The following is a 72,089-nucleotide window of genomic DNA, read 5'->3' as shown; positions in this document are numbered from 1 at the left end:
CTAAGTTGGTGATTAATTGTTATTTTAGCTTGCTAAAGAACCTTGTGTATGAATGATAATTTATTTTCTGTTAATAGGAAGATAGTTAATTAACATGAACATCTATTAATTATCAACCTCATATGATAAGTGACCACTATATCATATGTCTAGGATTAATGAATATGAAACTAGGATTAATAAGGAAATTGAGTAAATTCATGTGCAAGCTTGTAAGATGACTATCGAACAAGAGGTTAATTAAGAATAACAAATTAATTAGCTATTGCAAGTCTAACTTAACCCGAATAATTAATCTAGTAAATATAATTAAGTTAAGCAATTGGCCACTGTTTGAATTAGTTTATTTGTTAAGGATTAGGGTAGTGAACACAACTTAATCACTTGAATCGGTAACCAACGAAAGAATTAATCCATTGCACTATTACCTTAAAAGTAACCATAAAGTTAACCGAGTTGAACTAAACAGAAGTTTCTTTCCCATTATTGAATCTAGTCAATTTGTTCTTTTCTAGCCTTGCATTAGTTTTGTTTAGTAAGTTTCTAGTCTTGTAAAACTAGAGAAAAACCCTTATTTGCTAAAGTAATTTAGATAGAATTAGTTTTTAATTTAATTTGCCGTTCCCTGTGTTCGATACCCTGCTTATTTAGCTATACCACAATTGATAGGTTCACTGCCTTTTGTGTGTTATTTGATAATTAAAGTAGGATTAAAACTAAGTGAGTTTTACACACATCAAGTTTTTGGCGCCGTTGCCGGGGAACGGTTCTAAAATTAGCATTAAATTCTAATTCAATCGACCCTTTGTGTAAGATTCATCTTACGCAAAGTTAATTTCTGTTCAATTTTTGTTTAAGTAAAAAAAAAAAAAAAAAAAAAAAAAAAAAAAAAAAAAAAAAAAACTGATTTTCACGTGAACTCGCCGAGTGCATTCGCCCCGACTCGGCAAGTCTGACGCTGAATCAGATTAAATTTTTGTTCTTTTTACGCGTTCTGTTTTGTTTTAAGTTGCAGTTAGTTCATGACCCGAGGATCTTCTGCACCTCTAATTCCTCCTCTTGAAGATCCGGAAACCGCATTAAGAAGAAACAAGGGCAAAACCGTTGGAGAGACCACTTCTTCAAGGAACTCACCACTCAAAAACTTCAAATCCGTGTTTGGCAAGAAGAGGAGCAGCAACGCAGGAGCATCCAGTGCGTCGTTGTCAACCGAAGATCCGATCCCGAAAGACACCGAATACGAGACCGAAGAAGAAAGCGAGCACACATCCGATATCGAAGAAGACTTAGCCACCGCAATGGCTAATATTGACGAGATCCCCATGGGGGAGTGGAAGAAAAGGATGTGTGATGACACCGGCCCGGGACTTGTGCAACCCGCAATCCCCGCTACCGCTACGTTCGAACTAAAGGGCCATATTCTCGCTCAACTCAAGGAGATACCATTTCACGGGAGAGATCATGAAGACGCCTATAAGCACTTAGACGAAGTAAATGACGTGGCGGATTACTTCAATGTACCTAATGTGCCCCGCGAGGTCCAGCTACTACGCATGCTTCCTGTCACGTTCAAAGGAGCTGCAAAGGATTAGTTGAAGTCACTCCCTCCCGGATCAGTTACTACATGGGCGAAAATGAAAGAAGAGTTCATAGATCACTTCTGCCCACCTTCCAAAATAGCCAAGCTAAAGAAAGCCATTGCCAACTTCGAGCAACAACCCGGCGAATCCCTATATGAAGCTTGGGAAAGATACAAGAGCCTACTTCGAAATTGCCCCCACCACGATCTCAATAGCCAACAAGAGGTCTCTATCTTTTATGATGGAGTGAATGTCACCACGAGGCAACTACTCGATTCACAAGGCCCACTCACTCGAAAGACACCTCGAGAAATAAAGGAGTTAATTGAAGAATTCTCTAGGCACTCTAGAGAATACCACAACCCGAGGAATGAAGTGAGTCGCGGAGCAGTAAATTCGGTAAACGATGGATGGCGGCGGTGATAGCGAAACTCGATAGCCTAGACCGAAGAATGACGAAAATGGATCAAACGATCCATGCTATTAGAGTTGGATGTGAACATTGTGGCGGTCCTCATCTTACTAAGGAATGTGATCGAGACGAGAATGGTAATAAAAAGGCTCAAGTATGCTACTCCAGCGGCGATAGATATGATGAAGACTGGAGGAAACCGAAGAAGGAGTGGCTCCCATACGAAGAGTACAGGAAGGCGAAGGAAGAAAAATATAAGCAGAGGGAGAGGGGTTATTATCAAAAGGAAGAACCGGTGACGGACAAGAAGACGAACTTAGAAGACATACTTACAAAATTCATAAGCGCGTCCGAGAAAAGGCATAATGATCATGATGTGGCAATGCAAGAAACCAGAAACATGTTGAAGAATCAGCAAGCCTCTATTCTCAACATAGAGAAACAGCTGGGCCAACTTGCACATCAAGTAAACGAAAGAAGACCGGGCCAACTTCCGAGCGACACCCAACCCAATCCAAGGAACGAGAACGTGAGCGTTATAACCTTCAGCGGTGAAGAAGAATTGGCAGAAACACTAAGGGTTTCCAAAGGGAAGGCAGAAAAGGAAGAAGAACCAGAACGAGAAGAACTCGATCCGACTCGCCGAGTCACCAAAATGGACTCGACGAGTCCAGTCGGGAAGGATAAAAAAGCCAGTTTTCTGAAGACATACAACCCTCCTTTGCCATACCCATCCAGAGCCATTCCTTCAGAAAAAATTCAAGCCTATAGAACCTTCATGGAGCATGTTAAAGCCTTACAAGTCAATATGCCATTCGTGGACACAATGCTCCAAACTCCCACATACTTTAACTTGCTTAAGGGTTTGTTTGCTGCCAGGAAAGATCTTGCTGAAGTCGCGGAGATATTGATGAGTGAGCTACCTGAGAAGAAGGGTGACCCGGGTAATATAGTAATCCCGTGCCAATTTGGCAATGATGTTTCCACACGAGCTTTGGCTGATTCAGGGGCAAGCATTAATTTGATGCCCTATTCATTCTTTAAGAAGCTAAATTTACCAGCGCCAAAGCCGGTAAATATGAGAATCCATTTGGCAAATAAAACAATTATTCATCCCCAAGGCATATGTGAAAATCTCCTTATCAAAGTAGATAAGTTTATCTTCCCAGTAGACTTCGTGGTGGTGGAGATGAAAGAAGACCCCGAAATACCAATTATTTTGGGCAGAACATTCTTAAACACCGCATGTGCCCTGATTGACATATCCGAGTCTACTTTGACATTAAGAGTAGGTGAGGAATCGGTGATGTTTAAAGCTAATCCAGAGATCAAGCAAGAAGAAGAAAAGCGAGAAGAAATCTCATTTATCCAATTAGATGATGAGGTATTGCAAAAAGAGCTAGATATTTTATTAAAAGAAGACCCAAGTAAGTTCACGCTACACTCAGAAGAAGTTTCAGATGCTGACAAAGACTTGGAGGAGCTAGAAAAGCTACTGGAAGGAGCCGACTCAGACAACGATCCAGAATTGATGAAACCCGACCCGACTCGCCGAGTCGACACAATGCACTCGACGAGTCCAGTCGATTTGGAGAAAAACTTAACTCAAGCTGATTTATTTGTTGACAGTTTTTCACATACCCTGGATTCAGTTACGGTGAGTGATTCTTTGGAAAAAAAATCTACAGAAAAAGTAAAAGGAATGGAGGTCCAACACGCCAACGTGGCATGCCTTGATACGATGCCATTTGGAAAAGAGTCGAGCACAAAAGAGAATGAAGCCATAAATGGAAGCGGAGCGGAAGCTGATCCCCAATTCACCACTAAACCTAGAGCACGGACCAATATGAATTATGAAGTTATCAAATTTAAAGAAAAGGAGGTTCAAAAATTGGTGAAAAAGCATGGGTTGAAAAAGAAGAAGAGGAAAAAAAAGGCCCAACCAGCTGAGGATGATACAGCGAAAGAGAGAAGAGACGAATTGAAAAGGGCTTACAAGAAAAAGATTCACGCCTACAAGACTAAGTATAAACCGCAAAAAGTACGGCGCACAATCCCGATGCTTGAAGGCGACAAAACGTAAATGGGAAGGAGTCTAGCTAATGACTCCTCAAAAAGAAGCGCTTGGCGGGAGGCAACCCGTCTTTAGAGTTTGCTTTCTTTTACTCTTTAGTTTTTTTCATTTATTGTTTTTGTTTTGTGTTTTAATGTTAATCTTCCAAATCATCAAACTTGTCTGCTTAAGGGAGCACCTAGCTTAAGAGTGGGGTGAGAATATTTTCAATAAATAACAAAATTTCAAAAATTAGAAATGTTTTATAAATGACTCGCCGAGTCTGACCCTGACTCGACGAGTACATACTGATCTCAGAAAAAAATTTAACTGCTCGCTGGGACTCGCCGAGTCTGACCCTGACTCGACGAGTCGAGCTTATTTACAGAAAAAAAAATAAACATTTTCGAAATTACTTTTACATCTAATAGGGTTTTAACCCAAAAAGTTCAGTTTTCACACTACACTCGCCGGGTACAATCTTCTCTCAAGCATTCAAGACTTCTTCAACCTTTCTTCCAAATCTTCAAGAATTAAACTAAAAAGGTAACAACTTTCTTCTTGTTTTCTAGATAGAGAGTGATTATAAGGCCATCTACACTTGCAATTTCATGAAAAAAAAAACTCGTTTTTGAAATAGTGACTAAATTCTAGGTTTTCGATTTTGTCATGAATCTTGATGTTTTGAACGTTTATTGTGGCCTTGGTACTTAGTAGGAAGTCCATGAACAAAACCCTTACAAGAATTTAGAGATTACATGGTTCAATTTGGTGAAACCCGTCGACTGACTCGTACAGGTCCCGCGACTCGCCGAGTCGGGCATGGACTCGACGAGTCCAGTCGAGATGCAGAAACAGTTCGGCTTGTTAACATTCTGTGTTTTCTGGGTATGGTTTATATGTTTTGCAGGAATCATGTTTAGAAGAGGACAATCTTCAAGGGGTAGACAAGAGGAATTTCCATGGTTAAACTTCCCGCAAATCGAGTCCGCTTCAACAATGCGGAAGTGGAAAAAGAAGCTTGCCGATATTAAAAAGAAGGAGGTTTATGTCCCGAACGAAATAGATTGGGAATGGTTGCAAACGGTGCGATATGAAGAGGAATTAGCTCCATACCTTTTAAGGGAGTTTCAACATGGCGGCGAGTCAATGATATGTGATGGATGGAGCCGGGTCTTCCGCATGCAAGAGCCGGTGTATTTGGAGCTTTGCTTGGAGTTCTTTTCCACGGTATCTTTTACCGGTGGAGTGGATTTGTATCATCCGGCAAGTTTTACATTTTGTCTTGGGGGCGAGTATCATCAATGCTCGGTGGTGGATCTTGCTTGCCGGCTAGGGATCTATGATCAACCGTTGGTTTCTACGAACCTCTTTCGGGCCTTTTTGGCAACCACTCACATGGTGTTTCCCGATGGGGTTACTAGCACGGGTTGGTGGCACACTATTGGGAATAAAGTTTATATCCTGAAGTCCGCGCAGGAAGGGAGCATCCAATCCCCGACCCACCGCCTCATTCACCGCCTTATTTCCTCCACCATCAACCAGAGGAAGGACGATGACAAGGTTTCCAACCTTGATGTTTTCTACCTTTGGAGCATTATCACACCAGGCGTCTTTTGCAACATCCCGTGGTGCATTGCTTCATACCTCTCAGCGGGTGCGGTCAAAGATCGCAAAACATCGCGCATCAATGGAGGCATGTTTGTCACCCGTTTGGCTAATTCATTCGGGTTGATGAACCGTGGTGCCTGGAACCTCATGACTTTGATCCCGACACCCCCATTTAATCCCATTCTTTTCCACGGGGCCCGAATTATTGAAGACTATGGTGGTGGCCATTATGCCATCCCAAATGATGACCCAGTTGTAGGTCCCGAAGCACCGGGAAGGAGGGTGCGATCGCGAAGGGAAAGGGATATGGAGGATGACCCGCCAGTGATTCCGGTAGAGACTGAAGATGTACCAATGGATTGGTACAATATAGAGATGAGGCGGATGCAAGACCAAATGGCGCGGGGGCTAAATTTTAGCAATCAATCCCACATACGACTTTTTGACCACTTCAATATTCCACATATTGATGGTGGGAATTATCCATATATTCCATCGTGGGACGAGAGGATTAGTGCACGCCATAGCGGAGCGGGAGGAAGTGGAGCCAACGACGATGATGAGGAGGATGAGGATTAATCTTTTGTGTTTAAACAATTTGCATTTTTATTTTGTTTTATTTTTGGTGTGTATGCTTTAAGATATTATTTTGTTTAATAGTTGTTTGCTTTAAGTATTTTCAGGATTGCATTTTGATTGCTTAGGATGAGGTAAAGCATGGTTGTTTTTACGTGTGAGAGCGAGTCAAGGAAGCGAGTTTTTAACGTCAAAGTGTCAAGTCCGGTCTTAGGAGTGTGAGCGATTGAGTCTGCATGTGCGGAAGCGTTAATGAAGTTGTTATGGACTCAAACAGTTGCCACATACCTAGATTTTTCATTCAGGTGCCAACTCGTCGAGTGCACTAAGCTGACTCGACGAGTCGCTTTGTATTTCCAGATATTCTCAGAATGCGCGCTATTACTCGGCGAGTCCATCATCAGACTCGACGAGTCGATCATTTTTGAGCCGAACGACTGCTGATTTGATGCTACTACTTATACCACTTGCATCCTTCCACTTCCATATTCATTCTTGAAGATCTTATGCCGATTTTCGCATGTTTAGAGCGACCCACACGATACATGGATGAGATTGTTTCCATGTATGAAGTTTATTGAAGATGGAGCTTAAATGAGAAGAGATATCAACCTCGCCACTGCTATCCCAGGGGAGTTTGTTCCAATTCCCTCTTTATTTTTATGTTTCTATGCATCATATGCAATGAGGGCATTGCATCACATAAGTGTGGGGTAGGGGGTTGGTTACATAATAGTCAATTTTCAAAAATTTTGCATACCAAAAGGATTATTTAGGATCTAATTTAGGAAATTTTGGTAAGAAAATAGGATTCCATGTTGGAATTGTGTTAATAATTGCATGAAAACCCAAATGTTTAGTTGAGCCTATATACGTTCTAGTGCATTTGTGGCTTCCTTATTTCAGTGAAATCATGAGACAAAAACACGACCTTGCTCAGCCTGAGGGATGCAATATGTTTAGCAGCCTAAACCTGAAATGTATCCAGGAAGATTTTTATCATTAGCCAATAAAGGTTGAAGTTGAGCGCCCCTGCTTAAGCATGTAGGGATTTGAGTGAAAAAAGTGAGGTACATGTAATAAAAAAAAAAGAGAGAATTACAAGAAAAAGTTTGAAGAATTTTGGAGCAAATGAAGTGGAAATCTGAAGATCAAAATTCCGAAGAACTTCAAAGAGTTGAAGATACCAAAAATCAAACAACAAGGTGGTGAATTCAAAGAAATTAAAGATCAAATGTCAAAGAAGTGAAGAATTCCAAAGAGTTCCAATGTGGTATCACAAATTGTAATTGTCTAGATTATGTATGCTTGGGTTGCTCAACCAAAAATACCTTGAGGTTAAAGAGGTTTTCTGAGGATGGGTTCGGAGGGTTGCATAAAATGAGCATAGTTCGGGGTGAGTGAGCGAATGTTTATGAGGATTGTGAGTATTTGGAGTATGGGGGTTATTAGGAAAATTTTAGACACAAATGCATGCGTTGCGGTCTTGGCATAATGGCTGGGTTGGATTGGAGTTATTATATGTGATTCTAATGTGTTAAAATTCAGTTTTGCTTGAGGGCAAGCAAAAGACAAGTGTGGGGTATTTTGATATGTGCATATTTAGTGTATATTAAGTGTAGTTTATTATTCATATATTAGCTAAATTGTTGCATATTATGGACAAAAGGTACTTAAAAGTGTTAAATTGTGTTTTTCAGTCCAAAGATGAAGCTCGGAAGCGAAAGGAAGCAAGAGAAGCGGTTAAGAGCTCAAGAGTGGAAAGAAGAAAGAAAACAACCAAAATAAGGCTTCTACTCGTCGAGTTATCTCTTGACTCGACGAGTCCGGTCGCGGATTCAGAAAGATAAACATTCGGAAGTCAAGACAGTTATCACGTTACGACTAATGTGAGAGCGACTCGGCGAGTCACCATATGACTCGACGAGTCGGTATGCATATATAAAGATAACTCTTTAATGCGAAAAGGGGAGAATTCTGGGAAGTTTCAGAGGTGTTAAGCTGCGAATAAGAAGCCAGAAGAACCCTAGAAGTCGACCAAAGAAGCTAGAATCCAATTCCGGGAGTAATTGAGGCGTAATTTCATCATTCTACTTAATTCTTTTGTTTTGTCAATATGATTAAGCAACTTGAACTTATTTGTTTGCTGTTATTCACCTTAGTTATGAACTAATTTCTTTATACTTCTGTTTGGGGATACCAAGTTGACAATATGGTTTGATTGATTGGTAGGATTAATTCTAAGTTGGTGATTAATTGTTATTTTAGCTTGCTAAAGAACCTTGTGTATGAATGATAATTTATTTTCTGTTAATAGGAAGATAGTTAATTAACATGAACATCTATTAATTATCAACCTCATATGATAAGTGACCACTATATCATATGTCTAGGATTAATGAATATGAAACTAGGATTAATAAGGAAATTGAGTAAATTCATGTGTAAGCTTGTAAGATGACTATCGAACAAGAGGTTAATTAAGAATAACAAATTAATTAGCTATTGCAAGTCTAACTTAACCCGAATAATTAATCTAGTAAATATAATTAAGTTAAGCAATTGGCCACTGTTTGAATTAGTTTATTTGTTAAGGATTAGGGTAGTGAACACAACTTAATCACTTGAATCGGTAACCAACGAAAGAATTAATCCATTGCACTATTACCTTAAAAGTAACCATAAAGTTAACCGAGTTGAACTAAACAGAAGTTTCTTTCCCATTATTGAATCTAGTCAATTTGTTCTTTTCTAGCCTTGCATTAGTTTTGTTTAGTAAGTTTCTAGTCTTGTAAAACTAGAGAAAAACCCTTATTTGCTAAAGTAATTTAGATAGAATTAGTTTTTAATTTAATTTGCCGTTCCCTGTGTTCGATACCCTGCTTATTTAGCTATACCACAATTGATAGGTTCACTGCCTTTTGTGTGTTATTTGATAATTAAAGTAGGATTTAAACTAAGTGAGTTTTACACACATCATTACCTGCAATTTTGCTTTCTCAAGCACAACTTTTCTTAATTCAAATTTGTATTTTAACATGACAATAAAACTCAAGGAATAATCAACTGAAAAAATCATAATCATACTTACTGCATAAGAAACACAAATTTTCATTTGAATCCAACCCTTGACCTCCCCTCCGTCTTCTTCTTCCATGTTTGTACAGTGCTACTGCAACAAAAAATCAAAACTATATTAAAAAAATTAATTGCAAGTTAAATATTGAAGAAAAAAAGCTCAGTTCCAATTAGTTTTCTTGGCAGCTGAAACTTGAAAGGGCATAATGGTAATTTTCTACCCTAATTAGAAGTGATTGTAAAAAACAAAACTCTCGATGCTAGTTAGTTTGAAACTTGCAAGGGCAAAATGGTAGTCTTTTTTCCTGCCTACTAAGAAACATATTTACAATTTAAGCCTAGCCTAGCCCTTTTCATAAAGATGATAAGAAATGACACATAACCTTTTTTTATGCAGCTTTCATGGCCTAGAGTCCATATGGGAGGAGTGTCTAAAAATGATCAGTCAGGTGGACAAAAGGGCCCTGAGGTTGCTTCGTCCGGTTGGGGTCCTCTGTAATCATAAAAATAAAAGTAAATAGTATTAACTGCAGGGAACAACAAGAAACATACTTTATTCTCACTACCAAGTACCATTATTGTCAATGTATTTGTAAGATGACTCACTTTAGATATAAACTACTCAACGATTTATTTTCAAGAAGTGCTTCAACAAGACCTGAGAATCCCTGCAAACAATGCCAATTAAAAAGTAAGAAATATGTTATTAGTTTTTTTAGAAAATAAGATGAAAAAGAAAAAAATTATAGAATAATAAATCAAATTGTTATTGAGTTCAATTGTCCTCAAGGTTGAGTTCTTCTTTAGCAACTCAACAATGGCCTTTGCTCCCTGCAACATGGAAATATATCAGAGTCTTTCACACAACAATTAACATATTGAAATTAAAAAAAATAATAACAATAAATAAATAAAAAGCTAACCTCATCACCTATATTAGTACTATTTAGCTGGAGCTTCTGAATACCACTATTATCCACCAGTATATCACATAAAACCTGCATATAAAAGCACATATATTATTCGGTAATTATAAACATCCAGAACCTGAAATATTAAACAACTAATGGTACAAATTAAAATCCAAGAATTAGTTCACCTTAGCTCCTTCATCCCCAATATTGTTTCCTGATAAGTTAAGAACCTTTAGAGAAATGTTTGATCGTAAAATACCATCAAAAGCTTTAATTCCTTCAGCAGTTATTCCATTATCAGCAAAGTTTATTTCTTCAGCAACCTGGAAAAGGAAAAAGCAATGGTGCATTAAGAATACAGAGCCAAATCGATAAAAATTCATGACTTAATCGGGAAAGCCTCATTTACTTGATTTTCTATTTAGATAATTCAATATGGATTAAGTGAAAAAGAAACAACCATATATAGCCTATCTAACTAAGTCTTGTCCCCTTAGTCCATTGAGTGAAAAAGTACATCACCTAGTCAAATGTCAAATGTCAATGGCAATAATATTGTACAGGGAACATATGTAAATTTAACTTTGAAAATTGCCTATAAAACCAAATACTGCAATTAATATGGGGCTTACATGTGTCTATAGTCTACAATTCACATGCAACTAGTTGTTGAAACATAAGTCCCTACAAACAACCATACATATATTTTGATTCAATATGACAGGTGTTGGATGCTGATTTACTTCCATAGTTTACCCAAAGATCATATAATTCTTGATTACAACTCACAAGTCGCAACACTTTCACAAGCTACACATGTGCTAATGAATTCCGCTCTTAATAAAAGATCTTTGTATAAGAAGCTATGAGATGAATTATGCAGGATAAAAGTAAACATAATCATTGAAATAGTTAAACCTGGTTATAAGCTAAGCTCTCTGCAAGGAAGGATAATCCTTCATCTCCAAAGTTGCGACCTGCAAAAGATACATGATTTGAATAGTGGTGCTTTACAAGTAGTGTATAAGAAAATGTATGGAAAATAGCTTCATTTGTTGCATCTTATACGGTGTTATTTTGTTAGTACCTGATATGTCAACAATGCTGAATGACCTAAGTTCTTTGGAGAAATCATTGAGTCGAAGTTTGGATTCCCTTTCGATCTTTGCACCAAAATTTGGTAATAAGTTTGTCCCAGCAGCAAAGGACCATTTTACTCCTTCAGTCGGTTTTTTCTCTTGTACAAGAGCTTTTGATTTCTTAGGCATCATCAGTTTCTCCACCAATTTTTACATAACTGTCAGCTGATTTAGGAAATAAAAACAAAAACAGATGGAGAAGAAGAGAACAGTCTTCATACCTGATTTAGGAAATAAAAGAATCTTTAAAAATTGAATGTAAGAGAAAGAAATCTAGGGCACATACATGAAGAAGATAACAAACTTCGAACATGATGCCTCCTCCGTTATTGTTTTTTGGATTCTGATGCTTCCTTTCGTACCTTGAACCTCTGACTTTTGATCCCAAATCTGACTTGCAACCTTCGATTTCTGATGGTTCTAGGGTTTTTATACAAATGGTGGTGTTATTAACCAAGGATGTTGGTGCGAAAGAGGGGTGGTGATCTTGCGGTTTGTTGTGTCGGTGGTATATTGGGGCTTTATTGGAGACAGTGGTGAACCAAAGAGAAGACGAAGGGTGGTGGCTGGTTGTCGAGCAGTAGGGGTAGAGAGAGAGTAAATAAGGAGAAGTTAAGCTTAAAATAAAATAAAACCCTAGCACGTCCTAGATAGAAGGAAGATGGCGATGGCTTATGGTTTGCACGGAGAATAGAGGGAGAGAATGGAAGGAGATCAAGAGGATAGAGTGGAGAAGTGGGCACTTAAATTTTTTAGAATTTTAGAGATTTTTCATTTCCCCCCCTTAAAAACACGCGTTTAATTAAAAATTTATAAAGAGACATTTCTAGATGATACACATTTAACATAAGTGCCCTCCGTGTTTGTAATTTTTTTTGTTAGACATTAATTTTAGGGCACGCACAAATGCGTGCCTTCTATCCTTCAAATTTTGCAAATCTGACATTATTTTTTAAGGCACGCATGAATGCGCGTCCTCTATCAGCGCGTGTCATTGTTTGCGCGTCATTAAAGGGCTGTTTTCTAGTAGTGCACCAATCTAGAATACTAAACATTTATGAGTCGTCTTCAACACTTTCTTGAGAATACTTTTGTAACTCCCCAATTGATTCAACTATGTTCGTCTTCATCTTTTCTCTTAGTTTATTTCTCAATGGGGGATTAGGTGCCATAAAATCCAGGTTTTGGCATTTCCCTAGTATCGATGATGAAGTGGTAAACTCGGTAGTACTTGAAGTAGAATAAAAAATAACATCATCCAAGAGCTTATGAATGGAATATATATCTTCAATGCATGTATTTGATATCACATAAAGTCTCCCGAAAATCCTCAAAGTAACATCATGAAAAGGTTTTAAAAAATGACATACATTCCTAATCCTTTCCCAATCGCTTGATGAAGGTATCGACAAACCCACCTTTTCAATTTCGTATCGAAAATCAAATTCCTCAAGATCATATCTCTCAATTTTTTTCGTAAGCTTGGGCAATTTCCAACATATGGTAAGTAGAGCTCCATCTTGTTGGCACATCTCTCTTCAAGTGTTTTGTTATACCGGGATTAACAACCTTAGCAAACTCGATAAACTTATGAATTATAGAAGGTGATTGCCTAATTTATTTAACCGCCCATCGAACTATCTCAATCGCATTATCATTTTTTTTGTGCCATCTTGTACCACTAAATTTAAAATGTGGGCAACACATCGAATGTTCATCCATTTCCCATTAAAAAGACACTTGTTGGAGTTTTGAAAGCTTTTTTTTCAAGAAGTCAATTGCCACATCGTTCACACTTGCATTGTCAATAGAAATTGTGAACATTTTCAATTTCCCACTCCATTAAACATTTCTCAACCATTTTCCCAATATCAACCCCACGGTGACTCTCTTGAGAAGAAAAACACAACACTTTTTTTTCTTTCCAGTTTCCGTTCGTTATCAATTTAGTGGGCGGTGAGACACATATAACATGATTGTTGTTTAGAAGTCCACCTATCGGTGGTCAAACATATTCTACCAACATTTTTTTTTAATAAAGTCATATATTTTTTCTTTTTTGTCTACAAACAATTGGTAGACATCCGTTGTGCTTGTACTTCTACATGGAACTTTAAACAATGGTTGAGTAAAACTGTAGACCCAACTGTCATTGCATAACTAGAAAGCAAAGGACTCTACGTAGAGAGTCTATGGAACTGTGTGTGGGTCACATCAAGAACTCCCTATTTGACCAGCTCTATTATCTTTACGCATCGGTCAAAGATCCAAGAGACCTATGGAATGCATTGGAACTTAAGTACAAGGAATATGAGGAAGTTACTAACAAATGCATTGTTTCTAAGTACCTAGAGTTTCAAATGGCTGATGACGAATCAATCATGGGGCAAGTGCATGAACTCCACGTGATAGTCAACAAGTTGAAGAAACTCTCCATCTCTATTCTAGAACTCTTTCAGGTTGGTGCGATCATCACAAAACTATCGCCCTTGTGGTAAAGTCAGATGGATGAAACACATCCGCATTGAGGAGGAAACTCGCATCAGGAACACGCTTGGTAAAGTCAGATCGAGTGTGCATCACGTATCAGCTGGGGGTTCTAGTCACATATGCAAGTCTAGGGGACAAAACAAGAAGAACTTGGGACCCAAGAAACGGAGCATAAAGAAATCGGGTCATCAGAATCCTAACTTCAAGCCAAAGAGGATCAGACCTTCCCACGTCTGCGGAGAGATTGGGCACTATGCGAGAGAATGCAAAGATACCAAATCAGGACCGGTTGCACATGCAATCAAGAAGGTTACTGACATGGTGGAAAGTGTGAGCCTTGGAGAGATTTTCATGATCTCCTCCCTTACCCAAGATTTATGTGCCCGCGGATGGTTCATGGACACTGATACCACTTTGTATGTTTACGGGCCACGAGAGACCTTCCGCACTTACCGACCAATGTCACATGGGACGGTCGTCGTATGTATTGATCACAGAGCTGAAGTTCTAGGAAGAGGTGATGTTCGTTTGAAGTTCATACATGGTGAATAGGTAACCGTTTGAGATGTTCTTCATATTCCTACTATCTAGAAGGGGTTGTTTTTGCAGACAAGTTTGACAAGGGTGGGTTCAAGATGGTGCTTGAGAAATGCAAGATTGTGATCACTAAAGGCAGAAGATATGTTGAGAGGGCAAACAATTGTTCGGAAATGTATTGTTTATGCCTTAGAGACGAGGGTAGTGTGAGTGGTCCTAGTGTTGAGAGTAGTGGTGCTAGTGTTGAAAGGGTGTTTAATGTTGCTAGTTATGATGTAAGTGGTGGATTGGTTTTTAATGTGAATGAGGTGAACTTTTCTGGTTATTTTGTTTGTTCAATTTCTTTATGGTATAAACGTTTAGCACACACTAATATTAAAAACATTGACAAAATGCAAACTAAAGAAATGTTAAAATATGACACAAATGATTTTGAAAAATGTGAAACATATGTGAAATCAAAGTTAACTAAGAAACCATTTCCATCACTTAAGTGGAACACATCATTGTTTGAGTTGATTAATTCTTATATATGTGAATTAAATGGAATTCTTACTCGAGGAGGAAGAAGGTGTTTCATCATATTCTATGATGACTCCAGTCGATATTTACATGTTTATCTGCTGAGATCAAAATTCGAAGCTTTTGATGCACTTAAATTGTATAAAGCTAAAGTCAAAAATCAACTTAATAGACACATTCTGTGAAGAGAATGGAACCAAATATTAGAGAACTTCACCATACACTCCCCAACAGAATGGTTTGGCAAAAAGAAAGGACCGAACCATTTTCTGAGATGGTCAACTGTATGTTGAACCAATCAGGTCAACTATATAATTTGTAAGGGGAAGCATTATTGATTGCTTGCTATGTTCATAATATGATCACTAGTCGTGTGATTCCTACAAGCCCTTATGAGTTATGGAAAAGTAGAAAGTCTAACATAGACTATTTGAAATTATGGGGGTGTGTTGCTTATTATTAGACTCCCGATCCTAAGCAAACCAAATTAGGAGCACGAGCTAATAAGATTATATTTATTGAATATGCTCACAATAGAAAGGATTACCAATTATTAGATATTGAATAAGTTGTTGTTATGGAATCCAGAGATGCGAAATTCTTTGAGGACAAGTTTTCTAGGGATGAAGAAAACTCCAGTCATACAACACCTACAAGTGTTTCTCAAGAAATACTCCCACGCCTCCTATTGTGCAGGAACCAAGGAGAAGTACTAGGGAAAGAATAGAGAAAATCTTTGGAGATGATTTCTATTCTTATTTTCTCGAAGGAACTCAAAAGAAAGTGAAAAGAGAGGTCATGTTTTCCATTAACTTGGATGATGATCCTAAGACCTTTACTAAAGCCATGACGTCTCGATACGCTCCTTCGTGGACAGAAGCCATCAATGACAAAATGGATTCAATTATAGGTAACAGAACATGTGATTTAGCTGATCTACCCAAGGGGAGAAGACCCATAGGATCCAAATGGATATTCAATAAAAAAATATCATCCAAATGGATGCATATCCGCCTATAATGCAATATTGGCTGCTAAGGGCTATACGCAGTGAAAATGGATCGATTATTTTGATACTATACCCCAGTTGCTAGGATTAGTTCTATTTGAACTCTCATAGCAATATCAACTTTGAAAGAAATGTACATTCACCAAATGGATGTGAAGACAACCTTGCTGAATGGTTACCTCAAGGAGGAGATTTACTTGGAGCAACCTGAATGATTCATGATACCTGGAAAAGAAAACAAAGTTTGTAGACTTGTTAAATCCTTGTACGGGTTGAAGAAAGCTCCTAAACAGTGGCATGAGAGATTTTACACCACAGTTACTGCTTTTGGTATTTAGCACAATAGTGCTGACATGTATATTTATTCCAAATATACTTAATTACATAGTAGTTATACATATTTATGTTAATGATATGTTGATCCTTGACACTCACCTAGAAGGTACTCTTGAGACGAAGAAATACATATCCTCGAACTTTAAGATGAAAGATCTTAGAGAAGTTGATAAAATTCTTGGTATCAAGGTGAAAAGAACAGGTGATTAGATTTCTCTGAGTCAATCTCATTATATAGAGAAAGTTCTGACAAAGTTTCAACATTTGAACACTAAGGAATTCAACAATCCTTTTGATTCAACTGTTAAGCTAAATGTGAATTCTAGTCGAGTAGTGGCATGATGTATGCTAGTTACTGCACTCGACCTGACATCGCATTCGCTATAAGAAAACTAAGTCAGTGTATTGTTAATCCAGGGATGGAGCATTGGAATGCAGTAGGTAGAGTACTAGGATACATGAAAAGGACAAGTAGTTTTGAGTTGAGGTATTCATCATCTAATAGAATACTTGAAGGTTATTCCGATGCTAGGTGGATTGATCACACTAGTGATTCAAAATCCACAAGCGTTTGGATTTATACTCTAGCTAGTAGTGCTACTTATTGGGTGAGCAAGAAACAAACATGCATAACTCATTCAACAATGGAAATGGAGCTAATTGCCTTAACATCAGTAGGAAAAGAGGCAGAGTGGATTTGAGATCTACTTATGGATATTCGTATGTGGGATATTCCAGTGCCTTTAATACCCATGTACTGTAACAGTGAAGCCACACTGTCTAAAGTATATAATGCGGTATATAACAGGAATTCAAGACATGTAGGTCTGAGACACAAGTTTGTGAGACAAATAATTGAAAGTGGTACCATCAAGTTTGTCTATGTCAAGACATATAGAAACTTGGCAGAACCGTTTACCAAACCTCCAACGAGGGATTTGGTTAAATCTACCATGAGAGTCATGGGTCTAAAACCATAATATGATCGCTTAGTGATTGAAACCCAACTTGGTATTAGTGCTCCTATTTCTCAAGTTTAAAGGGTAACAACAAAGACACTAATGATAGAAGGTACTATCATTAATGATAGATCCATATGAGGTTGGATAGGACATCGTTACCGAGAACTAGGTTGACTTACGACTCTTAACAAAGTTTTGGAGACATCTAAGCATGGACATATTAGCGCTAGACGTGGTGCCGCCTCAAGTGATCTAGATGTGGTGCCACCTCAAGTGAAGATTAGTGGTTTATCTTCTAAAGTGTCATGAAAAAGGTTTATAGCGCATGACCATATTAGCGCTCAGGGAGAACGTAAAGACGACTTGTGATGTGTGGGGGTAAACCGGAGAGGTCATAAGGTTTGTGGTTTAAACCTATAAAGAGACCATTGAATTGGTCTCTCCTTGTTTGTTCTCGTTAAACTAGGTTTTAATCTTCGTAACACTCGAGTGACATCATTTATCTTAGTGATAGGAAACTTTTCAACTTGGTGGGGGATTTTTGGAAATTATAGAGGAAAAGTTGCAAGTTGGTAAGTTTCCTCTATCCCACATTGGTGAGGGAAGAAACTTTTAATGGGTTTATAAGCTTATTCCCTTGATTAGCCACCAAAGGCTATAATGGATCACAGGAATAGGCCAAGCCCATACGCGCACCTAGCCTAGCCTAGCACTAGCCGACACCATAAGTGCGTGAAATGGCACGATTTAGGCACACCTTGCACTTCGCACGACACATCGGTCACTGGGAGCTGAGGAGCTTTTATTTTTGACGAGTTTGGGTCAAGCCAATTAGACCGATCTGGTCAAATGGTTGATCGCCGTCGACTTCGAGGAGGACGAGTCTGGACATTCTAGAAGGATCAGGAAATAGCTTGCTTGGAGAGCATGTCATCGCCCTAGGGTTTCTAGGGGTCAACATTTGGGGGACCATTTCATGCCTTCTATGGTTTCGATACCTGTAAATACAACTCCCTAGGAGCCGTTTTACTCACACGAAAATTCGAAGCTCTCTCCCTCTCTCTGCATTTTTCTTCCAGTTTTCGAGTATTCGCTTTGTGTTTATCGATTTCCAGTGTTGTTGGAAAATTGATAGATCTGCATTAAATCCTAGGGTTTTACTTTGTTCTTTACAACCAGTAGAAGCGAAGTAAAAACCTTTTAGGACAGGAGTCGATCAGTGCAGTTATTTCAAGTTCAAGATAATCCATCGACAAGTCGGTATTACTTTTCTATCGTGCGTTTAATTTCATCCCACAACAAGACATTCTTCTTCAACGTTTCTTATAATCAAATTTAATCAAGAAGGATAGATATGGTTTTTGGACGAAACTTGATAAACATATTAATAATAATTGGATATGTTATTCGCAACTAATCAATATATAATTTTCAATATTATTTGTCGGTTTCCTTGCGCGTCTATTAGTTTGATTTACAACAAGTTACAAGACATGTAGATGGTATTAAAACACAATTTTCCCATACAGAAAACAATTACCACACAACTTAGAAAGATACTTATGTATCGACGGATATTAGCTAATTCATTGTGACAAAAGCTTTGATACTACACAAATAAACAGAAAGTTAGGATCATTTTTAAACGAATCCGGTGAGGCTTGTATTTTTGTATAACATCCTAACGTGATGATATGACCTCAACCCCCAACAAGATAGAAACGAATCATATGTTATTTCAAACTTTTATTGTCCATGGGAAAAAATCTAGCAAAATTACACAAACTAAAGAAACATACAAAGAATTTTGATTCCGGTGGATCTCTCTCCATTGGAGGAATCCACTTCAGAAGTACAACTACTGCTTTCGTATGTGAAATTATTTTGTTTGTTTGATATCCCAAGTGGGGTAATTGATTTAATTGAGCACCAAATGATGTTGCGGTTAAGTGGCATATGATGTAATTGTAGGGTTAAGTGTGTAGTGTTTGTGAGGAGTACTAATTGTGGGTGGTATTAAGAGTACACAACTTTGCCAAAATAATTGAACCCTACTTTCTGATTTGGATATTCACCTTTCATAATTTTATTGATATTTGTTGTGGTGGGAGTGACGTTTCCTTTGATTAATGACATAACTTGGAACAAACTTTGGGCCATCTACCAAACCTAACCTACGTGGTGCACCATATCTAATAAAGTGTCCTTTTAAAAGCAAAATAGATAAGGTGGTCATCGGATTGTAATGATTATTATGAAATGTATCAAATAATTATAAATAATATGTCAAGATTTAACGTTATCGGTTATAGGCATTATTGGTGAGCAGGAAACAACAAATTTGTTTGTTTGGGCTGACGCTACAAGGTTCCAATTGAGATTTAAATTAATAGTTTAATACAAGAAGAGTTAAATGGCCATTCATACAGTTTATGTATTATTTTAAAAGGGAAATGACACAAACCTCCTAGGAATGTTTTAGAATTGATCATTTTAGTTCCTAAAGCATTTTTATGACTTTACGAGGGAATGAACTCGTATTCGATCGGTCGATTAAGTCATTTTTGAAGTTTTGAACGGCACCACCTCATTATATTAATTGACAAATATGTCCACATAGGAAAACCTTTTGACAACTCATCTTCATCTTGACAGGTCACCATCTCGCATCTCCAAAACATACAGTAAATGGTAATAAATGGTAGATGGTGTTTGGTATGACTTAATGGGTTTATGATTGAAATTTAAAGGTTTTCTTCAACAATCAAAACCCACCTATATGAAGATCCACATCGACAATTGCTATCAAAATCTTCAAGCAGATCCATGTGCTGAGCTTTATCATTGGAGACGTTTACAAAGCTTTAGGTATTTGATTGTGGATTCTGATTTGTTCTTCGAATGAGCATTAACCAAGGGAGTTGACATGGTAAATGTTTAGGTCTTATTCGTGTCACGCTTCTCAAAGCTAAACAAACTGCATTAAATTGAAGATAATCCTGATGAATATTTAGCTTCTTCGCAATTTTTCAAGCAATTCTAGAGGTAGATCTGACCAATACATCGAAATCGATATTAATTTCTGTTAAACCCTACTTTTTTCAACGAATTGAGCGAAACTCAAATTTTAAACCATAGTAACATAGATCACCAAACATGCCACGATCCTCGTTCAAATACGTGCATACCAGATTACGGTACGTTTTCGTTATCACTAGTGGAACGCGACTCGGATCCGAATATTCATTGATTTCAAAATTAGACAGACCATACCTTGATTTGCATTTCGGGAAGACTGAAACGACATTTTGGAACGTCAATTGTGGATTAACGGGAACATTAATTTTGAGTTTGGGAACATCGACAAGTTAACAAATAAAAAATCTTACCTTTTCCAGCAATTGATTGTGTATATCTCACTTATATAATGTGTATCTTCCACTTATATAAGGTATCGCTTAGATATGGACCATATACGTTATTGATTTAAGTTGGTTTACATTTTTCAACCAGTTAACTTATTATTGATTTCACATAACTATCTCACTGCCTTAAACGATTTCCATTTTGTTACTGTTTGTGTTTTAATTTTCTGGGATTTTATTTTTTCAATTTTAATGTTTTAACTTTTGAAGTGTTGGTTGGTCTCAAATTCAGTGAAGATTATATAAAAAGAAGTTTAAACTGAAGTGGAAATGAAGAGCAAGACGTTATGGTTGCCTCTGTTTTCCGTCGTCTTCTTTGATGCAATTTTGACATATAGGAGCACATGAACATGTATACATGAGTAGAAGCGAGAAGATAGAAAAAGGGTTATCAGCTGGGTAAGTTTGATATGGCAAATATTACACATGTGGGGATTAAATAGATAGGTTGTCTAGTTCATTCCCTCGTAACGCCACAACAATAATTTAGATACTAAATTGACCAACACTAAAAAGTTCATAGGGCGTTTGTGATATTTCTCCTATTTTAACCAAAATAAGTGTTTATATTTTATTTTAAGGTTAATATCATAATATAGTTTATATATTGGAGTTCTTTTGGATTAAATGGCAATTATAATTTTTCTTTGAGAATTTATTTTTTATTTTACATTTTTATTAAAAAAAAACCCTCAATACTTTTACTATTTCCAAAAAAAATCTAACCTTTTAACTTTTTCTAAGAAACATCACATTTGACAATGTTGTTTTGAAAAAAATAATAATTAAAAAAAAACCTATTCAAAAAAAAAAAAAAAAAATATATATAAAGTCCTTTTCAAGCAAAAAAAAAAAAAAAACTTGTAATCCCAAAAAAACAACCAATATTAACCAATTATTTCAAGACTAAAATATATCAATTTTAGACACACAACATGTTAAATTGATATATATATATATATATATATATATATATATATATATATATATATATATATATATATATATACCTTAAAAAGCATTTACCATGTTTTGATGAATTTTAAGAAGTACAACTTTTTAAACATGATATACAACAGCTATATATATCTTATTTGCTAAAAAAGTCAGAAAAGTCTAAGGACGGCCGTTTGAATTAGTATTCCCTCATTTTTCGACCCTTATCTCGAGTTTGACCCAACTAATTTTGTTGCCCATATATCGGTTGCATACCATGAATAGAGGAGTTGATAGTTAATATACCGCACCAACATTAAGAACTATAAATAGAGTCATCTTAACCATCTCTCTACAAAACATGATCTCTATCCTTCTCTCTTTACAAACCCTAGCTGTCGACACACGTTCCTCCTCTTTCTGCCTATCACCACAACGAACAACACCATCTAAATCGCCTTCGTCCCACCACAATCAATAAACCTTCACTCATATGTTGAGATTTGCTCTGTCGAGCTGTTATTCACAGTATCATCTGGAAAAGAACAAAGAACGAAATCAAGGAATCAGAATCAAAATCATCTTTGATGTGTTCTAAAAAATCAAGTAAAAATTCTACTGATGTGTTAACCTTTTTTGTTTGTCAACTGTTGCCAATTACAATATTTACTTGATTACTTCCTCCAATCTAATGCTTGACGTGTGCTTCTACATCTCAAATGTGAAAGGTAAATATGAAATTCTCTCAATTGAATGATTTTATGTGGTTTCAATATAAATGCTATTTAAGAGCATAAATTAGGGATTTTGGTTTCATATTTCTGCAAATTTATGGAGATGGAGGGGTATTTTATCAATTGATACTGGTTTTCTTAATCATCATTCATCTATAATTTGTATGTTGCATCCCGTTATCTCCGTCGTTAGTTAATACTGATGGGTTTTGGTCATATGAACATTCCTATGTGCACATACAAACCCTAATGCTTGGATCTAGGTTTCTCTAATTAAACATGCATTGAATCCAAGACTTCTAATGACTAATTAGGTATAAGAACAATACAAAACCAGAGTTAGAAGCTTACCTTGAAACACTTGTTTGATCTTCTTGTTCTTGGTGCTTTAGAGTCACAATTATCACTCCTCTAATGGCTTACAAACACCAACTAGCAAAGAGAATGATTTGAGAGAGAGGAGAGAGGAGGAAATTGGCCAGGGTTTCCTTGCTGTAGAGGAGGTGCCGATTTCCCATCCCAAGGGGTCTATTTATACTTGTAAGACTACTAGGGTTTCACACTTAAACCCTAATTGGATAACTTAGACTCTAAGCAATCCTAATCCTTACCAAAGATAAGCCTTGGACGATTTTATGGCTATCCTTAGCCCTAGAAATCGTCCACCCTATATCCTATAAGGATTTACAGCCCAAAGTGTAACTATCAAACAATTGATAGTTTATACCCTCTTATTTAATTAATCTCTTTAAGTCACCAAATTAATACTAATTAATCTATGACTTATATTAATCAAATAACAATATTATTACTCCTTATATTATTCTCATAATATGTTAATAATATCTATTCTCTCATAATAAATCATCCTGCCAAGTTGCTATGGTGAAGGCAACCCAAAAGGACCATGCATAATCGGATCAAATACTTGCCTAATATAGTTGCAGCCTTAGACACTATTCCAACAAATACAACCACCACCCCCATTCTCCTCTTTCTCCATAACCAATGACCAACACCACTGCACACCATCGTCTCGAACTTACTGATTTCATCTCTTTCAAATTTATATTTTAACTTGATTTTCAGGACTCTGATGATGTCGATACTACCATCCCCATCGTCTGTTTCAGTAAGATTTCACAAAAGCTTTCCATCATTTTCTTTGTGTCCCTTCTATACATCATGTTTGTTCTTTGGCTTTTGTAGGCCTGCTCAGTCAACCTTTATGGGTTCTTGCCCGTCACTACTCAACTTACCATCATTTTCAGCCACCACCTTCACCACTCTTCAGCAGAGAAAGCAGTACCAGTCCTTGGAAACAAGCACTAAAACAGAATTAGATCAGGTTTGTGTTTACCTTTTCTTTTCCTTGCTCCATTGTACATAAAAAATCCCATTTTTTGTTGAAGATTTTATTTCAATGTGATGCTTATGGATTTAGCTAGGTTTACAACTACATCTTTCCTATTTGAAGTTGAAAGGGTATACACAAGCAAATTGTGAAAGATACTCTGCAGAACCTGGAAGGTTTCGAAATCACCACTCTCAGGTACTATTTTTACAAATTTCTTTGTTCGAATTCCTGATTCAAAATTAAAATATTATGCCAAATGATCAAAATATTTTCCTTTTGGGCTGATAACTTAGTTCAGTGTTCTTTGTTTTATTGATGTTTCTTAGTGATTTGTTTTCCATTATTTATTGCTTGGATGCAGGTACAAGTGGGTTAGATTTTCTTTCAATCTGATTTACTCATGTTATGAATTATCTTAATTTAATAGTTTGCAGGCTTCACCGCTATTACTTTTCATCTCCCATAAATCATAATATATGGTTCTTTAGATGAAGTTGCTTATTTGAAAATAAACATGTATATTACAAATTAGATGAGTGGTCTATTGCATAGATTTTCAATTGCTATAAATTTTAGAGATATCATTTTCAGTTGCTATAAAGTTTTAACACTTGAATTTTGTCTTTAGAGGACATGAAATGGATCGATATGAACTCAGATCTCATTTCAATTGTGGGTAACCTTCTTAAGATCTGAAATTTGACTTTCTTATTGGGTGTTTTTGAGCTCTTGTAGTTTAATGTTTAGTTTTTTTTTTTGAAAGTTTCATTATGTAAGTTTTTGTTTTTGTTTGAGATCCCATATGCAAGTTTTTGGATTGAAAGTTACAATGCATAAGTTTTTGGTTTCATTTTGGTATTCCAGTTCTTATATCAAAAATTATGCTAAAATAATTTGATTCTTGGTTGTCTCATGCTACTAATCTACACATACTTATGTGTTTTTTGTTCAGATTTGTGACCCAATAATTACAGACTAAAGAAAAAGTAAAATGGTGGAGTCTATGCCTTTGAAGGGACCTCAATCTTCATCATTTTAGAACATTTTATTTTGTAGGTGATGACCTAAATGTAAAGAAGTCCCCAAGTGGTGTATGAGATGTCATTACAACATCCGATTAATAACGTTTTAGTTTTTTACTTTCATTTTGTATGTTTGAACGAAAGCTCATGGAACTGGAAACGGATAAAAGCTGGATTTTATGGAAAACGGAATTTGAGAAAGTCAATTTTTTTTTTATCATCTTGGGATTACAAATGTAGTTCTAGGAAAATTATTTGGAGATGCCTATATTTGTTCTTTTAGTAGCCCGTCTTTGGATTAGTGGTATTAATGTCTAAAGCATTGAAAGCAACAAACACAAAAAGATAAGGGATAGTTTTTACCTGATTGTTGCAATGCATTTGTATATCAATAGGTGTGCTAAAGTTTGAGTTTAAAATAATTAAAGTTGGTTTTACTCATAAACAACATTTTACCGTTTTAACAATTTATTTTACCAATACCTATAAAATGGTATGGTTTTTATGAAAAATGAAAAATAAGAGAGTTTGAAATAAGTAACAATACTTTTTTTATTATTATTAAAAAAGAATTAAAGTTGATGATTGTTATCTACGAGGTAAAAATAGATTTTTTGGAGGTATTGTTAAATTGTTACTTTTAGCAATAACGATTGGACTTCGACTATTTTTATGTAATAATTTTATTGTTATTCATATAAGAAAGTTATTTAATCATATTGACGTCAATGTGGGTTCACAAGGTATATTTTTTAGTAAAATTTTCAACTACTGTGGTTTTTGTAAATTTGATATTTTGTGAAAGAATTTGCAAATGCGTAAAATCCCTATTATACATTTGTTTTATCTTGTATCGGGTAAGTACTCGGCGGTTGTTTTTCTCATGTGTGATGTAAGTACTCGGTGGGTCACAATTTTATAAAGAGAAGAACATAGGTTCCGAATACCTAACATGTAACATTTCTATAAGACGAGAACAAGAATTGGACCGTTTCCAATCAATGCTTTTAAAAACTAGATGAGAATTAAAATTTGACCTATTCCAACTATTGCTTTTAAAAAACCAATATATGTCATATTGGTTTTGATTTCAAAACTCATGGTTCAAACTACAAACACTTTTACCATTTTATCCTATTGTAATGCTCACCATACTTACTATTTGTAAATTTTATGCAAAATAAACTAGATTTATTTACTTCCTTTAGACACAAAACCTGGAAAGAAAACTATGTGTTAACATATTGCATATTCTTAGTGATATGACATGTTTCATAAAGAAATAATTTAACAAACATAATTGTTTATCGATAAAAAAAAAAAAACAAATCATCAAAAGAAACTATTTATCACCCCATTTCCCCTACATTTATATCATGTGTCAATACAAAAATATTAGTGAAATTTGAAAAATAATTGAATGGCAATGAAGTTTATAAAGAAGTGCTCATGTGGTTTATACAAAATTGTTGCACGACTAATAATGCATAACCAATCATATATTCATGTACATTTGTAAAAGAATCATAACATTTCATTTTTAATTCTTATTGATTTCGTTTTTGCTAACACGACTCTTACTGATAATTGTTTAGATGTAGTAAACTATTTCAGCAAAAAAATTGATCGCATCTATAAACTAATTTCTAAAAAAAATAATCGCACTCGTCGCTTTGCGCGGGTAGACGGATAGTATATATATATATATATATATATATATATATATATATATATATATGTGTGTGTGTGTGTGTGTGTGTGTGTGTGTCATGGTGTTACACTCGAGTCCTGAAAAGTTTCCCTTTCTAACCCTTTAAATTGTAATTTTTGAGACTTTGGCCCTTACGCGGGAGAAACCTGGATGTACGTTGGGCAAAGGGGGCGTAAGGTGAAACGATGGTGTTTTGGGAGTATGTTGCGCGTACTCCGTCTGGACATAAACCATAATCTTTAGCGTTTGAACCCTATATATTGAAAGTTAAGTCCCATTTCCCTATCATATTTCTAGCTTCCATCACTAGAAACGTTCCCCCTTACAAACCTAGCCCCATTGTTTCACTTTGAAGCTTGAGAGTGTGTTTTTGTGTATTTCAAAGGAAGAAGAAGGTGGTGGTGAATCTTGGAAGCTAGAGGCAATCTTGGATCAGGAAGTATTGTATCATCCTCAATCTCCAAAAGGTATAAAGTTCATACATTGGTGATTAATTTGATAGATCTTGTGTATATGATGATATTATGAGCTCCCCCCCCCCCCCCCCCTCCCCAAACTCTAACCTTCTTGTGCATGGCATGCTATAGAGCATATGTGCTATCCTTTTGGACGTTTTTCTATGTATAGAGTAATAAAAATGTGTTCTCGCCTCTTAATTCTTCCCCATGCATGAGTTTGGTCGTCTTTATTGCTAAAGATGTTGGGATTTTTAGTGTTGAGCACTTAATGGTCGTGCAAAACCATAAAGTTGGAAACTTTATGGTCATTGTCAACAATTGGGACTTGGATCTGCAATTTTGATGTAGGAGCTTAAGTATTAAGCGTTTAATGCGTTGGGAAAGCATCTAGCTATGTATGTTGGGCGTACCAGATGGTACGTTGCGCGTATGTGCTCAAGTACCCATTTTTTGGTCGCGATTGAGTACGCCCCGCGTACGAGGCTGTGTCGACTCGGCTGGTTTGTTGAGTTTGACCATTTTTGACCGAAGGGTATTTAGGAATTTAGGTATAAAAATTAAGTTTGGCAATGATTTCAATAATAGGTGATGGGTAGAGCTGTTATTTGGAACCGAGAATTATTCTAGCTTTTGTTTAGACTGAGAGGTGAGTTCTCTCACTATGTCAATGGGTCTATGGCTCCAAGGCCAACCTATTTATTTAGTTTATATATATATATATATATATATATATATATATATATATATATATATATATATATATATATCCTAGGATGTAGGATTGCTATGCTAGTTCTGTACGTGATTTATTTGTGGATATTTCAAATTATGGATGGTTGCGTTGAGACTGGAAGTCAACATACCCTGTATGGTGAGGTTGAGGTCATGTGCCAACAAACCTAGATTGTTGGGTTGAGGCCACATGCTAACAAACCTTAGATGGTTGGGTTGAGGTTTAATGCTCTGTGTTGTAAACCAACAAAGCCGGTATAATTGGGTTGTGGTCAAGGACCAACAAACCCTGTATGCATGCTTGTAGTGTATATGTATTTGTTTGTGTTGTGGTGTATTTTGGGAATCCCACTAAGTTTTGGCTGACAGTTTGAATTTCAATATTTTTGGTACTTCTGATGAATGGGAAAAGCAAAGGCATGATTGTACACATCATCCCACAGTTTATGTTGATTAATACTTTGATTTGATATTTTGACTTATCATGATTTGTAAACAATGCTTTAGTAACTTGTGGATTTATGGATTTTTGTTTCAAAATGAAAAATTTTACTATGATTTTTAGGACATTACAAGTTCGTATCACAACCCTGGTTTGAGTGAATTGGATGAGCATTTGTGTGATACCAGACATAAACTAAGGATCCACAAAAAAAAAATTCAAACTTGTTTTCCTAATAACCACGAGGGGGGATACGATGTGTACAATTAGTTGGAACTCAAGGAAGTTCCCCAGTATACACACACATGTTATGCATATATGTTAATATGTTATATGATAGAACTACGTGCTACAATATAGGCTATGGATCCTCAGGAATCACATGATAGAATTACCTGATACATGATGCCTTTAGCCTTACTTCCTATTCCATGTTTGGTTATGGGCTTAGGGTAGAATGACTTATTCAATGGTCTATCGGATCCGAAGCTATGTACAGTTGGAAAATGCCAGGTGACTGCAGTGTTAGTGGAGGTTTCATGAGTCGTGAGTGGGATTTATAGAGTCCTATCAGAACTAGGAGTTGGAGTCACGCTTAGGAGTGTGTTTTAGGGTGCATGTGCACCAATCATAGAGGAATTAGTGACCCAAGGTATTTGTGGCAATTACTGAGACAAATACTAGTAGGTGTGGAAGGTAATATGGATCCGTACTACTGAAAGCACAAGACCCATTCATGTGTCAAGCGAACCATTAGACCCGAGGTTAAGATATTTGAGTTGTAGGGTGTTACTCTATTAGTGTTCTGATGCATTTATGTTTATTTTTCTACATGGTGGTCACTAGAGGTTTGGGATCCGGAGCTGGTGTTTCAGGAAGTGGTGAACCAGTGAGGATGGATGAGCTTTGTGACATCCCCATTTTCATGACCAGAAAAGACCGATTTTGTTTATGCTTTATGAAAATCAGAGTACCTCTTTTAATAAAATGTTGCGGAATTTTTTTCCCAGTAAAACATGATAAATACGTTATCAAAGCATTTCCGAATAAAAGTATTTTTATTCATTTTAAAACATTTGGGATGTCATCGTCAATACAGAAACATAAGCATAAACAGAACTTGCATTCATTATCACTAGTGATTTATATCTCCTTCGTCTCTCAATGTAATGTGACTTCATAACAACACTTGTGATATAAATAAACTGAGTGGGTCAGGTTGGGAAACCTAGTGAATAGATAGGGTTTTTAACCCATAATAATATAATTATTATGTTTAAACAATTAAGCAATCAACCCAATTACGCATCCCCATTATCTTCTTTATTCTTAAGGATCTACCCTAGGAATCCGCTATTCCTCGCTCATTTATTCTTAAGGATCATCCTAAGGAATCGGCACGAAGTCCATCGTTGCCACGGTTTACACAACAGGCACTAAGTCTGCATAGTCGTCAGGGGTTAGGCATCAAGTCTGCATGATCGCCAAGGTTTACACAACGGGCACTAAGTCTACATAGTCGCCAGGGTTTAGGCATCAAGTTTGCATGATTGCCAAGGTTTAGGCACCAAGTCTACATGGTTGCCAAGGTTTAGAGTACACTGGGTAAACACATCGTTCACAACACCTACATGTTGAGAGCCTGCTACTGTTCCACTGGACTATCTAGAATAGTCTGTGGTTGTCATCCATACTCTACTGAATGATGGGGCCATCGTTTGGGAAAAGGCTTCTCACATCGTCCACCTCTCACCCTCACCTCGTGGTCTATAACGCTTCTCAAGTCATCATCAAACTCATACTCCATATATTACATCTACCCATGTTTTACCCCAACATTATCGTAGATATAAAATACATATACAGTTTAAATCATTTAAAACATGTATAAAATCGTTCATCCAACATAGACAGCAAGTATTCAGATAATATGCACACATAGCACGTAATTTATATACAAAACTTCATATATATTGTAAGATGAAAGTAACTATGCACTCACTTGAGAAGGTGGTGACTTGGTACTTGGACAATGCTTAGTTTACTTTAAAATAATTTCCTTCGATGAAACCTAGTATTATTACCACTAGATTTTAGTCTAATATCTACCGTGACTAATTATTAGTCTTATTATTATTATTATATAAACGTTTAAACAATACTTTCCAACCACTATGTACAGAAAGGGGCTAGACATAAAACACCGAAGGGCAGGACCATTTTGGCGTATAGCACTTCTGAAATCCAACAACCCTATACGGCCCTTTAAACCAGATTCTCCGTACCGCGAGAAGTAAAAAAAATATTATAACGACACTTATATAAGTAATAATAATAGCTCAAATATTTATTATAAATTCATAATAACAATACTAATTTTAAATATAAAGTATATTTAAAATAGGGTAAGCATAACTTACTTACAAGGGGATTTTAGCTAGGAGTCGGGCTCTGCAGGGGCAGAACTTCGTCGTTGAATCTTTCTAAGAAAGATTCGTGCAGCGCTTCAGCGCTCACCTTACTATACTAAAAACTACAGAAAGAGAAATCGACTCATGAGGTACAGAAAATGCTCGGGGGATAAGGAGAGAAAGACTCTTGAATCAAGAGAATGGTGCAAGAAATATGAGAGCCCAAGGCTCTTATTTATACTAATTAAATTTTCAAAAACTACCCTCCATAATTACTTAATGATCTTTTAGTTATATAAACAACTAAACACACCTCTATAATACTATTTTAAATGGATTTAATGATATTTGTAATAAAATAATGTCGAAAGAACTCAACATTACTCTTATAATGACCACATCGTTGATAAATATCTAATGATATATACATATGTATATATATGTGTATGTATATATGATTTATACTTTACTTTAATACATAAATATGCTATTATAATTTGTAACTCGTTCATACGATCTCCATTTTTTACGTTCTTTATATCCACGCGTAGGTGGCGACGTACTCTACAACTTTCGTTTAGATTCCGTCGGCTAGTTTTGACTTTATTTTTAAAGTTATATTTTTAACAGGCCGGGATAAGATTGATCCGTTAAAATCTCATAACTTCTTCATCCAATGTCCATTTTCGTCTGTCTTTTTATCGTTACGCTACTAATAACGAGATATTCGATTCTCGTTTAGGTTGTGTAGGCTACAAACCACTCGAACTTCGCGTTGTACACCGCTAAGCTGAAACTTCGAAAAATCATAACTTCCTCATACGAAGTCAGATTTAGGCGTTTTTGTATGGACGTTCTCAGGTTAACATATTCTACGACTTTCATTTAGATTAATAAGGCTAAAAGTCACTTTATCGAAAATTAACTATTTACGTCTTCGCGGCGCCGCGCCGGTTCCATCGCTAAACTTCGACGGGTCATAACTTCTTCGTTATAACTCGAATTTCGGCGCTCTTTATATGTACGCAACCCTTGAGACATATTCTACAACTTGGTTAAGATTATTTATTCTAAATAATATTTGGTCAAAAAGTCGTTTTCGACCCTTATTATCTCTAAATTGAGTAGCCCGGATCTACGGGCGTTAGAATTATCTCCCCCTTAGGATGATTACGTCCCGGAATCATCAACGAAACAGGACTCACATGATGAATCCATACGTTATCTCTTCATCCTAAGTGATAACAGTAACTTTGATGTTTCTTCGAATGAGTATCTAACTGTAAGACTTCCTGACTGCATGCGGTACCCGATCTTGGACCCGCTCTCTATCTCATGTTAGACTTCAAATCATGATCTTCATGTCGTGATCTCGATCTTTATTGGAGACTCCTTTTTTAACAAACTTGAGATAAGTTTCTTCCTTCGATTATCATAATAGACTGATGGGTCATGTTCTAATGACCTATCATCGTATGATGCATCGCTTGGACTCAGGTCTTTTAGAGTCAAATTCCAAAACAGACTATACCTTCCTTCATGTTCTAACCACATCTTAAAAGGTAGCATTTCTAACTACAAGCAACCGTCACAATTCCTCTACTGATCACTTTGATTATCTTTTACTTCAATCCTATGGCTTAAGTCATATGTTACATCGCACTTGGTTCTCTGAACCACGTAACATACTCATCAAAGTCGGACTCAATTTGATATGACCACCAGGGTCAGAATAACAACAATCTTCCTAGTCATTACTGAAACGATGGTAACGACATGCTTGAATAAAACGATATCAATTACTAGCTTCTTGGTAACCTTATGATTTTCCGTGATCCAAGTGTGAGTCTTGTGCTTCCGGTAGTATATGCATCTACTACCTTTCACACCTACTCATACTCGTCCTAAGTATTTTCTCATAGTCCGCAAGTCCTAAAATCACAAAACAATTTAACACATACGAGTGTATCCAAATAATTATAAAAATTTCCCTAGACTCTCCTAGGACTTCTTCCATGCATATCTTCAATCATCAATTCTGCTTCAACTCGGTTGGCGATGGACATTCCAGATGATATGAAAAGTTTAGGAATTACACCAATCATTCTATCATCCCGCCAATCAAATGTGTACATTCAGATGTACCCTACTTCTATAGACGTACCGCTATTTTATCAGACGTATTCTAAAGGCAAGATACCTCTCTTATGATATCTTCCGATAGGTATCATTCAGTCTCGTAAGCCATCTCATTTCCTCTATTTTCTCAGTCTATAATGGTTCGCATCACTTCCTGAACTTCTGCCTTTGTGATAGGTTTGGGTGCAGGCGTGATGACCGATGTATGACCCATCACATTCTTAGGCTCAGGTTGTCATCTTCCTCTTGTTTTGTACACCCAAGCAGACGTTCAGTGTACCGAGACGAGAATTTAAGATAAGAAAGATTTTATTAATGATAAACGTATAAATCTACTTGTTCAGTATATATATTGTCTTATATGTAACAGATTTAGTATTTATCTTGTTTCCATAGTTATCATATATTAGTTAGCTGGAACATCCCTGATTTGTAGGGATTGTCTATAATAGTTCTATATAATCTTTTGTACGGGTTTGTGAAGGGGTTGTCTTTCACAAACCCTAATAGCCGCTTTGTGCGAACAATAATCTCTTTGTGAGATTATCATTCTTAGTGAAAGCTCTTTGTGATACTTCATTGTTCTCTTCTTATTATTAGTCATTCTTTGATAAACCGATTGATCTAAGGTTCTTTCATGATGATAGTTGCATTTGTTGCACCAAGGTAGGGTACCAGTATATCTGGTGGTAGGTGCTTGAGTTGTAAGAGAAACGGTAGGAGTAATAGCAACTTGAATTGTCACCGTATGTTGTTTCTTGGAAGGCTCATGCGAAGACTGGCCCTTTCGTTGCTTCCAGAACTTTCTTTTCTCTCCACTCCCTTTTGCTGGTTCGGGAGCGGCTGTTACTTTATCCAGATCAACCCTGTGATCTATGAGAGTCTGCGCCAGACACTTGGCGTTGTCAAAAGTGATTGGACTGGCAGCCAAGACATTCCCTTGAGTTGGGGGCGTCAATCCCCAAATGTATCTATCTATCTTCTTTCTTTTCGAGGTGAACATTCCCGGGCAAAGAAGCGCTAGGTATTAAAACCTTGAAGTATAGGCAGCAATGTCAGAACCCTTCATCTTTAGGTTCCAAAGTTCATGCTCTACCTTCTGCATTTCGCCCCTTGGGCAGTACTCGACGAGCATGAGCTCCTTCAAGCTCTCCCAACCCATAGCATTTGCTACCGGCAGGGTTAGGGATTTGACCTGACTATTCCGCCAGGTAAACACTCTGTTGGTGAAAGTGCAACCGGTGAATTTCACCTTGTTGGCTTCATAACAAGAACAAATTTCGGAGATGGACTGGATCTTCTCGAACCATCGAGTCAAGGCTATAACACCTCCGTTGCTGTCGAAGGTGTTATAGGTTTTGCATTCTTGAAGTCTTTATAGGACCTTTCCTTCTGATGCCCTTGATTACCTTCATGATTTTGGGAATGAATACCACTCCTGGAACCACCAGAACCACCAGAGTTTATCTATGACAAAGCGGCATTCACGACGACAGTAACAGCTGCCTAGAACATAGCGGGATCGAACTGAAGAGGTGGTGGTGGTGTTGGATCCGTTAAGGAATTGTTGTTCTTTTTGTTCGGTCTTTTCTTTGGAGCCATCTTATTCTATATCAGGAAGAAGAAGATGATAAGTCCCTCTGACTTTAGAATCAAGAGATATGAAACAAAGTATCTCTCTATATGATAGATAAAGTGTTCTACTAAGCGATAAACAGGAGAGAGTTACTAAAACAAGTAAACTATCGCTAAGAAAGAATGAGTAGCAACACTTGGAATGAATTTCTACAATTCATTCGACTCTGACTAAAATACTCCCATAGTGTTTTAAGTTGTAGATTTTATGATATTGATATCTTGTTGTATGGATACTTGGTAAGTTTTAGGCCTGCCACAATAGCGCAATCGCTCCAAAGCACATGTTGGTCATGTCTTGAATGAATATAGTTGATCAGGCTATATTGGCCCTAGACATGATTACATAACTGCCCAGGTTTAACTGCAGTATCCAACATCCAAATACTTTTGTTTGGTTCTTTTTACGATACAACTTCTGGTAGGTAGGTATACTTGTATACTTTTTGTAAAAATACTTATATTTTAAAAGTATACTTTTATTTCAGAGCGCTTTAGCCCCTCGGTGTTTATAGTTGTATACCATGTAAGTTTCGGTACACTTAGTTCACTATAAACAATAGCTCTGATACCAATCTGTCACACCCCGAACCGTCATAAGTAACGACGGAAACATTTGGGGGCGGGCGACGTCATGCGTAGTATCACAACAATCGTATCATAGGAATGAAAGTAAACACAACCATTACATTACCGTAAGAATATTTACATCTGTTTGAAAGTATAGTTTGTATACATAAAAAGTAACAAAAGATAAAAACAAGACTCCAAAATGTTCCTTCTTCTCCAAAAGCTGGCGAAGGTACCTGTCTATCGTTGCCCTGAGAATACAAGCGGTTTTGAAAACGTATCAGCATAAAGCTGGTGAGTTCATAAGCATGGTTTTGTATTGTAAACTAGTCATTGAATTTGTACAAATGGTTTCTTTTCATTATAGTAAAATGTCGTTTGTATCAAAAACCATTGTTATCAATTTCTGATATACGTATGCATGCTTTCCAAGAAAATCCAATAGTTTCTAACGTGTTTGTTGGTTACTGTATATGAAAAGTATGTTCCGTTTGAAACCCTGGCTACCACCAGTATGCATTGTATGATCTGTTTGAAACCCCTAATTACCACCAACATGTATAGTAGTTTTATTACTTAAAATAAAACCAAAGGTTGTGTCCCTGGAATACCCTCCACTAAGTAGATAGGTAGTTTCATTAATTAAAATAAAACTATTGACAAAAGAAATCCCATAAAAAAAGGTTAGTTTATACTTATTGTGAGTCGTATAACCAAACTAATATCATCGGCGACCTCCTTCACGTTTCTTAAGGCGTTGTACGATTACAAAAATTTTCACCCCAGGCGTGCCCGCCTAACTGTAGCTAACAGTTCAGGCATGGGATTGTTTGTGCCGAATAGATCTATTCACGAATTTCTCGCTCTCCCTCCAGGAGACTCTGGTTATACTAAAGGTGAGGATGTAATGGTACCCCGAAGGGCATAATAAAGATAGGTCTCACAATTCTGTATTAACTAGTTTACGTATGGTTCGGTTGTTCTCGAGATCGAAATCGTTTGTAACGGTGTAGAGTATAAATAATTATACACAAAATAATTATTTAATAAACTACTATATTTTTGTGTACGTAGTAATGGATAAACTAAATTTTCCATAGTTTATATGTTTGATTTTGTACGTGGTTTGATTCTTGATATGGGCATATTTAGTTATAAAATTCATGCATGATCTTAATACTTTATGTTGATTTTGTCTCATTTAATGAACAAAAGGTGCTTAATTAGATTAAATATTTCATTTTCAGCAACAAAGATGCTCGAAAGGAAAATGAAGCGGAACTAGGGATTGGAGGCTTGGATCTTGGATTTTGAAGAAAGAAGGATGTTGCTGGACAGCTTGACCCCTCATCAGTGTTTTGGCCATATCTCATGAACCGTAAATCCGATTGACGAGATTCAAAATGTTCTGAAAAGTAGACACAAATTCGGAAGACTTTCGTGTTTTGAGAAAATGCTGATTGGAAACGTACTCGGCGAGTAGGTTCGATTACTCGGCGAGTTGTATCGAACTTTCGCGATTCTGGACACGCTAACTTGCCGTACACGGGTTTTAAGTGACGGACTCGCCGAGTAGGTCACTAGACTCGCCGAGTAGCCTCTGTTTTGTGAAAATCTATATAAAGGGACTTTCAGATCGATATCATAGCATGGAGAGAAACCCTAGGAGGCTGAGAAACGATTGGAAGTGCTGCTAGGTCGTAAGGAACTGAAGAATCAACCCTACATTCAATTGTGAAGAGAATCAAGACAATTTTGGTTTATTCTTAGTAACTTTTTGATTTGAATCATGTTTACATACTTTGATTTCGTTTTTGAGTTTATGTTTACTGCAATCATGAGCTAAAAAATCATAACTTCTGTTTAGGTAGATGAATTTGTGAACATGGATTGATTATTTGATTAGGATTAATTTTAATTGGTGATTATGTTTTGTTAAGCTTGTTAAAGAACCTTATGTGTTAAAAATAACTATTCTTCTGTTAATAAATCAGTAATTAAGTTGTATGAACATCTCTTAGTTGTTAATTTCATATGATTTACGTGACCACATAGTTGTATGTCTAGGAATAACGAATGTGAAACTAGAATTAACTAGAAGATAGGTAAGTTAATGTGTAAGCTTGTTGGATGAACATCGACAAGAGGTTAATTGAAGGGCCAATTTAGTTAACCACTACAAGTCTTACTTAACCCGAATCAATAATCTAGGAAACCCGTTAATTTAGACAATTGGCCATTGCTTGAGTTAATTTGTTTTCTAAGAATTAGGAATAGCGAACATGAACCTAATTATCTTAATCGGTAGCCAATGAAGAATTAATCCGATACATTAAAATCATCCATGGGAACAAATGAGTCATACCTAAACAGAAGTCCTCTTTACTATTGAATTTAGTTGGTAATTAATTGTTTTAGTTGCTAGTTAGTTAATTTGTGTGTTGGTTATTCTAATTAAGTTTCTAGTCTTGTAAAACTAGAGAAAACCCCCTTTTTGTTATTTGTTTTATATAGATAATATTAGCATTTATTTTAATTGTTTACCGTTCCCTGTGTTCGATACCCTACTTGCTTGAACTATATTACTAATCGATAGGTACACTACCTTTCGTGTGTTTATTTTGTGTCTAAGTTAGTAGGATTAAAACTAGTTGGTTTTACACACATCAATTCTATAAAACCTATAATGAGTTTTCCCAAACTATACCTATTATAGTTTGATTGGTGAGTTGTGCTCGTATACTGTTCTGCAAACTATGCAATTATGTTTAGAAAACATCCCTTATGCTCCGCATATTAAATAAAGGGAATTTGACATAAAACCATTGTAATTGCATCAGTTTTTAACTTATGAAAAACCGTTATGTTTGGCTTGTATTCCCCCTGAAAACGTTTTAAAATCTATAAAAGCGTAGGGGTATGAACTCACAGTTGGTTGGTCGTAAAGGATTAAACCTGAAGATCCTTGATTCGATGTGTGTGTCACTTAACGGAATCCTAATATCAAATAAATACATATATGTATCGAAATTAGCGATTTCGTTAGATAAACTGTTAGATAAATACTTGGTTTTGGTTAAGGAATGTTACCGGGACTTGGTTGAATTGAGAAAAAAGGCTTTTCTCCACGAAAGATCTGTTTACGGTCGAGAGGAGAGTTTACGGTCGACAGGAAATTTACGACCGTCAACTAGGGTTTACGGTCGTAAACTGAGTTTACGATCCTTGAAGATTTGACCGTAAATGGGTTTACGGTCTATGAAGATTGGCCGTTTACGGTCTATGAAGATTAACCATAAACTCAAGAACATTGATGCTGGTTTCGATGAAAACGTGTTTTAGATGCTCCTACACTACCTCCAGAAGTGTTTCCTGATGGTTTTCCAAGAAAAATGAGGGTGTTTCGAAGTTTACGGTCAGAGGTTATAGAGAGAGAATAAGAGAGTTTTCGGTCCAAAGTGTTCAATTGAGGGTGGGGTCTCATATTTATAGCGGATTTTGTGATCAGTGAGTGGGGTCCACCTGACTCCAACTGTAAACAAGGTTTACGGTCGTACACGAGTTTACGACCGTGAACTCGGTGTTTTTCGAGGAAATTTAAGTTTTTCGCGTAATTTCCATTTTATTACGACTCGTATAAAATACATATTATTTCGTTAAAACGTAAATTCTTTCCCAAGCTAAGAAATTTGAAGAAATTTAATAAAAACCCAAATTTTATTAACGGAAACTATGTAAGGATAATGGAAAAAGTTTCGGGTTGTCACACAACAATTCCCGATTCCTCTTCTTATCCATACAAGTGCACTAAGGCATCCTTAGAGGATCAATCGAGACATGGTTCCATAATCATTAGGATAATCATAAAACACGATATTAAAGTATTCTCCTTTCCTTTCAGATTGGAGAAACTTTTATCTTTCTGTCTAATTTGATTCTTCTTATTCATTCTGCTATACTTTGAAACTTTTTTTAATGATTCAGAATTATACTTAGTCTTGTAAGCATAACCATATTCACTAAAATTTTAGTGAATCATGATGAATAGACTTATCGTTCTTTGTGGTGGACTTGACCAGTTCACAACAATGTGTACTAGATCCTTTCATATTTCACTTGACTTACATACGTATGTAAACAAGGAATTAGTCCCAATTTCCTAAGTACCAAGATTTTCATACATCACATAATTCAAATCATATGATTCCAAGTTTCTCTCCAATTGAAACCTGGGTGATGAGAATCTTTCTTTACTTAGAAAATAGTGACACTACCACAATTGATATAACCAAGAATCAAACCATTTTCAACATTGTTATTAATAGAAACATATAAACAACAATTTTCACAAATACCATTACAAGGAAACTTAAAATAAGATAAAAATCAAAATTTACTTTTTTTTATAAAATGCGGAAAAACTTGTCCTTACAACCCAAATACATATGAAAACAATGTTTCTTAAATATTCCTAAGCAATCTATCATAACTCCTAGCAGCAGCTCAAAAATCTGATCATCAAACCATGCGATCGGAATTCACTTCTTCATGATCAGACTTAACTGCCTTTTCCTTTAAGCTTCCATCTTTCTCTTTGATTCTGCAAAACATCAAAATGCAATCTTATCACATCATGTATTAAGAATATATAAATAGGAACTTAACAGATAGAGTCATAAATTCGACTTCACCATCTCTTAGATCTCTCAGGTAGTCAGGGCAGCTTCATTTCCAATGTCCCATCAAATGGCAGTAGAAACTAGATAACTTCTTTCGCATCGGTGCATGAGATAATCCCAGAGATGACCTTTCTCTTATGGTCATATTTTTTACTTTGGCCAATTTCCCTCTCCTAGGAGAAGAAATCATTTCTGGATTATCATGGTTGTCCATGGAAACTTGGGAAGTAGATGTTCCAGTCAAATTTGCTTTACCAGTACGCTAAATCATTGTTGATTCAACAGCAATTAGCAAATATGTCAGATCGATAAGGGTCACGTCGTGTTGCTGATGGGTTTTGAGCATTCTAACACTTCCTAAGTGTACATGCAACCCTAATAACCTTGGATCTATGTTTGTCTAATTATCATGCAAAGTTGAATTCCAAGGTTATATTCCTATCTAGCATACATGGGGAACAATTTTAACTTAAAGTATAGATAGAATAACTTACCTTGTTGTTGTTTGTGTTCCTTGAAACCTTGTGAGCCTAGCACCCCAAGTGTGATGCCTCAAATGCTTCACACAACACCAAATGCTCTTGGAAGAACTTATGAGAGAACACACACTTCTCAAAATCGGCCAAGCCCTCTTGTTTCTTAGTGTAGCCGATTTTAGGTGGAGAACATGTTACTTATATAGTGTTGACACATCTAGGGTTAAACCCTAATGTGTCATGACTCTTCATTTCCATGACCCATGGGTTTGTAACTCCCATGGAGCATCCATGGAGCATCCTATGGGTGGAACCCAACTTGATAATCCATGGAGCCTCTTAGCCCACTATACAAGATATGGATGATTTACATAATCAACCCATATATTTAATTAGTTATCTTTTGATCACATAATTAATTCTAAATTAATTCTTGATCAAACTAATCAAATAATATTATTAATATATTAGAACTTATAATATATTAATAATCTCCAAGTGTTATTTCTCTCATTTAGTCTATCCAATTGCACGGTGCCATGCAACCCAAATGGACCATGCCGGGTCGGGTCAAGTACATACCAGAAATAGTTATGGACTTAGACACCTTATCCAACAGTCTCCTACTTGGATAAGTCTAATAACTATTACTGTAAGTATGACTTCAGGAACCGATCGGCAATCGTAGCTCTTTACAAGGTTTCTCGGAAGTGAGAAGATGATGGTACGCCATTTAAGATAAGTGATCATATAATCCTTTGTTCTAGATATCAGTCGGACAAATACACGGAACAATGTCTTACTTATTGTCCAACAGTTTGTTTCCCGATTTCTGATTTGTTCGACAAAGAACTTAATTGAACACATCAACTTAGTTCTGACCGGGCCCGGTACATAGGTCAAAAAAAAATCATCGAGGGGCCCAGATATCAGCTTCTAATCCAAGAAGGAACAGATAAACTTCGACTCATATGTTTGTTCTACCACTCATTGAATTACACACAAGAGCACGATTTATAACATCGAGTTACCAATGCGTTTTTTGTACAATCAATGCATAACCAACTTGTAAGTAACAAATCATATCTCTAGGTTTGAAGACTTATACGATATTACCGTCTCACGATCACTCGAGATAGAATTCCATGAAGTGATTCCAGTGAGCGTGGGTTGAGTCCAATGCTTAGAACTTTTGAGCACTCATGATTGATGTAGCCTTGTTCAAGACCTCTACAACCAAACATGACAGTCTTGATTCATATCTACTTCCGACATATGACTGATTGTGGAGGTTTGAATAATATGTTATACCAAACAAAAATTATTCTGGAAGTCAAAACATGCAAAAGAAATATATTAAACGATCGAAAAGAGATAGCAACACTTTACTCATAAATAAAACACTTTTATTCATCATCAGATGTCAATTACACTTTACAAATTTCGAGGTTATCTAACTACTAAATCTAATATCATCCTTCAGCCCTATGCTCCGAGCATGCTGGAGATGCTTAACCCGAGTCAGTCCCTTCGTGAGGGGATCTGCCGGATTCTCATCTGATGATACCCTCTTTGCCACGAGGAGTCCTTATTCGATCCGATGTCTGATGAAATGGTATTTTCTGTCGATGTGTCTGGATCTCCCGTGATTCCTTGGTTCCTTGGCTAAGGCAACAACACTTTCACTATCACAGAAAATTTCCATTGGATCTTTAATAGCTGGTACAACTCCAAGGTCTCCAATGAAGTTCCTCAGCCATAACACCTCCTTTTCCGCCTCGCTAGCTGCAATATACTCTGATTCACAAGTAGAATCTGCCACTGTCTCTTGCTTGGAACTCTTCCAAGAAATTGCTCCTCCATTTAGGGTAAAGACCCAGCCCGACTGAGAGCGGAAATTATCCCTATCAGTCTGGAAGCTAGCATCACTATACCCTACAACTCTCAAGTCATCACTCCCACCGAGGGTAAGGACCCAGTCCTTAGTCCTTCGTAGGTACTTGAGAATGTTCTTTACCGCAGTCCAGTGTGCCTTGCCAGGGTTCCCCTGAAACCTGCTAACCATGCTCAGGGCAAAAGCTACATCAGGTCGAGTACACGTCATAGCATACATGATCGATCCTACAGCCGAAGCATAAGGTACTCGACTCATTTGTGCTATCTCAGCCTCAGTGCTAGGGCTTTGTGTCTTACTCAGTTTGGCGTTACTCTGGATGGGCAACTCTCCTTTCTTGGAGTCTTGCATGCTGAATCTCTTCAGCACCTTATCCAAGTAGGTACTTTGACTAAGTCCAATTAGTCTTTTACTCCGATCTCTCAAGATCCTTATCCCCAAAATATAGGCAGCTTCACCAAGGTCCTTCATAGCGAAACACTTTCCAAGCCAGGACTTTACTTCCTGCAGGGTTGGAATGTCGTTTCCTATGAGTAGTATGTCATCCACATACAATACCAAAAAGCTAACTATACTCCCACTAGCCTTGACATACACACAAGATTCATCTTCACTCCTAGAAAAGCCAAATTCCTTGACCTTTTCATCCAAGCAAAGATTCCATCTGCGAGGTGCTTGCTTTAATCCATAAATGGACTTCTCAAGCTTACACACTCTATTAGGGTACTCGTTGCTGACAAAACCCTCTGGCTGACTCATGTAAACATCTTCAGCCAACTTTCCATTAAGGAAAGCGGTTTTGACATCCATTTGCCAAATTTCATAGTCATGAAATGCGACTATGGCTAACAGAACCCGAATAGACTTAATCTTGGCTACCGGAGAAAAGGTCTCATCATAATCCACTCTAGGAATTTGAGAGAATCCCTTTGCAACCAGTCTAGCCTTATAAGTGTGTACTTTACCATCCATGTCGGTCTTCTTCTTGAAGACCCATTTGCACCCTACAGTCTTTCGACCTGGTACATTCTCAACCAAGTTCCAAACTTGATTGTCATACATGGATTGTATCTCGCTATCCATAGCCTCTTTCCATTTAGCAGACTCGGGGCCTGCCATGGCTTCCTCGTAACTGTTAGGGTCATCTTGACTTACTAGTGTTCCATCACTAATAAGTGTCTCACCTTCTGCAGTAATATGGAATCCATAGTAATGCTCAGGTGCACTCCTAACTCTCGTGGAACGCCTCAGAGGTACAGATTCGTCAATTGGCTCAACAGGAGTTTCCTCCTTAAGTTGAGGGCTAGATTTTGAAGTTCCATCACCACTTGACTCTTGAATTTCTTCAAGATCAATTTGCCTCCCACTGTCTCCTTGGCTTATAAACTCTCTTTCTCGAAAGACTCCTCTTCTTGCTACAAAGACCACATTGTCACTAGGTCTGTAGAAGAGGTAACCAAAGGATTGCTGTGGGTAGCCGATGAAAATACACCTCTCGCTTCGGGGTTCAAGCTTATCATGAGTCTCGCGTCTCACAAAAGCCTCGCAACCCCAAATCTTGATGCGGTCTAGTTTAGGTACTTTACCAGTCCACATCTCGTGAGGAGTTTTGGCAACTTTCTTTGTAGGGACTAGATTAAGGATATGGGCGGCAGTCTCTAAGGCATACCCCCAGAATGAGATTGGTAGCGAAGCTCGACTCATCATGGAACGAACCATGTCCAACAAGGTTCGATTACGCCTCTCAGCCACACCATTCAACTGTGGTGTCCTGGGAGGTGTCAATTGTGAGACAATCCCACATTCCCTTAGATAGTCGAGGAACTCTGAACTAAGATACTCACCACCCCGATCGGATCGAAGCATCTTCATGTTCCTGCCCAATTGATTCTCGACTTCCTGTTTAAATTCCTTACACTTCTCGAAAGTCTCTGACTTATGCTTGATTAAGTAGACATATCCATATCTACTGTAATCATCAGTAAAAGTCAAATAATAACGATTAGCATCCCTTGTGGCATGTTTGAATGGTCCACACACATCCGTGTGTATAAGGTCCAACAAACCTTCACCCCTTTCGCACGAGCCTGTGAAGGGTGACTTTGTCATTTTTCCAAGTAAGCATGATTCGCAACTATCATTTGACTTTAGGTCAAACAACTCCAAGAATCCATCTTTTTGGAGTTGGCCTATGCGTTTCTTGCTTATATGTCCAAGACGACAATGCCATAATGATGCTTTATCCAAGTTATTATTATTAGTAGAATCAATACACAAAACATCATTTCCTAAGTTATCTACAACAGACACAGCTTCATACACACCATCACAAGGTAATGCTTTAAAATAAAGAACATTATTAAAGAAAGCATCAATAGAACCAACTTCATTATTAAACGAAAAGGTAAACCCTTGTTTGTACAAAGCATGAAAGGAAATAATATTTCTTGCCATTCCTGGCGAGTAACAACACTTATTCAAATCTAAACTAAACCCACTACTTAGCGATAAAGTATAAACTCCAATCTTGGTGACAGGTGAAGCTTTCCTGTTCCCCATGATCAAGTTTATTCTTCCTTGCTCCACATCCTCACTTCTTCTTAGTCCCTGCAAGTCACAACAAATATGAATACCACAACCGGTATCAAGGACCCAAGATTTCGAATGGGGTGAGTTATTAGAAATGATAGTGTAAATACCTGCATGGTTGGGTTTGACTTTCCCATCCTTCACATCCTGCTGGTACTTTGGGCAGTTCTGCTTCCAATGAGCTTTTTCATGGCAATAGAAGCATTCAACCTCTTTTGGGTCAGAAGAAGGAGTAATGAAACCTTTCTTGGTTCCACTTGAAGAAGAGCCATCAAGGGTCCGAGCCTTGGTACCCTTCGAAGATCTCTTTCTCTTCCTCCCTCGACTTTTCCCGATTGCCAAAACCGGAGTTGAGTTTGGAGTAGGAGTGATAGCAACCGACTTCCCCTTAAGACCTGTTTCTGAGGTCTTGAGAAGTCCCTGAAGTTTGCTGAGGGTGACCTCTTCCTTGTTCATGTGATATGTCATGCGGAATTGATCATAGCACGATGGTAAGGAGTGCAAAATGATATCTATTGCAAGCTCCTCAGGGAAGTTCACATTAAGCTTCAGCAAACGATCCACATACCTTTGCATTTTCTGCATGTGGCTCATGATGGAATCTCCGTCCTTCATCATGGTTGTTATCATGGAGCAGATGATTTCGTACCTCTCTTGTCGTGCACTTTGATGGTATCTTTCCATCAAATCTTGGTGCATTTCATAAGGGTAGAAATCCTCATAGGACTTTTGGAGTTCTGCTGTCATTGTGGCCAACATGATGCAAGCCACCTTGGTTGCATCTCTTTCATGAGTATGAAAGTCAGCGATCTCCTGGGGAGTTGCAGTGGACTCATCAATTTCCTTAAGCTCCTTGTCAAGGACATATTCTTTGTCCTCGTAACGGGTAATCATCTTGATGTTTCTAATCCATTCATTGAAGTTGGATCCATCAAAGGTGACTTTCCCACACAGACTCATAAGAGTAAAGGAGCCATTAGGATTCGAGCCAGAAGCATTATTTGAAGACATCTGAAAGAGGAGAACAAGTTTAGTATAGATTTAAGAGAGTCCTTAATAAAACACCCAAATGTAATATTAAGGCTAGGATCCAATCACAATATAATATAACTTAAAAGAGGTATGCTGTAATCTAAGCTATACCATATTTGAAAGGTAGGTGAATGACGATTCACCAATTTCCACCACGAAAACCGAAATATTAGACATTAGGTTTTATTGGTTTTTAGAAATTCCTACATTCTTTGAGATTCAATGAACTTTTCAAAGGCATGTTTCAATCTCGAGGGGTGCCCTCCAAGTTTTGTGACTGGGATACCGAGGATCACAAAACGAGGTGTGAAGTAACCATGCAAATCACTTGGTACCCTTAAAGTTTATCACTCAATCGATGTGCCGGTAAACCACACACGCTCCACCGATACTATAATAAACCTTAAGTCACCCTTTACCTACCTTGTTAAGTCCAAGTTAGTGTGTCGGTTAACCACACACGCTCCACCAACGACTTAGACAAAGTGTAAAGTGTAATTTCATGGATTAGCACCTTATTCACATTTTCCTAAAGTAACTAAGATTGGGAATTTAATAAAACATTTAGTTACTTTATAATATTCATCATACTTTGAATGAGAGTTTATAAGTCCTTGTCTTACCCGTTCGGCTAACGACCCTCCACCAGTCAAGCAAGCGGTGGATGAGAGTAGACACCCATTAAGTCACCATTTTATAGGCAACAACCTTATACCCACCTTATAGACCGGCTTCGTGAATGAGGCGTACTAGCGGTAAGATGACTTTGTTCTTATACATATATATATAATTATTAAATCATCATAATATAAGTATAAGGGTTGAATTTTAACTTTTAAAATTCTAGGGGTTGGAACTAAAGTTTTAACTTAACTTTATTTGTTCCAAAACTTGAGGGCAAGTTTTGTAACTTTCAAAACTTTTCATTTCTTGTAACTTATGAGTTTAATAGAGTAATAAAATGAAGACTCTTCATTTTTCTAACTCTTGTGTTCTTTTAATGGTTTTAATTCAAGTGTGACTCTTGGTTTTCCATAACTTGAGGACAAGTTATGGACTCCATTAAAACACATTATGATCAAGAATTAATCTACCACATAGGTTACAAATAATTCCTATGATCATCTAAAACAAGAACATGAATATGAACACATTCATAAATTACACTTAAAACTTTGTAATTTTGATAACTAGTTGTTGTAAATGAATTAGCAAAGACATTACACCACCAAAAACAAGTTTTCAAATACCAAAACAGTTTAGGGTAATGTTTCTAATTCATTTCCAGCAACTAAATCGAAATTCTGCAATCAGTCGACCCTACTCGCCGAGTGCATGAATTTACTCGCCGAGTTGGTTGAAGATACACGTGAACTCGCCGAGTCCCCCCTATAGACTCGACGAGTCCACTCGTAGACAGCAAGATTTTCGACTTTTTTCAACTTTTAAGCACAAATAAAAAAGCAAACAAGCCTAGGCTCTGATACCACTGATGGGTTTTGAGCATTCTAACACTTCCTAAGTGTACATGCAACCCTAATAACCTTGGATCTATGTTTGTCTAATTATCATGCAAAGTTGAATTCCAAGGTTATATTCCTATCTAGCATACATGGGGAACAATTTTAACGTAAGTATAGATAGAATAACTTACCTTGTTGTTGTTTGTGTTCCTTGAAACCTTGTGAGCCTAGCACCCCAAGTGTGATGCCTCAAATGCTTCACACAACACCAAATGCTCTTGGAAGAACTTATGAGAGAACACACACTTCTCAAAATCGGCCAAGCCCTCTTGTTTCTTAGTGTAGCCAATTTTAGGTGGAGAACATGTTACTTATATAGTGTTGACACATCTAGGGTTAAACCCTAATGTGTCATGACTCTTCATTTCCATGACCCATGGGTTTGTAACTCCCATGGAGCATCCATGGAGCATCCTATGGGTGGAACCCAACTTGATAATCCATGGAGCCTCTTAGCCCACTATACAAGATATGGATGATTTACATAATCAACCCATATATTTAATTAGTTATCTTTTGATCACATAATTAATTCTAAATTAATTCTTGATCAAACTAATCAAATAATATTATTAATATATTAGAACTTATAATATATTAATAATCTCCAAGTGTTATTTCTCTCATTTAGTCTATCCAATTGCACGGTGCCATGCAACCCAAATGGACCATGCCGGGTCGGGTCAAGTACATACCAGAAATAGTTATGGACTTAGACACCTTATCCAACAGTCTCCTACTTGGATAAGTCTAATAACTATTACTGTAAGTATGACTTCAGGAACCGATCGGCAATCGTAGCTCTTTACAAGGTTTCTCGGAAGTGAGAAGATGATGGTACGCCATTTAAGATAAGTGATCATATAATCCTTTGTTCTAGATATCAGTCGGACAAATACACGGAACAATGTCTTACTTATTGTCCAACAGTTTGTTTCCTGATTTCTGATTTGTTTCTGATTTCTGATTTCTGATTTGTTCGACAAAGAACTTAATCGGACAAATACACGCTCCACTAACGACTAATAAGGTGCATTGTGTAATACCATGGATTAGCACCAAATTCACATTTTCCTAAAGTAACTAAGATTGAGAATTTTGTAAAAGCATTTATTTACTTTATATTGTTCATTATACTTATTAATGAGGAGTTAATGCCCTATCCTATCCGTTCGGCTAACGACCGTCCACTAGTCAAAGAAGTGGTGCGTGAGAATGGACACTCATTCAATAGCCATTTAGGCAATTTCTTTATACCCCCTTATAGACTAGCTTCGTGAATGAGACCTACTGACGGTAAGCGTGACTTTTCTTATCAATATATAATATTAAACCTTTAATTATATATATAGCATAAGGGTGTATATTAAAATTTTAACATACTAGGGTTTTTTTTTTAATTTCATTAAAATTTCAAAAATTAAAACTAGTTAATTTAAAATTTGAAAATTAAAAAAAAAAAAAAAAAAAAAAAAAAAAAAAAAAACTTTGATTTAATAATTATTCAAAAAATTAGACAATTAATTAAACTATTAAATCAAATAAATTTACCAATTTAAATTAAACATATTAACTTAATTTAATCCTTTATCGATGAATTTCGAAATTTAGGTAGGGATATCTTTGATTATCCAATTAAACGATTAACAACATAATTACCAAAAATAACAACCTACTAACTTATTCCTTAGATTAAGAAATCTTCTACTTGGAGTGGAAGGCAAGGCTTTAAACCTTGCCTAAAAATAAAAATCATGGGGTTAGGAAACCCTAGATTTCGACTCCAAGGTGGCCAAAGGAAAGGGTTTGAAAACCCTCAGGGATTTTTGCAAAACAGGGTTCTTAAACCCTAATTTGTGAAAATTTAAAGGACTTAGAGTTTAATAGCAACAAACCCTAATTTTGTCTATTTCAATAAATTGTAGCAAATCTAATTGAAAACAAAAACCATACGCTTTAATACTGCATATGGGATTTATACATGGCAAACAATCCTATGTATGCATGCAACCCTAATTTGAGGACCTATGTTCTCACTATTAGACATACAAGCATTCAACACAAAAACTAAAAACCATAGGAGGCATATGTAATTTTATATATAAATTAACATATAATTAAGGGTTAGCATACATACCTTTATTGTTATATTGTAATAACAATCAAGTCCTTGCAAATCTTGAACTTTGATAGCAAGTGCCACAAGTATTGCACGTCTAATGGCTCAAAAACAAACCTAACAACAATTGATTACTATGGAGAGAGAGAGAGAGAGAGAGAGAGAGAAAACAAAGAGAGAAGGGAAGTAGAAATTCGACTCTAAGCCTTTATTGGAGTGCATGGGATGAAATCCAACCCAATAGGGGTTTATATAGGCGATAAGGAAGGTTTAGGATAAGGCAGGTGTATCTTAGATAACCCTAATCCCTTAACTTCCTCCCTAAGGCTTCCAAGGCACCCTTATAGCTCAAGGAAACCCTGGGACACTCTAGATTCTGTTCTCCACCTCTAAGGGAGGTTCTAGAATGCTTCAATGCTCAATGTTTGAGCATTGTCACCTTTAGTCCATGCAGTTTCAGTTAATTCCTTTAATCCCAAAATTAATTTCTAATTAAATATTAATTAAACAATATCATTTCTAATTAATATATTGTATCCATAATACATTAATAAATCATTTATTTTGATTTCAAATAAATTTATTAACTAAGTAATAAATTAATAAATCATTATTCTCTCTAGAACAATTATCATATTCAATTATCATGTTTGAAGGCAGCCCAAAAGGACATTGCTACTATCAATTCAAGTGCATACTAATTATAGTTATGGGATTAGACACCTAATCCAACACTGTGATGCTTCCATCACTAGTTTGGGCTTAATACTCATGTAGTGGGGGTATAGTGATTTCTTATGAGTCACGTTAGTTGAAGCCTCATGAGGCTAATTACCCTACTCATGATTTGGAGTTGGGGGTCATGGTTTTCGCTCTCAAGATTTGGAGACATTATTTGTACAGGATCTGTTGCACCATCTATACGGACCAAAAAGAGTTTGAGATACCTTATGGACCAACCAAACCTGATATTAGACAAAGGAGGTGGATTGACGTGGTCAAGGATTATGACTGTGAGATCATGTACCACCCAGACAAGGCCAACGTGGTAGCTGACGCACTAAGTCGCTGAGTGATTAGTACACCAAGTAGAGGGTTGTGTGTGAAGGTGGCGATTACCTCCCCACTATTGGAGTTTGTTAGGGAGGCACATCTGGAGGGGATCAAGGAGGAAAATCAGAATAATGAGAAGATCAAGGGTCACTTTGCTACCTTTATCATGGATAGTAGAGAATAGTTGGCACAATGTGGTAGGGTATGGATTCCAGATACTGGTGGTGTGAGACAAGCTTTGACGGATAAGGCTCTTAAGTCTCGACTTTCTATGCATCATGGTGTGACAAACATGTACCAGGACTTGAGACTTAGCTACTAGAGTCCATGCATAAAGAGGAAGATTACAGGATATGTGGCGAGGCTCTTGACTTGAAGGAAAGTCAAGGCCGAACATCTGATGCCTCACGACAAGCTACAGTCTTTATAGATTCCCGTCGGAAATGGGAGTAGATTTCTATGGATTTCATCACAAAATTATCATGAACTCCTTACATCTTTGATGTTATTTGGGTGATTGTTGATAGGTTGACCGAGAGTACCCATTTTCTTGCTATTCGAGAGAGTTAATGGGGTGTCAATTTCCATCATATTAGATATCGATGTTCATTTTACTTCCAGGTTTTGGAAGAGGTTTCATTAGGAGTTGGGTACGAGATTGCACTTCAGCATTGCTTATCATCCACAGACTGACAGTCATAGTGAGCGTACAGTTCAGACACTCGAGGTTATGCTGAGTGATTGCTTCATTGATTTTTGGGGGACTTGGGATACCTACCTTCTATTGGTGGAGTTCTCGTACAAAAATAGTTACCACTCCAGTATTAGTGCACTTCCCTTCGCTCTTCTCTACAGGAATAGGTGTTGCAACATGATATATTAAGGTGATGTCGGATAGAGGATTATGGGGAGCACTGAGGTAGTGCTCTAAACTACAGAGATGAATCAGCAAGTCAGATAGAGACTGAAGACAACTCAGATCTGGAAGAAGAGCTATGCATATCGACGATGTTCTAAGGTGGAGTTATAGGTTGGGGACATAGCTTTACTGAAGGTGTCACCCTTGAAAGGTGTGATATGCTTTAGGAAGTGGGGCAAGTTCGGACCCCGATTCATTGAACCATTTCGTGTGATTATCAGGGTGCGCAAGGTGGCATATCGGTTGGATCTATCGGAGGAGCCTAGTCAACTTCATAACACTTTCCATGTTTCTCAGTTATGGAAGTGCTTGGTTTATGATGCAGCAGTCGTACCACTAGATGACATTTAGGTCGACGAGCGCCTGAACTACCTAAAGAGACCAATAGTGATCCTCGATTGGAAGACGAAGGCCTTGCGTACTAAGGTGGTACCATTGGTCAAGGTTCAATGGTCAAGGTTAAGATTTGAACCCTATTATTGAACCTTAAGTCCTATTTCCCCATCCCATTCCCAGCCTCCATCCCTAGAAACGTTCCCCCTTGCAAAAGATAGCCCTATTGTTGCATTTTGAAGCTTGAGAGTGTGTTTTTGTGTATTTCAAAGGAAAAAGAAGGTGGTGGTGAAGCTAGGAAGCTAGAAGCAAACATGGATCTGGAAGTCTTGTGTATTTTAAAGGAAAAAGAAGGTGATGACGATATTATGAGCTTTTTACCCCAAACTATGACCTTCTTGTGCATGGCATGCCATAGATCATATTGGCCCATCCTTTTGTACATTTTTTCTATGTATAGAGTTATAAAAATATTCTCTTGACTCTGAGTTCTTCCCCATGCATGAGTTTGGTCATCTTAATGGTTTAATATGTTAGAATTTTTAGTGTTAAACACTTAATGGGCATGCAAAACCATAAAGTTGGAAATTTTATGGTCAAGAACAAGAATTGGGACTTGGATCTATAATTTATATGTAAGAGCTTAAGTATTAAGCAATTAATGAGTTGCGAAAGCATCCACCTGCATGTACTGGGTGTACCAGATGGTACGCCGCACATACGTGGTCAAGTCCTCGTTTTCTAGTCGCAATTAAGTACACCCCGCATACGAGGCTGGGTCGAATTAGTTGGGTTAACTTGGTTGGGTTGAATCGGCTGGTTTCTTGAGTTTCACGAATTTTGACCAAAGGGTATTTTCAGTATATGGGTATAAAATTTATGTTGGGCAATGATTTAAATAATAGGTGACTGCTAGAAATGATATTCGGGGCCGAGAATTGTTCTAGCTTTTGTTCGGACTGAGAGGTGAGTTCTGTCACTATGTCAATGGGTATAAAGAACCAAGGCCAACCCATTTACTGAATTGATATATATCTTAGGATGTAGGATTGCTATGCTAGTTCTATGTGTTATTTGTTTGTGGATATGTCAACAAATGGAAGGTTGGGTTAAGACTAGGAGTCAACAAACCCTGTATGGTGAGGTTAAGGTCACGTGCCAACAAACCTGGATTGTTGAGTTGAGGCCACGTGCCAACAAACCCTAGACGGTTGGGTTGAGGTTTACTGCTTCGTGTTGTAAACCAACAAACCTTGGACGGTAGTGTATCTGTATTTTTCTATGTTGTGATGTATTTTGAAAAGCTCACTAAGCGTTGGCTTATAGTTTGGAGTTCAATGTTTCAGGTTCTTCGAATGAGCGGGGAAAAGCGAGGGCGCGATTGTACACATCATCCTGCAGTTTTATGTTGATTAATACTCTAATTTGATATTTCGATTATTATGATTTGTAAACAATTTTTTGGTAACTTGTGGATTTATGGATTTGTGATTTAAAATGAAAAATTTTACTCTGATTTTTGGGACATTACACATGTTGTTGCATAAACTCGTAAAACATAAAATAAGTATTACATAAAATGATGAATATACTATTACATAAATTGGTAAAATATAAATACATAAGTTGATAATTTTTATTTTACACAAGTATATATTTGAACATACCTAATTCTAGGTTACGATATTACATATTTTGATAATATACAATACGACAAATCACAAGAAAATCACTATATTATCATAAAAATTTTATTTTAAAACCGAGTCATTTTTTTCAATTATATCTCTATAATAACAGTTTTGTTGTAATATAAGCCAAATGGCCGGTTCTCCTTATCCTCATAGTAAGCACTTTTCCCGAATTGGCAACAATGCCACTAAATTTATTAAAATTTTTATTTTGACGCCGAGTTTCAAATTGTAAGAAAAACAATATATTATCACAAAAATTCGATTTTGACACTGATTTTTTTCTCAATTATGTCGTTACAATTTCATCTTTCTTGCAATGTCAACCAATTGACTAATTTAATAGATGTTATTGTGGTTTAGATGCTCAATATAAAAGCTGGATTTGTACAACAAATAATTGAAGGTCGATCAAAGGGTTCAAACTCACTTACAAGTCAACGAATAACATAGTAACCTTTTCAGGAGATGCTATTATGGTTTTGAAGCTAGATTCCTACAAACAAGTAAAATAGAGACCTATACAAGGTCGATTTGTAAAACAAATAAATGAATACCCCTACAAGGTTAATTTATTTGTATAACAAATAAATAAAGATCCATACAAACTCGCTTCTAAACCAATTGACCGGTTATCATCAATCTAACAAGTTACCAAATAAATTACATGATAATATTATGATATTGAAGCCACATAAGATCCTATGTGGTACGATTTAGTTTCAAATATAGGGTTTGCATTGAACCCAATTTTACATATCATTATTGTTATCTCCAGTGGTTCAAACTCATTTAAAAGAACAGCGAAAAGGACGTAACCACCTTTTTAGATGACACTTTTTAATATATTTTTTATGTTTAATTCCATCAGATTATTTCTTCACAAATGGCATATGAAGGTCAATTTAGTGGTTTAAACTCACTTAAAAGTCAGTGAAAAGAGTGTACTCACCCTTTCATGAGATGTTATTGTGGTTTAGAAGCTCAATCTGTACACCAAGTAAATGAAGACCCCTACAAGGTCGATCTAGGAGAAGCTTAATAAGTTTTAACAACTAAATCGATCTTGTAGTGTTCTTTATTTACTTGTTGTACAAATCGATCTTCTAAACCACAATAACATCTCCTAAAATTGTGACTATGTCATTTTTGTTGTCTTGTAAGTGAATTAGAACCATTGGACAAACATTCATTTATTTGATGTTCAAATCGAGCTTCTAAACCACAATAACAACTCCCGAATCGGTCAATTGGTTGACTTTGCAACAAAATTGTTAATGTAAAGACATAATTGAGAAAAACAAGGCATCAAAATTGAAATTTTGTGGTAATGCAGTAACTTTCTTGGAATTTGAAATTTGGTGTCAAAATCAAAATTTTGGTAAACTTAATGTCTTTATTGCAAGTCGGGAAAAATGGTTACCGTGAGAACAGTGAAAACCGGTCATTTGGTTGATATTGCAACAAAATTGTAAATATAGTTATAGAATTGAGAAAAAAACAACTCAGTGTCACAATTGAAATTTTGTGATAATATAGTTTTTTTTTCCCTATAAAATATCATTAAATATTTTGTTAAAAACTATATTATTGTATAAATTGATAAACACATATGTTCCTGTATAAAAACATATTTAAACCGAAAAGTAGATTTGAACATTAAATTAAGATGCAAATACACAATAAATATTTTTAAAGCTTATATAAAATGTTGTGATTCTTAAACAAATGGTATTAACAAAAGTCTCCTAACTTTAGGTCTAAGGATAAGAAAATAATATCCAAAACATATTTTTAACCATTCCATTTACAAAACATTATTCTTTAAAACAGAACAATATTAAACCCATCTTTGTTTTAATAACAAACAAATAAATTTTATTAAAAGAACAACTAGCAATAAGCTAGAGTTAAACCTATCTAGTTTGATTCGTCATCAATTTCAAAATTTTGGATTTTAAGTTTCAAACATGACATTTTAATAAATATTCTTTAAAATGATGTAAAGTGTTATAGTTCTTTTAACTTTTTTTTTTTTTTTTTTTGTATTTTTTTTTCTAGTTAAAAAGTAAAGAATGTTTAAGTATTTCAAAATTATTTAAATACCCTTACTAAAACTACTAAAACTTAAATAATATGTAATAATGTTTTATATAAGAGAAATTAAAAATATTTTTTTATTTTTCTTCATATTTATTTTCATATCAATGATGATAAATGTCTAAAAATATTATTAATTTTTTAAAAATATAACACTTGGCATGTATATAGTATTATATATGTAAAAAAAGATAGGTGGATATTAAATTTCTCTTTATATAAACTTAATCACAAAGCAAACTAATTAATAACGTGTAGTTTATCTAATCATTGGGTTTCTTAGTCCAAGTTTCACCACATTTAAAGTGATTGGTCAAAAAGAATTTATGAAGTGAAAGGTGCAACTATTGGAAAGTTGGGGGCTTTGATAACAAACTGTAATATGAGTATTTTAAAATCAAAATTATCAAGTTGTTTTATAATTAACAAGTTTTTATTAGTTTTTTTTTTCAGTATTTGTGTGAGCTTATATATATTTCAATCAATTATAACTTAACAATATATAAAAGATAATTATTAATATAGCTATTTTTCTTAATCTTATAGTAGAAAATAGCCAAAAAAAAAAACCAAAATTACAAAAATAACCATTAAAATCGCAGATGAATTAGGGTCATCTACGGTTTTGATAGTTCATCTGCGAATGTATAAACGTTAAAAGTGTGTGTGTATTAGCAGTTGTACGTCCACGGATGGATCTGTCTATTTGCGACCACCTGCGACTTACCCCTTTCAGATTATAAATTCCTAAAAAATTTTGGAACCATTATTTTTCTTGATTTCTTTGGGAAAACTCTCTCAAGTCTTTTAGAGGAAGCTATGGACGAGTATTTGAAATCTCCAAAAAACATGGTAAGATATTTACTCTTTTTGTGTTATAATCATCATTTATCATGTTTAGGGTATGTTTGTTTACGATTTATTTGGAAAAAATACGAAAAAAAAAACATAAATCGAAGTGATGCCCTTCCGATTTTCATAGATGTATAAGTTATATTTGATATTTATAGCATATGATAAGTAGCCTTGTGGTTTTGATGCGTAAGTAATCTTGTTATTGTTAGTTTATTGTAGAATATGTGATTGTACAAGTACATGATGTGAAAATGATGCAGCGTGAGGCTATATTTGATTTTAAAACATGATATTTGTAGTAAACAGATTTCTAATGCATCTTCAAGTTGTAACTTTGTCCTTTGATGCAAGTGCAAGTATTATGTCAATATGTTAGAAATTTATGATATAAATATGATTTATGTTATAAAAGTGATATTTCTAATGCATCTTCAAGTTGTAACTTTGCCATTTGATGCAAGTGCAAGTATTATGTCAAGATGTTAGAAATTTGTGATATAAATATGATCTATGTTATAAAAGTGATTTCTGATGCATCTCAAGTTGTACTTTTGCATTTCATAATATGTTTTTTTTATAACTGACTGCAAGTGAATTTATTATATTCATATGTTTTTTTGATAGTTTTGTGAATTTATATTATAGTTAAAAATATCAATAATATGTTACTGAAAAAAAAATTATACCCTTTTAACATTTTTTTTATTTCAGCACAATTGTGACGATGTTAAAGTTATGTTAATCTGAAAGAATCGAGATATAATATTTAGGAAGTATTTGAACATTTGACGGTTACCCGACATGAATTATTTAGCAGGAACGTTGTTGGTTTTTTGTTGGATGTCCCTTCATTTCAAGGAAACAACTTGCTATCCCACAAAATGTTTCTTTATCAGATCCGACTAGATGCAATATTATGTTCAGATGTCATAAACCGGTTGTATTTTAAAGTGCCAGTGATCAAACAAATAACAATCAAAGACAATGAGAATGGAGTAGAAGAAGAATTAAGCCAAGCATGCACACGTTTAGATCGTAAAATGTCAAATACACCTTGGATACACACTCTGACCGTAAACTCTATGAGACGTCACTCTGATTCGTCAACAACCCCTAACAGACTCTGACAATATCTATATATAGGGACCACTTGGCCGTAAACTACTATTCAACCGAAAACTAAGTTAAAATAAACAAAACATGACCATAAACCCATTAAGACCTATACAAATGATTGCCTAGTCCAAACCACAAAATAATGACCTATCAATCAACCCCTTGGTTTGAGGTTAGCATAAGCTCAGTCTTTTTCAACAACCAGCACATCATATATCTCCATTGCACCCAACCACATTCATTTGCTAATGATCTCATAAATCATGCCCGTGAACTTTTTCACAGCAGGTTCCAAAACTTCGTGCTCACATATTATTTGATGAGCTGCCAAGGTATGAATGTCCATCTCACCAAATTGAAGTAAACCCCTCTTATCGATTAGATGGAAGACACCATCTTTGAACATTATAACTGTTGAGGTTGTGGCTTCATCATACACCCAATACAACATATTGCGCAAAGAACCATCACAAACATTCTTGATGATGGGAATCTTTGTCAACTGCTTTGTTGGAGCCCACATGACATTTTTGATAGCCTTTTTGGTAATCGGGTCATATACATCTTTAGCAGACTTCAAAAATGACTCAACGGTCTTCATCTTATCGAATCCTCTCCTCACATAATTTTCCAAGAAGTTTTTGAAATCTATCGCACGAGGATCATTGGAGGCATTGAAAAAAGGAGCAGCAAACAGATCGGCAAGATCCATCTTGGTGAGCGAAGAGAAGTCATTTTGATGCTTATAATACTCCACTGTGTTACTCTTTTTTTTCACCAGCTAGCAGTTGATTTTATCATGAAATCCCAACATACAAATTCCTGACTGATCACCATATTTGTGCTAGAACTTTTTCTTTTTAAGGTCAGTCACAATCAGTTGAGGCTCATCTCCACGAAGATTTTGATCTGAATTCTTCATGAAAAGCAAACCCCTCTTTTCTGTGACATGACCGTTCTCCTTCCTCACTTGATTGTGATTTGGGGCAGAGCTTCCCAGGTTCCTTTTCAAAACGGTCAACAACCGTACTGGTTCTGACTGGTGCTTTATCGGACTGATCAAACATTTATGTAGAGGCTGGGGCAGGTACAAGGACCTGAGAAGCGTTTGAGCATTCAGATGTTGTCTGAAATTTATCTACAAATTCAGCAACAAGTCTATTTTTCAAATTAAAATAACCAGCTGACAAAGCACCAAGATTTAGCTGGAGATTAGAAATCTTTTTGGCTTTCTGAACATTTTCTTGTTGAAGATCGGAGAATTGATCATTCTTCAAAGAGCTTTCAGCTTCAAGCATAGTGATTCGAGAATCGAGGTTCTCAATCTAAAGATCCTTTTCAATTATTTTCTGTTTAAGCATTGTGATCTCCTCCCTCAACTCTGGATTCGATGGGCCTGCTCCCCTCGAGCTGCCTTCCCCAATAGATATATCCTTTTCTCGAGTTGGAAGGTCTGTTTCATGTTCTACCAAGAACCTGGAAAGCCTTTCAGAGGCAACATCATGCGCAAGCCTTGCAGAGGAGAGACCTCCAGGAGCTGTAGAATTCCCAGCTTTAAAAACAATTCTTGGTCTTTCATGATCAGGAGCAGGTGAAGTGAATGGAGTAGTAGTTGATGTAGTGATTACGGGCTGAACGAGTAATGTCAATTCTGGAATTAATACCCCTGACCTTGTATCATGTCTTCATCTTTTCAATGGAGGCATGGAGCTATGTGTCACAAGCGGATCACTCACAGACACCACAGAAGTTGGAAATTCAACATTCATGGGAGGAATCCTTGAAGTTGAATCCATAAGATTGGAAGCACCGACAGTTTGATCAACTAAAGGAAGCGTTGCTTCTTGAACATTATCTCTCCCTTTCTCCGTTGTGCGTTCCACAACATCATCGAAAGCGTTAAAGAATGAGTCAAGGTCCACGTTTGAAGGGCAGTAGTTGTCTACAAAATCCAATTCAATCTCTATATCATCATGTTTAGACAAATTACCTTCAAATATAGAATCATCATCTTCAAGACCTTCATCATCATCATCATCATCATCATCATCTGCATCTTCACTCTTACCGTAATCACTTTGCACATACACAGACGTTAAATCATGTTCCTCGGCCACGATTGCGACCGGAGGAGCTCTGTTTTCTTCATGATCTGAAACTGTTATCACATCATCTTTTATTGTCATACGATCTGAAGACTCATGAGATGCAGATACTTCACTCAATTTAGCAAACATACCAAACTTCACCAAAGGGTATTTGCCTTGAAATGTAAATTTTCCCTTACGATTTTGTTTAATTAACCCAATGGTGTGTGACCCAAGAGACTTAATATCTAAATTTTCTCCTTCCTTTTCGAGCTTTGGGAATTGGTTGGTGATGAGCAACTGAATGAACCTTGGATACATGAGAAGTAGAATGGTGAATATGCTATGTACCAGGTCAGATTGTTAGTAGGTCAAACTGTTAGTCATGTAGAGGAGACAACATATGGCTAACATATAGAAAGAATGTCATAGAAGGATATGCAGAGAGACAAAGTTGCATATGTTGCATTCCAGGTCGGATCTTCTAATCAAGAAGATGAGGTAACATATGAATTATAGAAAGAAAGCAATAAAATAACCTTCTACAGACCTAATTTATTGAAATTTCCCATGTCGTCCCGTCACTATTGGAATTAAGGACAGAGTCCATACATCGAGGACAATTTAAACCACGGTTCTAGGTATAGATTATTTAATGTAATCCGTAGATTCCCATGTATATCTCCCAGCTCAAACTATTTGACCGTCATATTGTCAAGCTAAACGGATCTGTCTAGGTCAAAATTTGTAAAGTCATTTGATTCCTTAAATTCATCTATGCCTAGTCAAGTCTAATTTAAATCTTTCGTGCCTACCAACGCATCGAACACAGAGCCTAGACAATTCAACTTTGATACTTTACATAAATTCAAATTACCTGTTATCATCAAGTTTATATCACTTCCCCTCACAACATCTACAGAACAAAGTTAGCACACACAATTTTTAGGTTTTTCATATGTTCTGAAAAAAAAAACCAAAACAGAAACAATCTATATATATATATATATATATATATATATATATATATATATATATATATATAGAGTCAAGATCAAATAAGAAGGAAATTTTTTGTAGGAAGGTAAGAAGTTTTTTTTCTACATATTTTTTTCGCGAACAAACAAAATGAATCATTAGATAATTCATTTTGTAAGATGATTCACAAGAAAAAATTCTCAAAAAAACATCTCGATGATTCATTTATATAATGATTTTGTTGTTATTCACTAAAATTGTCATAAAAGTGGATTTTTTTTCTTAATTTACTTAAAAATGAATCATATAGATGTTTTTTTGAGAATTTTTTCTTGTGAATCATCTTACAAATGAATCATCTAGTGATTCATTTTTTTTGTTCGTCAAAAAAATATGTAGAAAAAAAACTTCTTACCTTCCTACAAAAAAAAAAATCTTACCGGATCTATATCCTATATATATATATATATATATATATATATATATATATATATATATATATATATATATATATATATATATATATATATATATATATATATATATATATTGGATTTTCTATTTTTTGTTTCAGTGTTTGTTTATTTCTCCCCCTAAATTTGTGCATGGATGAGAATGAAAAATAAATGCACAAATTTAAACTAACCTAAAAAAGCAAAAGTTAGTCCTCAAAGCATATCATTTTGAAAAACCTGACAAGCACATCGAACCGAATTTTATTAAACGGTTTTGTGAACAGGTCCATCACATTATCAACAGTGGGAACTTGTTCCAACCGAATGAGAAAACGCTCATAACAATCTCTGATAAAATGCACTTTGATATCGATGTGCTTGGTTTTTGAGTGCTAGACAGGATTTTTAGCAATTTAAATTGCAGCCTTATTATCACAAAAAATGGGGGTTTCTAGAAAATTCAAACAATAATCCATGAGCTGATGTTGTATCCAGATAACTTGAGAACAATAAGCAGAAGCAGCTACGTATTCTGCCTTCGCTGTTGAGGTGGTGACGGTATGTTGTTTCTTCCACTGCCATGACACCAGCTGATCACCAAGAAATTGACATCTTGCAGACATTGATTTCGTGTCAAGCTCACAGCCTCCATAATTACTGTCAGCAAAAGCATATAAATCAAATTCAGATTTTTTTGGATACCAAAGGCCCAATTTTGGGTTGCCTTTGAGATGCCGAAAGATTCTTTTGATATCAATAAGATGTGAAAGTTTAGAATTAGCCTGGTATCGCGCGCATTGACAAACTGCAAACATAATGTCTGGCCTGCTTGCGATTAAATACATCAATGATTCGATAATTGATATGTAGTCAGTCTGATCTACGGATTCGCCTTCAATATCTGGAGTTAATAGTGGAATCTCAGCCATTGGCGTCAGTGCAGGTTTTTCATCTCGAAACCCAAACTTCTCTAGAATATCTTCAACATACTTGGCTTGATGTAGCATGATTCCAGTTGATTCTTTTTTGACCTGAAGCCCCAAAAACATGGTCATCTCCCTCAAAGAACTCATCTCGAACCTCTTCTTCATATTGTTTTCGAACTCTTTGCACAACTTTGAACTCGTTGACTCGAAAATGATATCATCGACATAGATTTGAATGAGAATTTGATCGGTACCAACATGCTTAATGAATAAGGTTTGATCGATTGTCCCTTGTGAATAGCCATGCTCAAGCAAATGCTTTGTAAGACTAGCATACCACACCCTTGGAGCTTGGTGTAACCCATATAAAACTTTGTCTAACTTGTAGACGTGATTCAGAAACTTTGAATTGAGAAACCCAGGAGGTTGATCAACATAGATTTCTTCCTTCACAGCGTCATACAAGAAGGCAGTCTTGACCTCCATCTGGTAAACCGTGAAATTCAAGTAAGAAGCGTATGTAAGGAAGATGCGAATAGCTTCCAATTGAGATACCGGAGAAAAAACTTCGATGTAGTCAAGACCCTCAATTTGACGAAATCCATGTACAACCAATCGGGCCTTATTTCGCACAATGACCTCGGAATCATCTTGCTTGTTTCGATAGACCCAGCGCGTGTCGAGAGACTTCTTGCCATTAGGTAATTCAACCAGCTTCTAAACCCAAAGCTTCTCAAATTAATTCAATTCCTCATGCATAGCATCCACCCAACTGGGATCATTCAAAGCCATTTCAACATTCTTTGGCTCTATTTGAGATATGAAGCAAGAATATAGACATGTATTTACATCCCCACTCTGACTTCACGTTGGAACACCATCGCCCAGCTGGCCAATAATGTTTTCGATCGGGTGATCGCATTGAATTCTGGAAGGTAACTCCTGGTTGATGTCATTGAGCGATACAAGAAGATTGTGAATATTGACAAGTCTATCATCTGCTGAATGATCCACCCCAGATGGTCTAGAATCATGAAAAGAGCTTGTCGCGAACTCGTTAGAAATTGGATTAGGAAAGAGAAGTTTCGTAAATGTTAGAGTAGCAGCGGAAGCATCTCTGAACATAAACTCTCTTTCATCAGGAGTAAGAGGAGTGACATCAGCATCTGGATTGTTTTCTGGACTTTGAGAATCAGACAAATTACTTGGAACAGATGTATCAACTAAAGGAGTCTTAGAGGACACCACCGGTGGTCAGTAAACAACTTCTTCGTCTTCACCCTCAATCACACTCTTAGAACAAGAACTGGAACCAAATAAATCATTTGAAAATCCATTAAATGATTTTAAAAGCGATGTATAGTGAAATAACAATTCTGGACCAACTCTAGCATCTGTCTCGTTCTCCTCCAACCAGTGCACATCGAAGGATTCCACAATCTACTTTGTTTTCTTATTATATACCCTATACGCCGTGCGAACAGCATACCCCACAAAGTAACAATCATCCGGTTTGGCATTAAATTTGGGTTGGATTCCAGATGAAGGAGGGTGCAAGGACAACCAAAGATACGAAAGTGACTAACAGATGGTTTTTAACCGTAAAGAATTTCATATGGAGTTTTCATCTGAGCTTTGTTGATTAGAACACGATTTTGAAAATAACATGATGTGTTGATCGCCTCGGCCCAAAATAAAATCAGAAGTTTGGAGTCACATAACATCGTCCTCGCGGCATCTTGAAGTGTTCGATTTCTCCGCTCAGCAACACCATTTTGTTGTGGAGTGTGAGCGGCACTATATTGACGCACTATTCCCTTTTCCACACAAAAATAATCGAGAACAACATTCTTGAATTCTATCCCATTGTCAGTTCTGAGTGCCTTCACCCGATGGTTTGTATAGTTCTCTATCATCACAATAAACTTCTTAATCAAGTTAGCAACCCCAACTTTGTTGGACAAAAAGAAAACCCATGTGAACCGCGAGAAATCATCGATCACAACCAGACAATATGAATTTCTGTTGATACTGTTGATGTTGATCGGACCAAATAAGTCCATATGTAGCAATTGGAGCACCTGGCTGATTAAATTGACCTGTTTAGGTAGGTGTGACTTTCTGTGATGTTTTCCTTGGGCACATGCCACACATTTTTCAAATGTGATGACATCTTTGAAAGGAAGCCCGCACACTATTTCATTTTTAGCAAGTCGGTTCAAGTTGTTTTCATTAGCATGTCCGAGTCTTCGATGCCACAACATAGCATTGTGCTCAACAACTTTTGAGAAGAGGCAAGTGACTTGTTCAAGAAGATTGTTGTTCATGTCAATAATATATGCATTGTTGTCACATTTTGATTTGACAAGAATCCATTCATTTGGGATAACAATGCATGGCTTCAGAATTAGACATTCTTTATCTGTAAAATGTGTCGAATAGCCCTTGTCACAAATCTGAGAGACACTTAATAAACTATGCTTTAATTTGGGCGCGTAATTAAAATTCTTGAAGCTCAACACTCTATTGGAAATTGTTCCTTTCTGAGTGAATTTTCCGCCATCTCCTCCTGCAAAGGAAACATATCCCCCATTAAAATTTTGAATGTTGTGCAGTTGGGAGATGTCTCCTGTCATGTGCCTGGAACAACCGTTGTCGACATACCAAGGTCTGGCGACATTCATCTGTAGTTTTTCCTGCACAATCACTAAGATTATTTAGTTTTGGGAACCCAGGTCATTACAGTCCTGGGTGTACCCTTGACTTTGACAGATTTATCTTTTTGTTTTTTCATATTTGCATTAATATCAGATACACTTTCAGAGGATGGCGATGATCGGATAATTGTAGATTTAGGCACCCAGTGGTAGTTAGGTGTTAAAATATTCACAAGTGAATTAGAAACATTTTTATGCTTCTTTGAGCGTTTAGATCTTCGGCTACGAGTAGTCGAAGATCCAAATGCACCCTTTGACAAAATTGACCTTGGCTCAGCCACAATCAATTTCGGCAAAGTACCTATGGTTGATTTATAGAAAACCTGTTTGTTCGGTTTAAGATCTGCCCTTTTCTTATTATTATGAATTTTCTAATTATCCTCACGAAGACAACATCTCGAGGACTTTCTCGTTAAAGACCTTCCTCGAGAATTATATTCTTTCCTCGGTGTTGAAAAATGTACAAATGCTTAGTTGGAACAATTTTAAGCAATATGACCGACAGTACCACAGTTAACACAAATTTGTTTATTATCATAAGACTTGGTACTGCCTTTAACAGTTTTCATGCTCTTATTGACCTTCCTACTATTTCCACACGTGCAAGTGCATGATTTAGATAGTGTGACAGGTGTGGAAGATGTGGATGTGCTAGTAACAGATTCAAGTTTAGTAGACTTCACAAAACCAACACTAAAATTATCAGAAACATTAATGTTTGACACCAAACCATCACAAATTAAAACATTAATCTTAACATCAAAAATAGGTTCATCATCTTTTAAGATAGGGACACCAAATTTTGAGACAAATTTATTATCAGACTCAATTCTTCCATTCTCTTGATTTTCCTGGCTTACTGAAGAATTTGCATCGAAAGTAGAAATGTTAGTATCTAAATTCCTAGCACTACATTCGGTTGCCTGTTCAACAACTGATTTACCATAAACCATAAATGGTTCACGATCAATCTCAGCTTGAGTTAATGGAGAAGCAGTATAATTTTGATTGAATGGGGGAGGGACACTCTCATAACCTATTCCTACTTGTTTATGGTCCTTCCATTTCATTTGGTGCTCAATTATTGTTGCAACTCTCTCACTTGACGCATCGAATTTTTTAAAGTTAAAATCAGGATTTTCAAACCTTATTTTCAATGTGTTAAGTTCCTCAGTGACAACAGCAAGTTGTTTCTTTATGTAGTTCTAATTTTCACATTTATTGTTGTAATCTTCCTGCAACTTTCTAAAATCGCTAATATTAGCCTTTAATTTCTCTTTTAGTGGTCTCTGATCTCTCTTTAGTTCATACCTTTCATATTTCAAGTCATCGTTCTCTCTATTTTGTAACTCGATTTGATCACGCAAAAATTTTACATTTGTAATACAAGATTGAGAACATGAATTTTCACCGATCTTTGGCTTTGCAGACTCGGGGGTAGTTTGTACCATAAACGCAAATTGCAGATCCATCATTTGTTCCTGTGGTTCCATCTCAGTTTCTCCTTCTGCATTGTCGTTGATTTGGGTAAGATGTGCATTTTCAGGTCTTGAGATGTCCATGTCCTGAATTTGGTCGTCCCAATCAAACGACTGAGCTACTACAACAAGATTTGTATTCTGGTTGCTGGTGGTAGCTCCCTTGTTGTTACCCACTGACACCATTGTTCTTTCATTGTTTTCCCTCATATCAAGCTTTGGAACTCTATGGCAAAATGACCATGTTCATGGCAGTTAAAGCATCAGAGTCTGCCTTTGTTGAACCCTACTTTCTTTTCAGCATTCATTCCCCAGTTATTTTTTCCTGTCTTCTTGGAGAATTGTTTTGCCTTGAATATTTCCATAGCAATTTGCCATGTAATATCTATTTCCTCAACATCTTCGGGATGAATTTGATCCAAATCAGTGAAAGATAGTTGAGGAGGAAGCTCCCAAGCCACGAAGGCATTGTATCAGTTGACAAGACCGGTAGCAAGAGCCAAATTTTCTTCATTTTCTTTGGAAGCAGGAGATGAAACAGGTGCTTTTGGAGAGGAAACAACTTGTGGATAAGATACTGAGGATTGAACATTTTGCATGGATGGAAGGGCATATGATGATGATTGAGAAGTAACAAATGGTTCAACTTGTGAGTTAGCAAACATTTGACCTTGGAGGTTTGTAAAAGTGAAAGCTTGACTTTGAGAAGTGGTAAAGGATGAAAAACCATTGTTTGCAGAAATTCCAAGATTTGCAGTTGAGTACGAGTTCACGTGATTGATCTCTCTCTGTTTATCATTAAGATCACATGCTTTGATGATGGCCATGGTTTCGGCCAGACTAGGTCGGTTAAGATCTTTAGTTTTCTTGATGACAACAACATTCATGTCCCAAGCTTTTGGAAGAGAATTCAACAGTTTCTTGTTAATTTTAGATCTTGGCACTGAGATCCCAGCCGAACTCATTTTGTTGGTCAATGTGATGAATCGTTGATGTTGAGCTTCCAGAGTATCTCCAAGAATGTGGTTGAACATATTGAACTTTTGTCTCAGCATATCATGGCGACTTTGTTTCATGTCCTCATTTCCTTTATATACTTCAATCAAAGCTTCCCACAGAGCCTTTTGCTAAAGTGTATTCTCTAAAACCTTGTGCAATCTCTAAAGATAAGGCCATTGTGAGTGTAGCTAGTGCCTTATCTTGTTGTTCAAACAATTCGAAATCTACCTCAGTGTAATTATCAATATCCTTGTCAATGACAACTCCATTTTCGAGTATTGTTGTTACCCAAACCAGTCCTTTTAAAATGTTTCTCTAGATTTTGAAGTCTTTCATCTTAATGTATTTTTCCGTTCGATATTTCCATTCTGGAAATCCTTCAGCGAATAGTAAGCGAGGAATTCGAGTAGTGGTTCCCATGATGGTGTCTAATTCTTGATGAGCAGACACAGATTGTGAATCCATTTTATTATTATTATTATTATTATTATTATTATTATTATTATTATTATTATTATTTTTAAGAATAAAAATTAAAATGAGAAGACTGGTTTACGGCCAAAATCAAGTTACCCCAGTTTACGGCCGAAAGCAATTGACGGCCGTATACTCGAATACGATTAGACAGTTTACGGTCAAATACTAGTTTCCGGTCCTTGAAGATTTACGGCTATATACAATGTTTTCGGCCGTATACGGTTAATGAAGAGAACACAGTCAGTGAAGGGTTCACAACCGTAAATGCAGTTCTCGGTCAAAAAAACTTTGAATGGTTTACGGTCGTACACTCGATCTTGGTCGTAAAAGCTTCAACATTGAGCATCGTAAACACTTAGAATCAAGTAATTCAAAGCAGATTTTGATCCAAACAACTTTGAAAGTTGATCAAAAGGCAAGTGTCCAGCAATTATACTTGAAATAACCACAATAATGAAAAGAAACTCGTAGCCGTGAACACCAAACACGAGTTTGACACTGGATTTGCTCTAATACCAATTGTGAGGTCCTTAAATTTGAGGATCCAAACCGGTGATCAAACAAATAACAATAAAACACAATGAGAATGGAGTAGAAGAAGAATTAAGCCAAGCATGCACATGTTTATATCATAAAACATCAAATACATCTTGGATACACACTCAGACCATAAACTCTATGAGACATCACTCTTATTCGTCAACAACCGTGACAGACTCTAACAAGATCTATATATAGGGACACTTGACCGTAAACTACTACTCAATCGAAAACTAAGTTAAAATAAACAAAACGTGACCATGAACCCATTAAGACCTATACAAATGATTGTCTAGCCCAAACCACAAAATAATGACCTATCAAGTGTTATGTCAATATGTTAGAATATTCTGATATAAATATGATTTATGTTATAAAAGTGATTTCTGATGCATCTTAAGTTGTACTTTTGCATTTCATAATATATTTTTTGTATAATTGACTGCAAGTGAATTGTTATATTCATATGTTTTTTTGATAGTTTTGTGAATTTTTATTATAGTTAAAAATATCAATAATATGTTACTGAAAAAAATTACACCCTTTTAACATTTTTTTTATATTTCAGCACAAGTGTGACGATATTAAAGTTGTGGTTAATCTGAAAGAATCGAGATATAATTTATATAGGAAGTATTTGAACATTTGATGGCTACCCGACGTGAATTATTTAGCAGGAACGTTTTTGGTTTTTTGTTAGACATCCCTTCATTACAAGGAAACAACTTGCTATTCCACAAAATGTTTCTTTATCAAATACGGCCAAATGCAGTATTATGTTCAGATGTCATATATCGGTTGTATTTTAAAGTGGCAGATACGAAAATGGTTTATGGCTCTGAAGAGTTTATGATTTATTTTTGGGGTGTATCGAAAAGAAATAGGAAAAAATAAGTCCAAAAGAAAAGGAACTTTTTAGTAAAAAAATGTGTTTATTGCGGGAACATCTCTTTCCGAAAAAAACAAATAGTTCGGTGACAAACTCTTATTTGAAAAGCATCATATTATACAATAACTTGTTAGTTGCTAACGATGATGACGCTGTGAGAGCATGTTTGATATACGTTTTGTGTCAACTGTTTTTGGGGGAAAGAAATTAATTATAGTGTACACGAAGAGTGTTTTTTTTTGGCTGAGAACTTCAATAGGAGTTCACCTTTTATGATCTTTAGGAGACTTGGAATAAAATAAATAAATATTTATCATTACTCGAGCCTCGACAACCTTTCGAATACTCGGTCTCATCAGGATTTACAGCACCATTCAGGATATATATATATATATATATATATATATATATATATATATGTGTGTGTGTGTGTGTGTGTGTGTGTGTGTGTGCGCGCGCGCGCGCACACGCGTGTGTGTAACATTCCCAAAATTCAAGAACAAAGTTCTCATTTTTAATTAGGTTATTATAAAACCAACAGCATAAAAACATCCATAAAAAACATCCCATGTCAAAACCAAAGTGTCAATAATCAAACTATGTTATCATAAAACAATATCAGAATGTAATACCAAAGATCTCATGTGCAGTAAACATATTGTGATGCGCTGCGATTGCCTACTCCTTTCCTTTGAAAATGAAATACCTGAAACCAAAATCGAAAACCGTAAGCAGATTGTTTAGTGAGTTCCCCCATCATACCGCATACCATGCAAATGACATATGACAAAATTTGAAGATGTACTCCAATAGGAGTAAAGAAATACACCAGGAATACACTTACTTATCCTGCTACAGTATTCCAAACCACAGCAAAATTCCCTAACAATGTTCAGATAAAATTGAAAGAAGGCTGAGATATATACCTGCAACATCGCCTGCTGGAGTCTTGACTTCTCCTGTCTGACATTGTCAAGCCTGATCACCTCCTCCTGAGATACCTTGACCATTCTAAAGACATGGTGCAAAACTCCATTCCGATCTCGATGACATGAACTAACAATATGATCCTCCTTCCTAAAGGATTCTATGGAATCACAGGCTTTGGGTTTCAGATGAGCCTCTAACTGCCCCACGACAAATTTGTACAATGAACCAAGAGAACACTGAACACCCCGAACCAGCAAAAGGGAAACGACCTTACACTAACCACTAGTAATTCACTGTATGCAAATGATATATGACAATATTTGGAGATGTACCCCAATAAGAGAAAAGAAATAAACCAGGGATACACCTACTCATCGTGCTACAATATTCCAAACCACAACAAAATTCACACAACAATGTGCATATAAAACTGAAAGAAGGCTGAGATACATATCTGCAAGATCACTTGTTCGAGCCCTGACTTCTCCAGTCTGACACTGCAGGGCTTGACTGCTATCTGCTGGGGCTCCTGCCCTCCTCCTCAGACAATCGGCCTTCTTGTGGCCCACCTGATCGTAGTGAAAACATAATAGGATTACCCCCTGAGAACAATCTTTGGTGGCATGACCAAACCCTGCTACATTTGTAGCAGCCTAAACCCCTGGAATGTCAAACTCCCTTGTGCACTTTCCCACACTTGCTGCATTGACTCTGGCCCTACTTGCCTTTTACCTGATGATCAAAAGTCTTGGGTCTCTTCCCGGTACCCTCTACTATATGCACCTGGCACGACCCTCTCTTCTCAAAGTGCTCCAAATCGATCTCGCATCCTTGGACTTTGGAAATCATATCCTCCAGGGTCTGACACTCTGTCATGCTCACTAGCTCACTTGCCAATGGTTGAGCTGCAACAACTAGAACATCCTCTGTCCCCAAACCGGGTCACAAACTCCTCCCCGAAGTTACTCAGATTCTCCAAGACTCTCACCTATTTCGAGTACACCCACACTACCTGACCTCTAGTGAATGCTACGGCTACTCCCGCAGTCTTACAACATTTTCCATATCGGGTAGAACACGCACTCGACCTAACACTTAACTGATCTTGAGTACTAACTGGAGCTCTAACCTGGTCCTTGAAACCTGCTATCCGATGACAAGGAAAGCGTGTACCAAATTTTGGAATGTTTTCTGAACTCCCAACTCAGAATCCTCAACCTAGACGGCCACTAGAATGCCTTCCACCCTGACGGGGATGTGAAATAATCCTAGATTCATTCCTATTTCTGCTTCTGAGTAACTAATAGATTATCTCCTACTTAGATTCAACTAAGTCTTCATGTCACGTGAGAGTTGAAAGCCTCCCAGTCCTTTTTACCTTTTTAATAATCCCTTATTGACAACCTGTTCTTACCAATGCTAGCGTTCCACTACCAGTCAAACCCTAAGATCGTCCGTCCTCTAAAATATTGAAGAGTACTCTTGAAATCTGGTCCAATCTGGCACCTCGATCCATCTCCCATGTTGGCGACTAGAAACCTTAACCCTTACTCTGGCTGACGAATCCTTACAAAACCATTGAACTATAATCAAACACGACCCATGCGAAAAATACAATTCCCTTGGAACATCCAATTACCAAACACCCATGCATCTAACACCCGCAACTGACACCACCATCTTCATGCTACCAGTCCTTTCCTTGCAATGGTAGTGCCTTGAACTCTAGAGCTCTTCCATAGGCTATATATGTTGGAGTTCCCTTTCTCTCCTCAAGGGCCCTTTTAGAGAACTAATATGATTCCATGTAAATGTATGTGGATCCCAAGGTTGTCTTACCAACATATATATATATATATATATATATATATATATATATATATATATATATATATATGTATATATCCACTTATAAGACCATGTCACAACGATGTGGGATACACAAACAATCAGACTAACCACATACAAACAAAACAACGGATAATTAAACATGATAGCCATTATAAACAAAATCCACTATATTATTATCATAAGAACAATGATAGCACCACCTGATGTTTAACATGAACATCCAAAAAGTAGAGAATTTAACTTCAAGTTGAATATATGCAAAATATTTAGTAACATTAAACATACATATTCAACAATAACATGAATATACACATCCAAAGGGGGGATATGAGAGTATTTGTGATTTGGCGGAGACATTCAATGTGAGAGATACATCACAGGTGAGAAAGGGGTCGGAGGTGAGGCACCTTTTACAATGTCTGAACAACAATAATCAATAATATTTTGCCTCTCTAGGGTACACTCAGCCATCCGGCCAGTTGTATGATCATTAGCTATCAAGACAACGTTATTTGAAATAAGAGATAGGGTTTCATGAAGAAATATGTCACTTTCCATAACATACGAGAAGAAAAAGTTATGAGCGCAGGAA

The sequence above is a fragment of the Lactuca saligna genome, chromosome 4 (assembly GCF_052625555.1).
Source record: "Lactuca saligna cultivar CGN05327 chromosome 4, ASM5262555v1, whole genome shotgun sequence".
In the NCBI taxonomy this organism is placed as follows: domain Eukaryota; kingdom Viridiplantae; phylum Streptophyta; class Magnoliopsida; order Asterales; family Asteraceae; genus Lactuca; species Lactuca saligna.
Note: the sequence above shows the minus strand (reverse complement) of the source record.